Source organism: Miscanthus floridulus, chromosome 8 (assembly GCF_019320115.1).
Source record: "Miscanthus floridulus cultivar M001 chromosome 8, ASM1932011v1, whole genome shotgun sequence".
Lineage (NCBI taxonomy): Eukaryota > Viridiplantae > Streptophyta > Magnoliopsida > Poales > Poaceae > Miscanthus > Miscanthus floridulus.
The window spans coordinates 155025303-155097391 of record NC_089587.1 but is presented as its reverse complement, the minus strand read 5'-3'; the positions used below and the strand labels follow the sequence as shown (position 1 = coordinate 155097391).

At 42.6% G+C, this 72089-nt stretch overlaps 2 protein-coding genes across 2 annotated transcripts; both read left to right on the top strand.

Moving 5' to 3' along the window:
* Window positions 1-43276: 43276 nt before the first annotated feature.
* On the top strand, window positions 43277-54422 carry LOC136477407 (1,4-alpha-glucan-branching enzyme 2, chloroplastic/amyloplastic). The gene is made up of 22 exons (XM_066475559.1): window positions 43277-43754; window positions 43854-44002; window positions 44274-44431; window positions 44948-45046; window positions 45123-45165; window positions 45361-45420; window positions 45990-46070; window positions 46157-46273; window positions 46477-46560; window positions 47318-47439; window positions 48177-48296; window positions 48859-48988; window positions 49078-49188; window positions 49330-49458; window positions 50787-50890; window positions 51471-51615; window positions 52034-52181; window positions 52327-52427; window positions 52665-52742; window positions 53344-53499; window positions 53951-54025; window positions 54131-54422. The coding sequence occupies exons 1-22, from the start codon at window positions 43508-43510 to the stop codon at window positions 54212-54214; spliced, it is 2541 nt and encodes an 846-aa protein (XP_066331656.1). The 5' UTR covers window positions 43277-43507; the 3' UTR covers window positions 54215-54422.
* A 318-nt stretch (window positions 54423-54740) lies between these two features.
* LOC136477408 (uncharacterized) lies at window positions 54741-56591 on the top strand. The gene is made up of 3 exons (XM_066475560.1): window positions 54741-55829; window positions 55948-56028; window positions 56250-56591. Exons 1-3 carry the CDS (start codon window positions 55464-55466, stop codon window positions 56322-56324), a joined length of 522 nt encoding a protein of 173 aa, XP_066331657.1. The 5' UTR covers window positions 54741-55463; the 3' UTR covers window positions 56325-56591.
* Window positions 56592-72089: the final 15498 nt, after the last annotated feature.

Genomic DNA, 72089 nt, shown 5'->3' with positions numbered 1-72089 from the left:
GCAACTAGTGCAAAGGTCTCTCCAAAATCCAAACCTTCAACTTGGGAGAAACCCTTTGCAACTAGTCTTGCCTTGTTCCTCACAACAACACCTTGATCATCTTGCTTGTTGCGGAACACTCACTTTGTTTCAATGACTCTTGCACCTTTTGGTCGCTCTTCAAGAGTCTAAACTTCATTGCGAGTGAAGTTGTTCAACTCTTCATGCATGGCATTTATCTAATCTGGATCTTTAAGAGCTTCTTCTACCTTGATAGGCTCATAGCAAGAGACAAAAGAGTGATGAGTAATAAATGAAGCAAGTTTTTGAGATTGGGTCATTACACCCTTTGATGGACTCCCTATGATGAGATCTTATGGATGATCTTGTAGGAGAGGTGTATTTCTTCTATTGACCACTTGAGGAGGAGGTTGTGGAGCATCAACATCTTGTGCTTGTACCACTGTTTGCTCATGGGAGACATGAGTGTCTTCATTTTCTACTCTCCCATCCTTTTTGCCATCTTGTGGTACATTTGATGAAGAGGGTGGATTTATCACTTGTACATCATCTTCATCATCTTTAGGCTTGATGTCTCCAAATGGAATGTTCTTCATAGCCTCCCTCAATGGTTCATCACCTACATCATCAAGATTCTCATGTGCTCCTTGGGAGCCATTAGATTCATAAAATTCCACATCATATGTTTCTTCAACCAAGTCGATGGCATGATTAAATACTCTATATGCTTTGGACTTTAATGAGTAACCAACAAGAAAACCAATATCACAACGTCTTTGGAACTTCCTTAGGTGTTGCCACTTCTTGTAGATGTAGCATTTGCAACCAAACACCCTAAAGAAGGAGACGTCCATCTTCTTCCCATTAAGCAACTCATAAGGTGTCTTGCCAAGGAACATTTGAAGGAATAGGCGGTTTGATGCATAGCATGCGGTGTTGATTGCTTCCGCCCATAGAGCTTCGGGGGTGTTGTACTCATCTAGCATGGTCCTTGCAAGAGTGATCAAAGTCTGGTTCTTCCTCTCAACTACACCATTTTGTTGAGAAGTATAAGTTACGGAGACTTCATGCTTGATCCCAACTTCATCACAATAAGCTTCAATGTTTGTGTTGTCAAATTCTTTTCCATTGTCACTTCTTATCTTCTTGAGCTTCACTTCAAATTCATTTTGATCTCTCTTAGCAAACTTCTTGAAGCAAGATGCAACTTCGGATTTGTCATGAAGAAAGAATACCCATGTGTACCTTGAATAGTCATCAACAATCACAAGACAATAGAGATTCCCTCCCAAACTCTTGTATGTTGTTGGTCCAAATAAATCCATATGTAGGAGTTCTAGCACTCTTGTGGTTGACATAAAAGCTTTGGTTGGATGAGTATTTATAACTTGCTTGCCGGCTTGACATGCACTACAAAGCTTGTCCATTTCAAACTTCACATCCTTCAACCCTCTCACCAAATCATTCTTCATAAGCTTCTTGAGTGAGCTCATCCCAACATGAGCAAGTCTTCTATGCCATAGCCACCCAAGTATTGTTTTGGTGAATAGGCAAGTCTTCAAATTTGCATCTTTAGAGGTGAAATCCACTAGATACAAGTTGTTGTTTCTAAATCCATTGAATATCACTTGATTATCATCTACCTTGGATACAACAACCTCCTTCTCGGTGAACAAGCATTGGAAGCCAAGATCACACAATTGTCCAATGGATAGCAAGTTGAAGCTCAATGAGGCAACATATGGCACATTGGAGATGGAATGATAATTTGATATTGCCACTTTGCCCAATCCTTTAACCTTGCCCTTTGAATTATCTCCGAATGTTATTTTCTCTTGTCCATCTACCTCTTCATCTAGTGAGGTGAACATACGAGGATCACCGGTCATATGTTGAGTGCAACCACTATCAATAACCTAATGACTTCCACCGGTCTTGTAGTTCACCTACACACAAGAGATTCAAGCTTTAGGAATCCAAACTTGTTGAGGGCCCTTCACCTTCTCAACAAGTGACTTAGCCACCCAAATCTTCTGAGGCCTACTCTTGTTGGGGGGTCCTAAGAACATGACTTTCATCTTTCCACTAGAATCCTTTCTAAGCATGTAGTGAGCATTGAAGGCAAATGGTCTAGCATGCTTGGGCAAGGGTTGTGGTGGTGGAGTTTGGCACTCATGAGCAAAATGGCCTTCTTGTCCACACTCAAAACATCTCTTTAGCTTTGGCTTTGGCTTTGGGTTTGATTATTATTGTTGAACTTGAGCCTTCTTCTTCTCTACACTTGCCACATATCCAATGCCACTTCTATCCATCTTCATGACGGTGTTCATGAGTAGCTCACTTTGGAGGTGCTTGCCTCTAGCAAACTTGCTCAACCCAATCTTGACATGCTCTTTCTCCAACTTGAGCTTCTTATTTTCTTCCTTTAGAGCATCATCTTTCTTCTCTTCCTTGAGCTTCTTGTTTTCTTCTTTGAGGCTTCTCATTCTCAAGGATCAACTCTTTGTCATGATCAAGAGTTTCTAGCACAATGGTGTTGTGGCTTTTCATTTCTTCAAGATCTTTCATGAGCTTTTCATTTGTGTTCTTGACCTTGACATATTTATCATAGTCATTGCACTCAACCACTTGCTTGCCTTTGCCACTAGATCCTTGCTCAATGCTCTCATCAATCAAATCATCACATGATGTAGCTATATCAATCTTAACAACATGGTTAGTAGCATCATGTGGCTCATTTGGTAAAAATTCTTGAGCAATAACAAGGGTATCATGATTGATCTTAAGAGTTGTATACTCATCTTTTAGCTTGTTGTGGCTAGTGATGAGCTCATTGTGCACCCACTCAAGTTTATCATATTTATCTTTAAGCTCTTTCTTCGAAGATTTGAGCTCCTTGAGTTTGGATGATATAGCATCATTAGTTTCTCTAAGCTTATCATTAGCCTTTTCTAATGTATCGCACTTTGCTAAGAGTGAATCATTTTTAGCATCAAGCTTTTCATTTTTAGCTCTACTCTTTCTAATGATCTTAGTGTATTTTCTTAGTATTTTGACAAGATCATCATATGAAGGTGAATCATCATCATCGCTATTGCTATCATCATTACTAGCTTGCTCATCATCACTACTATCATCATTCTTAGTTACCTAGCGTTCACCCTTGGCCATAAGGCATAGGTGTGTAGAGGATGATGGTGATGGTGATGGTGAAGATGGAAGATCAATAGCAATGACGGCCATCTTCTCATTGTCACTATCATCATCAGATGATCCACTAGATGAATCAATGTCCGTGAGCCAATCACTGACGATGTAGGCCTTTCCACTCTTCTTCTTCTTATGGAAGTCCCTCTTTTTGCCATCTCTCTTCTTATATGGCTTGTTCTTCTTCTTCTCATCTTTATCTTCATTACTTGAGTCATCTTTCTTGCCCTTGTTCTTATTCTTGAACTTATCTTTCTTGGGCTTGGGGCATTGATGTGCTAGATGACCAAGTTCACCACAATTGAAGCGATCCATTTTGAAGATTGGCTTTCTTCTAGAGCTTGTGAAGAATTTCTTCTTCTTGCCATCGAACTTGATGCCACTCTTGTTTAGCTTCTTTAGCATCTTGGCGGCTTTCTTCACCATGAGAGCAAAATTTTCATCTTCATCTTCTTCATCACTTGAGCTCTCATACTCAAGTCTTGCTTTGCCCTTGTCTTGGCTAGCTTTGAATGCTAAGTCCTTCTCTTTCTTCTTGGTAGAGGATGAGCCATCTTGTGGCATGATGTGCATGTACATCTCATGAGCATTGATCTTTCCCAAGATTTGTGTTGGTGTAGCGGTGGAAAGATCACCTTGGTGTAACACGGTCATAATATGCCCATATTTGTCAATGGGGAGGACACTCAAGATCTTTCTCACAACGTCGGATGGTGACATTTGAGTAAGTCCAAGCCCATTGACTTCCTCTACAAGAACATTCAAACATGAATACATCTCATTAGCACATTCTTTGGGAAGCGTCTCAAATGAATTTAGCTTTTTAATCACAAGATGATAGCGTTCCTCATGCTCACTCTTGGTTCCCTCATGGAGCACACAAACGTCTGACCATAGTGCATGGGCGTCTTTACATTCCATTTTTCATAATTAACCTCATCGCCTTGTAAGTTAGTAGCATCCCGAGGTTTTGGGAAGCCTTGTGAGGTGGCTCTAAGAATACCAACGTCTAGAGCTTCTAAGTACGCCTCCATGCGGATTTTCCAATATGCTAATTCTAAATTTTCTTGCAATAATTAAATCCTACGATTAGCCCAATTAACCCCTTGTGCCTAGAAAAGTGTTTCTATTAATCTAACGCACAACAAACTTTCAACCTATGTTCCAAACTTACTCTAGCATGGCAATTCTATGAATGTAAAGACAAGTATTGAATTGCTCAAAGTAAATGCTCAAAGTAAATGGAGAGAGAGGAACGCGGCGATGTTTTGCCGAGGTATCAAAGAGTCGCCACTCCCCACTAGTCCTTGTTGGAGCACCCACGCAAGGGTGTAGCTCCCCCTTGATCCGCGCAAGGATCAAGTGCTCTCTACGGGTTGATTCTTCGACACTCCGTCGCGGCGAATCACCCAAAACCGCTCACAACTTGAGTTGGGTCACCCACAAGCTCCGCCAGGTGATCACCAAGCTCCTAATCACCACTAAGCCATCTAGGTGATGGTGATCACCAAGAGTAACAAGCATGAACTCTCACTTGACCACGCGAAGCCTAATGAGAACGGTGGATGCACACTTTGCTACTCTTGATTCACTAATGAGGCTACTCTCTTGGATTCACGAATCTCAATCACCTCACTAGGACCTTGCTCTTCTTGGCGCTCACAAACATGTATCTTAGCTGTTGGAATGAGCAAAAGTGACTCCACACATGAGCAGAGCTTCTATTTATATGGTAGCCTGAAAAATGAACCGTTATGAGCTTCTGTGGGGTGATCGGACGCTCCGGTCATGTTGACTAGACGTTATGGTCAGTTCAACCTGTATTCCAGTGTTTAAGTGTTGACCAGATGCTAGCAGGGTCCGACCACCACTAACCAAACATGTCCGGTCACTTTAAACCCTCACTAGATGCTTACTGTACTCGACCGGACGCTGCATCCTTAGGGTCCAGTCAGTATTGATCGGACACGTCCAGTCACGGATTTCCTTCTCTAGAACCTTACTAGAGTCGACCGGACGCTGCCTCCCAGCGTCCGGTCACTTGACCACTCTAGCGTCCGGTCGCACCGAACACAGTCTCTTGATCAAATGAACTGGCCGGACCCTACGGCCAGCATCTGGTTGCACCGAAGCCAGCTAAGGATGGCAACGGATCGGGTTTGGTGCGGATATCCGTGGGTTTCGGGTTTTACGGGTTCGGGTTTGGGGATGGTTTTTCACCCACGGTTTTCGGGTTCGGGGCCCCGAAACCAATCAGGTTCGGTTTCGGGTTCGGTTTTCCACCCGTGGATATCCAATGGATATCCGAAATAAATCATTTGGAATTAAAACTCATGTTTTATAATATACTAATAATAATTTGTTTACTTAGATTATTAAATTTATTTAAAGTTGACTCATGAAAATATTTATTATTTGTTGCCTCTTGTTTATACATGTGAATATGTGTATATATATCCGCGGGTTTCGGGTATCCATTCGGGTTTCGGGTATCTGTTCGGGTTTCGGGTATCCGCGGGTTTGGTTTTGGTGATGGATTTCCACCCGAATCGGTTTTCGGGGCGGGTTCGGGTTTTGATTTCGGGTTTCGGTTTTGGGTGCACGGAGACTCCACCCGATCCGAACCCGACCCGTTGCCATCCTTAAAGCCAGCGTCCGGTCAGCATTTGACCCTCCATTTACTTTCAACTCTCGAACATATGTGAATGAAGTTTGCTCCATAGGATCATAGGGCTGTTGTGGAGCTACCTAGTGCTAGTTTTAACAAGTGTGCACCACACCTAACTCACTAGACTCATCTAGGTCAAGCTACCCATCCATACCCCCCTTAATAGTATGGCCAAAGGAAAAACAAAGTCCTAAACTACTCTAAGTGTCACTCCAACTCCAATCGACACTTAGAACTAGTCATCCTTAACCTTGTCGTCCATCTTTTGAAAACCAAAACGATTTCTATCATAGGGGCATGACAACCTTGATTGCCCAATTGATCTCCATTACCATGACCTAACTTAATTGCCTCTACAAAACACACGTTAGTCATAGTAATCTTGTATTGTCATTAATCACCAAAACCCAACAAGGGGCCTAGATGCTTTTAGTGTGATAACTGCAGTAGAGTAAAGGATGTTCATTTGAAATCGGTCGGATTACTTTAGCCATTGCCTATTCCAGGGTGGAAATGGGAAGAAATAAGTATGGACTTTATCATAGGCCTTCCGTTGACACAACTATAACAGAACCGATCAAATCATAAGAACGTAAGTACAAAAACAATCACCGAAGTGATCAAATTCCTGTACTTAAGCTCCCATAATCCCGGTAGTCCAGAAATCACAAAGGATTTCAACCAACTCTCGACATACAAACCAAGACCGTAGTGATTCAACACAACATATCATTCGTTACAACATTTCGCAAGTGGCATTCGGATTACATCCATCAGAGTGCAAATAAAATATTACAAACCAAGTTCAAATTTGTGGAAGCAACATAGTTTAGTACATAACTTTATAGTTTCAAATACATTGCCAGGTCTTAGTCATGTCCCACAAAAGCATCTTTAGGTGCGAGAACTAGGAGAGACCGCGCCTAATGGTCTAGTCTTCATCCCTAGCCAGGAGAAGGCAGTATTTGCAGCAACCAAAGTAGAACTAGTCATCTACAATAGGTGGGAGATAAACCCTAAGTACGAGAAGGTACTCAGCTAGACTTACCCATCAAAACCAGAAATAAAAGACACCAAGGGTCATGCAAGGCTTATGAGGTGGGCTAGCTTGACACAGTTGCATAAAAGAGCTTATGATTATAGTAACCAATTTAAACTTAGCATCAAGCTTATCATCATTTACCTGTCCACTAGATTAGCACCTGTACTAGAGCACTCACTTATTAGGAGCAAACAATATTAACCATAGCAGGTATAATAAGGCTGTCATCATCATATCATCATTTCCGAACCATTAGATTATTTAGTGTATCTACTTTGGAGATAAGCCCGTCAAGTTCTCACTAACCGGGAGAGACGGCGACTCAAATTGAATTACAACTCAACTGAGGGGGTATTCCTAACTCTCACCCTGGCATACTTTGCAAGGGTAGCAGTGGGTCACCTTTGGAACATCTCAGGAACCAAATTCGCGGGTTCAATCAGCGCCAGCACTCTTAGGGATTACCCTTCTGCCAGGACGATCAGGACTTTTAAATCACCTGCCCTTGGACTCACGCCTATGGCTCCCTTCCGAGGCGCACTTTATACTTATCGACTCCCAGCCTGAGTTGAGCGACTTGGCTTCACGGTTGGTCTTTGGACACGACCAACTAAGAGAGAGGCATGCGTTCAACATGAATAGGAAAGGCTCCAAGATTCAGTCCTTAAGCGACACAGACGGAGTCACTGCATACCAGCAAGCCTCCATCCAGTCTTCATTTCAAATTAAGATTGGTTCTTTTCCACGACAGCAAATATAGCCAACCGTGCCATATGTATCTTCCTATATCTCGCAGGTGATAGGAAATCACCTGACTTCTATCATGTTTAAGCAGGGCTAAGCACTACACGAGCCTGAGCAACATAGGATTCATGGTATCAATATCTAGGCAATGATTGGATAACCAATGCAGCAAGTGTTTGCATCCAACACCTAAACTTAATGCAACAATATATATATGTAACAATAATACTGTAACTGCATTTCAAAAATTAGGAGGCTTAATATGCTCTGGGGCTTGCCTTTCACAAAGTTGCACGGATGGTGATCCGGGCACTCAACGGTGGCCTCGTCTGGCACTTCTCCTGAAGGCTGCACCTCCTGAACCTCCGGTGTCGGCTGCTGCTGCTCGCTCGGTTCCTTGAATTCCAGTAGGGTCACACCTTCCGGTACACCTATTTGCATGCCGATGCACAAGATAAATATCATGGATGCATAAGGAATGACATGATGCTCATGATGAATGAATCATAGTAAATGTTTAACAAAAACATCACTGGACACTCGTTTACCGATTTAGAATAGCTCTATTCAAATCACTTTAAAACATGTATCTAACTTAATTTGAAGAACGAGATCAACTTACCTAACTCGCATAACCTAAGATAAAGATGCACATCTTCAGTTAAAGGCCTAACACCTAGGAACATTACCACAAACTTAGAAATAGTAAAGGCATACTTAAATTAACATTTAAAGTTTCATATGCACACAAGTAGTCCCTTAATTCAATCACAACAAGAGTTCTACAATTCCAAATGATTTGCATGAGGACATTCTGGAAAGCTTATGAAATTATCTACAATTCATTTGTAAACATCAAAGCATGATTCTTACGTTAACCAAATCGAATTTAAGTAAACCTAGAGTCTGTCCAGAAATAACAGGTCTACTAAATTAATTATTTAGTGATGATGCAAAAGCATAATTGGACAAAACCAAATTTACCAACTTGTTGTGCATACCAGAGGAACATCAGAAAGTATAGTGCCAACTTCTAAATAAATTATTTAATATCCTTTTCTAATTTATTTAGTTAATTAGGTGATTAAAGCAATATATAGTAAAACTATTCAGAAAAATCTACAAAAATTACAGTAGCTATCTCATGCTTCATATAGACTACCATAAAAATTTCAAAGCCATTGGGCAAGCATAACTTGCTGTATCCAAAATAACAGATGGCATGTCTATTTTGAGCATAATTAGGAAACCCTATTGGAAAGTGTCAAGCAATAGATTTCTTATTTTTCCTAGTATCATTCTAGCATAAGAATAGCACTCACCAATTTTTACCCTAACTGGATCTATAGAAAAATTATGAAAATTCACACAAGATCCATCCATGCAAACAAGAGAATTTTCTATCTCCTACATATAGTGTCCAAAATATATGAAAATTTAACTACAAGCTATTCATGATATGAGCAGTACACCATAAAAATTTCATGCCATTTGGAGCTACGTAGAAAAAGATATAATTACCCTTATTTCTTTCATGATTAAAAGAGATAATTAGTAACTCCATTTTTCATAACAGAACATAGCATAAATTATATTTTTAATAAAAACTAGACATTATCATGAACTCAGCAAAATTGGAACCACATCATTTGAATCTACCAACTAGGAGATACATATTTTTGAATATATACACAAATCTGTGAAAAAGAATAAAACAAAAACAATTTGAAACCCTACTCTACTGCTGGGCCGGCTCGGTCAGACTCGGCGGCCCATGAAACATGTGCTGGCGCGGCCCAAACGCGACGTGGCCCACGCTAGCTCCCGCCTGAGAACAACGGCTGACGCGTGGGTCCCACGCGATAGAGAGACAGGCAGGGGAGGAGGAACAGACGGTGGCGTTGCTCGTCGACGGTGGCCTCTCCGGTGAGTCCAGCGGTACTACGATGTTCTCCTCGCCCATGCGCATCTAGCGGTGCCCTCAATTGAAGCTATTGCTATGGCTACTGGCAATGGCGACGGCCATGGCGGCGTACAGCCACGGCTCGGTCGGCTCCGGCGAGACGACGGTGTCGCAGCCCTAATGGGTGACCCTACGAGCATCAGTGGCATTCACAGGACCTAGCGCAAGGGAGAGAAGGGATGGGAAGGTTGCAGTGACCATTGGCCGCACGGAGCGCCAACTCCAGCGAGGTCCCGCCATGGCGGCGGCGGAAGAAATGGCGATTTCGCCCTTACCAAGGCTCAAATGGACCGATTGAAAGGTGGAGGTGGTCAAGGGGATCATGGCAAAGCTATTGACGAACTGGGCAATGCATTTTTGCAGTGGCGAGCATGCAAGGCGACGGCAATGCTCGATCAGAACTAGAGAAGCTGCGGCAGCTTCGGTGCTGCGCGTGGTGGAGGAGAAAGAGAGGCAAATGGAGCAGGCGAGTGCGTCGGGCAGGCGCATGGGGTGCTCAAGTCACGGCCAGCAGCGCCAGGATGCCCGTGGTGCGTGGCAGCATGAGCAGAAGTCTGGCGATGGGTGGCACACACGCGGCATTCGTTGTCTAATGGCTGTCAGTCACTATAGCACTCATTCAGACAACGGAAACCGACTGACAGCGCGACTTCAACGTCTTAATACGGCTAAACCGTTGATCCATTGCAAAAATAGTGTACATGAAAATTGTAGGTCTACCATCCATCTAAAATTTCCTTTCAAGGACCATCATCTAATTCACCATGGATCAGAAGTTACATCAAGCCAAAGGTTGCTCAATCAAACTAAAAATGCAGTTAGGACTTATAATATTTTTCAGTGTTGAATCCACCATCAATAATGACTTGTGGGCCATGTTTGAGGTTGTTCCACACATTTTCATGTGTTGATCATAAAACAACTTTTGTTCCTTGATAAATTAGCTAGAACTTTGGTAAAGAGTGCATAGCCATGCAAAGTTTCTAAGTTGGTCTTTTGACTCAGTTAAACAGTGGCACTCTAAGGGTCAATTCAAGTCAAACCTCTCCTAAAGGGCAATTTGGTCATTTTGGTCCACATGAACAATGTCCCATCAATTACCCTAAGTGTAGTTAAGGTGTATTAGACCAAAATCAACCACTTTACATAAGTGCTATACCAATTTCAAATGATCACATGTGATGAAGCAACAAAACAAGCAATTCACCCAAATGTTGCAATTCCATGTTTCACATGTTTCATTACTTTTGTTGCAATTTTAAATTGCCACATTCCTACCATGTTGCCATGTTTCAAGGTATAAGAAACTCATGTTGCATTCACATGTTGCACTACTACCATTCATAAGCAATCAAGTATGAAACAAACAGAATTTGCGAATGTTGCATATGTATGTTTCAGTGACAATGGCATGATGACATGGATGATGCATATGTTTATGAAATGAAATGCACTTTTGTGGAAGCCAAACACCTAGGGTGTTACAACAACAAGGTCATGATTCCATATGGGTCATTGTAGATCGTCTCTCCAAGTCAGCACATTTTATACCAGTGAACACAAGGTATCACGTGGTGAAGTACGCTGAGCTGTATGTTTCTTAGATTATGAGACTCTATGGAATACCTAGGACTATAATCTCAGATCGAGGAGTGCAGTTTATAGCTCTTTTCTGGGAACACTTGCACCAAGCTTGAGGGACTAAGCTAATCAGAAGTTCATCATACCATCCACAAACTTCTAGACAGACTGAGTGAGTAAACCAAATCTTAGAAGATTTGCTAAGAGCTTGTGTTATATCTTCCAAGGGTTTATGGGAGAAATGGCTACCTTTAGTTGAGTTCTCCTACAACAATAGTTATCAAGCAAGCATCAAGATGGCTCCATTTGAAGCATTGTATGGTAGAAAATGTAGAACTCCATTGAATTGGGTTGAACCCAGTGAGAGAAGATACTTTGGCATTGACTTTGTCACTAAAGCTGAAGAGCAGGTGCACATTATCCAACAACATATGAAAGCAACTCAATCAAGAGAAAAGAGTTATGTTGATAAAAGAAGAAGACCAATGACTTTTGAAGTGGGAGACTATGTATACTTGAAAGTGTCACCCATGAAAGGAGTACAGAGATTTGGAGTGAAAAGAAAGCTTGCACCTAGATATGTAGGGCCATACAAGATTTTTGAATGAAAAGGGAAGGCCGCTTATAAGTTACAACTTCCACCAGAGATGAGTGCAATATTCGATGTCTTCCATGTTTCTCAGTTGAAGAGATGTCTTTGTGTACCTGAGAAAGCCATTGCACCCACCAACATTAAGCTCCAATCGGATTTGACCTACGAAGAGAAACCAATCCTAGTGTTATTAGAGATGGAAAGAGTAACACAGAGTAAGATCATTAAGTTCTATAAGGTGGTGTGGAATAATCATAGTGAACAAGATGTTACGTGGGAACGGAAGGATTATTTACATGAGGTTTATCCCACCTTTTTCCAAGAATGGTAGGTCTTGTAAATCTCGGGACGAGATTTTTATAAGGGGGAGGGGTTGTAACACCCTAGGTGTTAGGCTTGCATAATTTGACTTGCATTGCATGAGCATACTCATCAAGCATTCATAAATAAGCTTTTACATGTGAAACATATGATTGAAACATATGAAACATGCTTGTTCTTTTATGTTTCATTGTATGTATGCTTATGATCAAGAGTGAATCAGTGTAAATAGTTGATGTTGGTCACTAAAGCACCCTAGCTACACTTAGGATGACTAATGGAACATTATTCATATAGACCACTTTGTCAAATTAAGCTCCTAATTGATGATATGCATGCTGACTTGGGGAGTTTTATGTGTAACCAAAGTATGAAATGCTCGTGTCACCTTAGGAATAGCTTAAACATGTTTAGAATGTCATTATGAACAACTTTGGTATTCATGACTAGGGTTAGTTTGGTCACTAGGACATATATATAGTGTAAGTCATCATTTGAAAGTGACATGTTTGACCTAGTTTGAACTATGTCATAGAAACTTTGCATGGATGTATTCACTAAAGCAAAGTGGTAGTGTTTGAGTAGAGCTACAACTTTTATTTTTAGGTCATGAACTAATTCAGTGCATAGCTTAGCCTTTTTGAGCCTCCAACAATCAACATGTCACTATTTTTCAACACTTTGAAATATTTCTAAGTTAGAATTGGTTCATAGTTTCACTGGCTCAACTTTGGGATGATTTTACTCTATATTGGTTGAGAATTAGAACTTGATCCTTTAATAGGAATTATAGGTGGTATATAGGGCTACAACTTTGGTTTAGGAAGTTTTCGCTAATCTGCCTTGGATTAGGAGTTCGGTCAACATAAATTTGCACTGACAGTCGGCCTGTCGAACTCTAATGGCCACATCGGCTTGGCTTCGGTGGCCGATCGGCGCCAGAACCTGAACGCTGCGTGGAGGCCGCTCATCACTGTTGCCCTGACCGGCTAGGCCACATCGAGATGCAGTGCGCCTTCACCCGCCCCATCGCTCGCCTATGATGCCCTCGCTCTTATTTCGCTCCCTGCCTTCTCCTTTGCCTTCACGTAGCAACCGTAGCAGCTCAGATAGCGTTGCCATCGCCATTGCCGGCCACCCCACTCGCTTTGCGCTGCATCACTTCTCCACCACCGCCGTAGTCCTGTTGTACTCCCACTGCACCACCGCACCCACATTTGCTTGCTAGTTGCGCCCGGTAAGCCATCATGCCGCGCATGACCTCGCCGTCGTTTCACCACCATCCTCCGTCACCATGGTCGGGCCATGTCCGACCACCATTAGTCATGCTTGGGTGTGCGTTAGAGTTGCCTTAAGATGTAGAGTCTCAGCGTAACCCTAGATCGAGCCACCTCAGTCGGCTCTGGCGCCTCATCGTCGAACTGCACCGCCGTGCCGCCATGGTCGTTGCCGTCGTCGTTAGCTCCGGCAATAGGTCCAACTAGGTAGCTCAACGTGTGCGCAATGTCGTGGGGATGCTCATAGTGTCGATGCCGTCACCGAAAAAGCTCACCGTCGGCGAACACCGGCCGATCCGCGTCGAGCAGCGCCGCTCCCCTATTTTTGTATCGCTAACATGCGGGCCCAACTGACCTATGAGTTCCGGCTGTTAGTGGCTCATAATAGAAAGCTAGTTCATTTAATTCTAGATTTGCATGCAACTTTGAAAAATCATAAGTGGAGTTCTAGATATCTATTTTTGGTGAACCAAATTTTGTTGTGTTCCTCATGATGTGTAGTATTTTGTAAAAATTTGAAATGTACAGTTTTGATATTTTTCTGGTGATTAAAATATATTTAAATAAGTGTTTTTTGAATGTTAGTAAACTTGTAAATTAGATATCTTGAGCTAGAAAATTATAAAATTGTGATTCCAATTTTGTTAGCCTTGTGTTGACATGCTCTATCTAGGAAAAATATTAAGCTTGCAGTGAACTTGATTTAAATATGGTCTTTCTATTTATCTATTAATAAATAGTATTTTCTGAGAAAATTTATAGGAATAAAAATATGTAACATATTGCTATGCAAATTTTTGTATAGTAGTACGGCACTAATATGAAGTTAGGAAAAATATATAATATGTTGTTTGACACTTTTCTATTGGGTTTACTATTTTCATTAAAATAACCCTAGCTAGCTTATCATTTTTGCATAGGATGTTTTACATGACCAAATATTATGAAATTTTCACAGTAGCCTATTGTAAGCACTAGGAAGCTACTGTAATTTTATGAGAATTTATTGTGCACATTTGGTGTATGTTTGTTATTTCACCTAATTATCTAATTAAATTAGTAAAGGCAATTAAATAAATAGATTGTGATTTACCATGATGTTTTCTATGTTTCTTATGATGCATAGTAACTGTTGATGTTAATAGTAAGGCTTAGAAGAAATTAATTATATGCAACTAACTAATTATCACTTTATATTTCAAATAAAGGGCAGCATGGATAGTTTTGATTGTATGAATGATTTTATGTGGATAATGATCTTTGTTATAAAAATTGTTAATAAAAAAGTTGTAGATAACTTGCTAATCTACCTTGTGTTAAATTTTCATAGTCATAGGCCTCAGGGTTTAAGAGTTTTAACTGTTACAATTTTGCTGTCCGAAATATTTACATTCTGGACAGATTTGATTGACTGATTTGTATGACCTAGATAACTATTGAATCACCTTAAGAGTATTAAAAGGAAGTTGTAGAAAATTTCCTAATCTTTCTAGAATGTCCACAATCATATTATTTTGATTAAAATAACTCCTGTTATGGTTAAAACAAGTAGCTACTGTTTTGTAGTTCGGTAAACAAATTGCAGAAGTACTTGCTTAAGTAATAGAGAAGAGATATGCACCTACTTAATAAAATAGGATGCACTTATTATTACTTTGGCACCATGCTGTTGAAAATACTTACAAGGATGCATTCATCACTTCTTATCATATTATACGTGTTGTCACGCATGCATTCGTAATATCTTATTCCATGATCATGCATCTAGGATCGACCGAGGAGATAACGTTGTCGGAATTCAATGAATTAGAGGAAGGAGACCAGTAGGAGATTCCTCAAGCCATAGCTCTAGAAGAAGAGGTGCAAAATCAAAAAGAGCTCCTAGAGTGCCCTGATCACCGCCCCACCTCTTTTCTGAAAGGCAAGCCCTAGAGCATTCTAAGTCTCCTAGTGTTTTATAAAATATTACTTGAGTCCTTTTATGATTGATGCATTAGGTTATAAGAGTTGACTGGAAACAATTGATGCATGGAACTACCTTGTCAAGATATATACACCTTTAACCCCGTGTAGGTCTAGGATCAAATATATGCTTAGCCATGCTTAGACCGATAGAAGTCGAGTGATTTCCTATCACCTGCGAGATATAGGTGGATACCGAAGTACGGTTGGCTATATTTGCTATCATGGAAAAGAACCATGGGATAATGTAAATGGAGGTCGGGCGAAGTCTATGTGTAGGTTGACTCATATGATTCTGTCTATACTAATTAAGGACCATACTATTGTTGGCACTTTTGACAAGATTGAACGCATGCCTATCACTTAGCTAGTCGGATAACTCGTTCCAACCATGAAGCCAAGTAGCTCAACTAAAGCCAAGCCCCGCTCTATAAGAGTGTGCACTCGGGATGGTTGTCCCTGATTGTGCGACGCTGGGTGAACCCATGAAATGTGGACTTGAGTTGTACCAAAAGTGACCTAAGGTGACCATGATCTGGTCTACCTGGGTTTGTGTTAGGAATAAATTTCTAGCTAGTTGAAATCGATTCGAATCACCATCTCTCCCAGATAGTGAGAAACATGGCTAGCCCCAACATCATAGTAATTATATTATGGAATATGATGGTTTAGATAAAGATGGAATTACTACACCGGCTATGGTTACTATTGTATGCTCTTAAAATGATATACCACATGTTTGGCACATGATAGTTGCTAATCTAGAGATGAATAGCTATAATTAACTTGATGACTGAAGTATAATTGCATAATTGAGTTAATCATTTTTTATGCAAAATGTTATCAGCTACCTCCACTTATAAAGCCCTGCATAATCCTTGGAGTCAATTTATTTTTGGTTTATGATGGGTAAGTCTAGCTGAGTACCTTCTTGTACTCAGGGTTTTATTCCCATTGTTGCAGATGGTACCGTCTATCATGTATATTGTAAGCATTGCTTCTATCCCGCCATGGATGAGGAGTGAGCCTTGGGCGGGCATCTTTATTAATCCTTCTATATGCTTTTATGGACTATGATCATATGATGGCACTGTATTTGAACTATGTGACAAATGCTAGTTTTAAACTTAATTTGCTTCCGTTACTATCTATCAAACTTGGCTTGTAATAACTTTATTTTGTACTCTGATGATGAAACTATATCCATGAACTTTATGTAATATGTGACATCTATGTTGAATCATGTATGATCTTGGTTGTATGTAGATCGTTTATCAAGACCCATTGTGGTACTCAATAAACTACCGGTTTATATAGGCTCAAGTATGATAGTACGACCACTTGCGGGCTGCCATTGTACTTGTGCTCTTATAAATTGGTTGGTTATGCAATATAGATAGGCGCGAGAACCATCACAGGTAAAGAGAGATATGGAGCAAAAAACGCTCCTACGGCCCATTCAGGCCTAGAAGTTCGAAGGCTGGCCCTCTGACTGGTTCACAGCCGCTCCAGGGCGCCCTTAGAGTGAGGGGTGGAGAGAGATGGGTCCACTAGTGGCCAATACCCGGGCACACGAGCACTGTGGGCATCCTGGCCCATGTTCGAGTCTTGGTCGATTTCTAGTCCATGGTTTTCCCATAAAGAAAGGCAATGAGCCTTTGGGACTGGTCGAACGGACCCGAGAACTATATGAATTGGCCATTGAGAATCTAGAGTCGGTCAGCAGCTGACCCATGCCTGACCCCATGAATGGGAAGCCAGGGTCCTACTCGGACTAGCTTGTTAATAGCTCATCGAGCACCATGTTTTATCCATCGAGGAAAAATGTGGCACGGCTCTGCCCCTCTGTTTTATCAAAAAATGCTTGAGGGATGACGATCACAAAGATGAGCTGACCCCTTGACCGGACCCCTGCAACGCATGGGGGCTTGAGGGAAGTTGGACTCACAAGAAGACCAAATGCATGGTTGTAGGATGATGGCTCGGATCCTAGGGAGGGGTACGTACAAAAACTAAGAATAACATTTCCGAAACAAAAAAATGCTTTCTCTTACTAGTTTTGCTATCGTCTCCTCGATCTTTAGTGAAACCTAACCCCAGCAATAGCGAGGGCCTAGGCCTCACTCGGGGCCTAATAAGGGTATATATATCCATTTTGAAATAGTCACCGTGCCTGACCCTTTCTCACATTAAAAACCTAGAGGCAAGGTTTGTGGAAAACGAATGCTGAGTAAAACTGGTCGGACTGCAAGAAACCTATGCCCAGCGGCTATGGCACTCTTGCTTACCAACATGATCAGAGTTTTTTGCCCACACCTCAAGATCTACAATGTTAACAACATGAAGAATCAAAATGCATTAACCCTTTTTACACATAAAAAGGGAGAAAGAACAAATTTGTTAAATCAAAATAAAAGAAAAAGCTTGTTTAAACGAAACAAAAGGGTTGGAACTTGTCCGCTTATTACAAATGCATCGTCTAACCTATCTAACTAAACAAACCCCTTGGGGGTTGATTTCATCTTCTATCTTGGCAGAAAGGTCATGCGCCAGGGGACCACCTCCTTCTCGATGTCGTCTAGCTTGATGTCGGCATAGACGGGCATGAAGCCTTGGCTCATCGTCACCAGATTGATGTTCTCATAATGAGAATGGGTGATCACGAACGATCAGTGAATGGCAAAGCAAAGCACACCCCTTGCCATATCACATGCCTAGTCCATGATCTAGGTGGTTTGAACCATGAGCGAGCTTGTCTCCTGCTCTAGGGCCAGCTCTAGTTCATCGTAGACCAGCTGGACAGTGACACGTAGGTTGTTGTGTTCGTCGCTCTCCTTCTAGAGGGTGTCCTTCACCTCACTGAGCTCCTTCTCCAGGCTGTGTCTCTTCACCACCTCCACCCCAAGCTTGTCATCGAGACCTACCCAAGTCACGTACCGACCATGTCAAAAGGCTTACCATAGATTCCAGAAAGAAAGACAACAAGGGAAACTAGAGACTTACCGTTCACGTTCGCCCGAAGCCTGCACACCTCATTGTGCTACTAGGTCACCTTGGCCTTTAGGCACTGGACCTCTTCTTGGCGTAGACCAACCTCCATGGCGAGCCTGGTGTACACGCTCTCAGCTATAACCTTTAGGTCCCTCTCCCCCTAAAGCTCATCCTTGAGGTGGTTGATCCGCTGCTGAGCATCGACGTGCTCCTGGTGAGCTAGGTCAATCCCCATGTGGAGCTCCTCTATAGCCTAGAGCAAATTGTCCCACTCCTTCCATAGCCGCTTGGCCTCCATTGCGTCCGTGCATACCCTCTCGATCAGGGCCATGAGCTTCTCCTCAGCCTCATGAGCATCCTTCTCCCTGACTCAGAGGTTAGCCACCTCCTAGGCGGCAGGGGCAAGGTCAACCTAATGGAGATGGGGATCCTGATATTCCATCAGGTGATGGTAACTATCGTTGTGGCGGAGAGTGACACACCGATCCGGCTTCAGATCGAAAGATCGAATCCTGCAATCTTAGCACCACAGCTCCTCTGGTTATCAACCAAGTCATGGACTAGGTTGACCTCACTAAGAAGGCTAATCCCTGCCTATGCAATGAAGAACACAAGCAAGAACAAGAAAGAATGCAACCAAATTGCAGATGAATGATTAAACTCACGAAGTTGGGGTCTCACAAACCGATGAACGGCGAAACTATTCTTGACAGAATAATCTAAGAAAAACCCGAACCCTAATGGAGGGCTGGTGGCTGTTTATGAAGACTCTAGGGTCGTGCAAGACCCCTGGACGCGCCCCTAATGGGCCCAAACTCGATACATAGCCCAACGGAGCAAAAGACGGTGTCACAGCACCCTGGTAGATTCTGGACACTAAATTGCTTCGATGATTCCCGTTCATTCCGAACAGCTTTTGATATGAAACCACTTGTATTGGCTTCCTTATTAAATTAGCTTTCCATCCATATGTGGATCATCAAAAACGGAGTCCGGATGCGTCTTGGGCGACCAGTTTAAGGCAGACTGATCCTGAAGGCAGAGACATACTCGAATTCTTGTTGGACTGCGCCTCTGGCTTGTGTTGGACGTCCTTGCTGGTCATCATCACCTCCACCACTTCCTCTAAGTCCTTCAAGACCCTCTCCAATGTTCCTAAGCAACATAACATCATTAGATAGTAGTCTATTCTCAAAAGTATGAAAAGTATCGCTTAAGAACGAGCTCACCTCTAAATTGAGTTGTCGCTTTCGAGCCCGGATCATTGGACCTTGCACGACGGTTGGAGGATTAGCTGGTACATCCGAAGGAGTGATGTCCTCATCATCCTCCCCCTCTTGAATTGGAGTCGTCCTCGACTCAAGCTCATCTTCTTCTCCCAAATAAGGTTTCAAATCTACAATGTTAAATGTGTGACTGACCCCGAACTCGGGTGGCAACTCAAGTTTGTATGCATTATCATTTATTTTCTCAATAATCTTATAAGGACCAGCTGCTCTTGGCATTAATTTATACTTATGTAGCTTAGGAAATCTATCTTTTCTCAAATGTAACCAAACCAAATCACCCGGTTCAAGTTTAATCTCTTTTCTACCTTTACTACCAGTAATTCTATACTTTTCATTCATTCTTTCAATATTTACTTTAGTTATTTCATGCAACTTATGAATAAAATCAGCACGCTCTCTAGCATCACTATGTATTCTCTCAGTGGTAGGTAAAGGCAAAAGATCAATAGGAGCACGGGGGTTAAAACCATACACTACCTGAAAAGGACTTACCTTGGTGGTTGAATGTTCCGCCCTGTTATATGCAAACTCCACATGCGGCAAACACTCTTCCCACATCTTCAAATTGCGCTTCAAAATGGCTCTCAACATGGTGGACAATATTCGATTCACAACCTCAGTTTGCCCATCAGTTTGGGGATGACATGTTGTAGAAAATAGCAGCTTGGTCCCCAATTTATTCCACAACGTGTGCCAAAAATGACTCAAGAATTTTGCATCGCGATCTGAAACAATAGTAGAAGGCATACCATGTAAGCGAATGATTTCTTGAAAGAAAAGGTTAGCAATATGAACAACATCGTCGCTCTTATGACAATGAATAAAATATGCCATCTTAGAAAAACGATCAACCACCACAAAAATACTATCCCTCCCCCTCTTAATCCTTGGCAAACCCAATACAAAGTCCATAGATATATCAGCCCAAGGAGTAGAAGGAATAGGAAGAGGCATATACAAACCATGTGGGTTCAACCGCGACTTAGCTTTTTGACATGTGGTACACCGAGCCACGTACCGCTCCACATCATGCCTCATCCTAGGCCAAAAGAAGTGTGTGGACAACACCTCCTCTGTCTTCTTGGCACCAAAATATCCCATCAATCCACCTCCATGTGCCTCCTGCAACAACAAAAGACGAACGGAACCAACTGGAATGCATAGGCGGTAAGCTCTAAACAAAAACCCATCATTGATCATAAACTTATTCCATACACATCCCTCTCTACAATTAAGCAACACATCCTTAAAATCAGGATCAAGCGCATATTGTTCTTTAATGGATTGAAGACCAAAAATCCGGCAATCAAGTTGGGACAGTAATGTATATCTTCTAGACAAAGCATCAGCAATTACATTATCCTTCCCTTTCTTGTGTTTGATAATATAAGGAAAATATTCAATAAATTCAACCCATTTAGCATGCCTACAATTCAAATTATTTTGAGAGCAAAGATACTTAAGCGATTCATGATCAGAATAAATAACAAATTCTTTAGGCCACAAATAATGATGCCACGTCTCTAAAGAATGAACAAGTGCATACAATTCTTTATCATACGTGGAATAATTAAGAACAGGACCATGCAATTTTTCACTAAAGTAAGCAACTGGTTTACCATCTTGCATCAAAATACCACAATGCCAACTCTACTAGCATCACATTCTAGCTCAAAAGTCTTACCAAAGTTTGGAAGTTGCAGCAATGGTGCGTGTGTAAGCTTGTCCTTCAAACTGTCAAAGGACTCCTCTTGTGCCTCTCCCCAATGAAACACCACTCCTTTCTTCGTCAATTCATGCAATGGGGCAGCAATGGTGCTAAAATCTTTGATGAAACGGTGGTAGAATCCTACAAGACCAAGAAAACTCCTTACCTATGTGATGGTTTGGGGAACTGGCCAACTCTTTATGGCTTCAATTTTCATCTCGTCCACCTCAATTCCCTGTGGAGTTACAACATAACTAAGAAAAGAAACTCGATTCATGCAAAAGATGCACTTCTCAAGGTTACCAAATAGACGTGCATCACGTAAAGCATTAAAAACAGCATGTAAGTGATCCATATGTTCATCAAAAGACTTGCTATAAATCAATATATCATCAAAGTAAACTACCACAAAATGTCCAATAAAAGATCTTAAAATCTCATTCATTAAGCGCATGAAAGTGCTAGGTGCATTTGTCAAACCAAAAGGCATTACTAACCACTCATACAACCCAAATTTAGTTTTAAACGCAGTTTTCCATTTATCTCCAAGTTTCATTCTAATTTGGTGGTAGCCACTTCGCAAATCAATCTTAGTGAAAATTATAGAACCACACAACTCATCTAGCATGTCGTCTAGCCTAGGAATAGGATGACGATACCGAATAGTAATATTATTGATGGCTCTACAATCAACACACATACGCCAAGTTCCATCTTTCTTAGGAACCAAAAGTACAGGAATGGCACAAGGACTAAGGCTTTCATGTACATACCCATGGTCCAAAAGATCTTGGACTTGCCGCTGAATTTCCTTAGTCTGCTCAGGATTGGTTCGATAGGCAGCTCGGTTGGGCAAGGTTGCTCCCGGAATCAAATCGATTTGATGCTCTATCCCTCTCATAGGTGGCAGCCCCGGGGGTATCTCAGCTGGAAAAATGTCCTCATACTCCTGCAAAAGGTTAGTGACAGTAGGAGGTACCGAGCTAACAATATCATCAAGCAAAAACATAGCTCGTTTGCATACCAAAGCATAGCAAACATCATCATCAGAAATTTCAGCAAAGTCACATTTTGTTGCAAGTATAACACCACCCTTTAATTTAATCCCCTCAGCCTTAGAAATAGATGTAGACTTATCCTTTTTAGGTGGAAAAATAGAATTAGCAACTTGCTGATTTTCAGATTGAACATCATTAAAACTAGCAGTGCGTTCTCTATCAGCTTGTATAATTTGAGCAGAGGTCAAAGGTACCAAAGTAATTTTCTTTCCTTTATGCACAAAAGTGTATTTATTACTTCTACCATGGTGAGTAGCATCATTATCATGTTCCCAAGGATGACCCAATAAGAGTGAACAAGCTTATATAGGTACCACATCACAATCAACAGAATCAGTATAAGAACCAATGGAAAATAAAACTCTGCAAGTTTGTGTTACCTTTGCTTTACCAGAATCATTTAGCCACTGAATATGGTATGGACGTGGGTGTGGCTGTGTGGTCAAGCCAAGCTTCTTGACCAAATCAGAACTCACCAAATTGTTGCAGCTACCTCCATCAATAATGACACGTGCTCGACGGTCGCTGATGATGAAGAAAATCTAGAACAAGTTATGGCATTGTAGCTTCTCAGGTTGCTGGACTTGTGAGCTGAGCGCCCGCTGTATAATGATGCTCCTATAGGATGTCATGGCCTTGTCACCAAGGACTTCGCCATCCTCCTCATCTGTATCTTGGTCTTCTTCATCCTCAATGTCAGAGGTGCTGATGTAACAATCTTCTGTAGCAATATATGCCCGCTGACTTGGGCAGTCCTTCTGCACATGGCCAATGCCATGGCAGCGATGGCACTGAATACGCGAAGTGCATCCCGTCGATGCAATAGATGAGGAACTCTTGGTAGGCACCTACAAAGAATTTTTACCTAAATCTAAAGGTCGTGCAGGAGGTGCCTTAGGTGTAGCGGAAACTCTAGAGGCTATTGGTCGCTTGCTCGCTGGTGGAGGTGTTCGAAAAGTGGTTGGCTTGGTCAGCCTCGAATATGGTGCCGAGTGTGGCATGTATGTGTTGGTGCTGACCTTGCTCTTGCCCTGCTGTTCACGCCCCTACAATTCCTTTTCTGCAAGCATAGCAAACTGAAACAACTGGTTGACAGTGTTAAATTCTTTATAATCAACAATGTCCTAAATCTCACGCCTCAAACCCAAATAAAAACGACAAATGGCATCTTCGTTTCCCTCCACAACACTATAGCGCATCAATCCCTGTTGGAGCTCACCATAGTAATCCTGTATAGATTTATCTCCTTGTTCTAAACGCATCAATTTCTTACGCAAGTCTCTATGATAAGAAGGAGGAACAAAGTGATCATGCATAGCTACCATAAGTTCTTCCCACGTACTAGGTAAAGCATAATGTGCAGCTAGCCAATTCCACCAAATAATGGCAAAATCCTTAAACTCACTAGTAGCTTGTCTAACTCTATGTTGCTCAGGTACAAGGTGGGCACTAAACTTTTGTTCTACCGTCATCTCCCAATCAAGATATCCCTCAGCATCATAATGACCCAAAAAAGATGGTATTATGAACTGAATTTTTGCATAAGGATCATTGGGCACATGGTGATTATTACTTTGACGGTGGTGGTGGTGGACACCACCCATACCTGTTGTGTTGCAGCGAAGACGGTGTCATAATCTCTCTTGTCGGAAGGCTGCTCGATCCATGTTTCCAGCAACATCATGCACCATGTCTTCTGGCAAGAGACTATTGGTGTTGCTGTCGGAGACATCATTGTTGTTGACCGCCACTAATGTTTCCAACTCAGTAACCTTATCGGTTAGTGTGGAAATTCGTTTGTCCAACCTCTCCATGCTGTTGCCAATGTTGAGTTCAATGAGTGCGTCAATGACGGCCTTCCTAACGGCCTCATTCATCCTTTTTTGGGCATCCTCTACAACATCTTGTAGTTGCTCTTGACTGACACACTCGTTGAAACCCTTAGGGTTGTTATCTCCAGTCTGTTCACCTCCTGCCATTGTAAACACAAAAACAGGAACAAACGGTGAAAGTTATCCCTACCAAATGACTACGTGATTGCAGTGGTGTCACTTTTCACAGCAAGTGGAAGTGTCTTACCAAGCTCTTACAAAGTTCTTACCAACGCAAATAGTGGGTGGTACAACCGGCGGCTGGTTTGTGATACCTGTGAGGCAATGGTACCGAGATTGCAAAGCCCTTTGTCTATACTTATCTGAAGAATTTGTGGAGCTTGGAAGGCAAATAAAGAGTAATATATATATCTAGCACACAAGTCAGTAACAGAAAGTAATGCTGAATTATAGTCCAAAGTACTTATTCTCGTTGCTGGTCTAAAGTGTTGCAAGTACCAGGTGTGTGATAAAAGTATGGTGGATAGCAAGGTGATAGATGTGAGAAAAACAAGTATGATGGATGGAAACAACAACACAAACAAGGAACCAAATAGCACACACAAACACATCTCACTTTGGTCTTCTCTATGTGCCTCTAGATATTGTTCCTCTTTTGCCCCTCTCTTTTTTCTATTTTTGGGGCTATCGTTGTTTTTTTGAGAAATTTTGACTTTTTATTTTATTTTTTTGATATTTTTCCTTTACTTAGGAGCACAAAAGAAGTAACTACAGAAAATATGAGCTCAAACAAGTGAAAGACGTGGCCTATGGAATTTTCAGAAAACTAGAACAAAATCGACAAAAACCTTATGACCACGAAACGAGGATCTTGTGACCACTTTTTGACCAATCTAAAAATTTCTAGCACGTTGAAAACAGAGTTTGTATATGGAACATCGAAAACAGAGTTCGTATGCGAAAACTAGACCAGTTTTAAGAATTGGCTCCGAATTAGAGGATAAAACAGGAACAATGTGTGCAAAATTGGTCACAGCAGCCAAGATTTGATGGAAACGATAGGGGAAAACACACGAACTAGACTCTAACATGACCTAACTAGCAACAAGACCTCGACCAGGACACAAACTCAATACGACGGACTCTAAAACTGAAATATATAAAGGCTATGGCGCGGAAGGTTCTAGGACAGGAAAACGAGTATGGCACTGGACTATGGGACGAATGTGAAACACTCAAAACTAGGGAATAAAAGTGAACCTAACGGTATACTTTAGCTCTGAATACCACTTAATGGAGACAGGGATCCCGATCTTCCATCAAGTGATGGTAACTATCGTTGTGGCGGAGAGTGACACACCGATCCGGCTTTAGATCGAAAGATCAAACCCTACAATCTTAGCACCATAGCTCCTATGGTTATCAACCGAGTCACAGACTAGGTTGACCTCGCCAAGAAGGCTAATCCCTGCCTGCGCAATGAAGAATACAAGCAAGAACAAGAAAGAATGCAACCAAATTGCAGATGAATGATTAAACTCACGAAGTTGGGGTCTCACAAACCGATAAACGGTGAAATTATTCTTGATAGAATAATCTAAGCAAAACCCGAACCCTAATGGAGGGGTGGCGGCTATTTATGAAGACTCTAGGGTCGTGCAAGACCCCTGGACGTGCCCCTAATGGGCCCAAACTCAATACATAGCCCAACAGACCAAAATACGGTGTCGCAATACCCTGGCAGATTCTGGACGCTGACTTGTTTCGACGATTCCCGTTGATTCCGAACAGCTTTTGATGTGAAACCACTTGGATTGGCTTCCTTATCAAATTAGCTTTCCATCCATATGGATCATAAAAAATGGAGTCCGGATGTGTCCTAGGCGACCAGTTTAAGGCAGACTGGTCCTGGAGGCCGAGACAGACTTGAATTCTTGTTGGACTAGGCCTCTGGATTGTGTTGGACGTCCTTGCTGGTCATCATCACCTCCACCACTTCCTCTAAGTCCTTCATGACCCTCTCCAATGTTCCTAAGCAAGATAACATCATTAGGTAGTAGTCTATTCTCAAAAGTATGAAAAGTATCGCTTAAGAACGAGCTCACCTCTAAATTGAGTTATCGCTTTCGAGCCTGGGTCATTGGACCTTGCATGACGATTGGAGGATCAGCTGGTACATCCAAAGGAGTGATGTCCTCATCACAGCCACCTCTTAATGGGTGGTAGCGAGCGGTGTAGCTAGCACCTCACTCCACCACATCTCCTCAGCAAGGAATAGAGACTTCTTCCGGCTGTGGGTCATAAGGATCTAGGAAGAAGACAAGACTTAGAGGCACAAAAAGAGAACATGAGGGTCGAAAGCACGATCATATCATACCTAGCCAACCAGGGCGACAATGTTGTGCATCGAGCTCACCATGGTGGTTAGGGCATGAACTGCATCCCCAACCTTCGTGTGGACGCTCCTCCATTCCCTCTCCTCTACTGCTTCATTGAGGATAGCCACCCAGACCAGAGACCAGGATGTCCCCGCGCTGACCTCAAGCGGCGCTGACCTCTCTTGCGGCGGCAGCTCCTCTAGAGCAGCTCCTCTAGCGATAGAGGGGGCAAGTGATGTGGAAATGGAGGCCTACATTGTTGCCACATCTACGAAGGATGCCTTGGGTGCGCCCCCTTCCATCCGCCCCGCCGCTGACACAACCACCTACATGAACAATGGCTCTGGCCATGCCGCCTCCACCTGTGACGTCGAGGACATGACTGGCCATGCCGAGCTTGCCACAGGTGCCCCAGACGCGCCCTCCTCCAGCTGCTCTCCAGTGGATGCAGCCATAGGCTACACCTCCCTAGTCAATGCCGAGGCCTCCCCAACGCCACTCACACTCACCACCGGCACAACGCCAGTCGGCTCCTAGCGCATTTGCTTGAGGGGGATCTTTTTTGGAGCGAGCCACAGGAGAGCCCCACATCCTTCGATGCTGAAAGGGACATGATGGTCAGTTCACCGCAAAAATTCGTTAGGACAAAAGGATGAAAAAACTCTTAACTCACCCTGACGCCATCATGCGAGGACGTTTTGAGGCCAGCATGCTTGACCCCCGCTACTCCTCATTGGCATGTTGCTGCTTTGAGCCCTCCCTCGGCTCAAAGGGCTCGGATGAATCTAAATGGCCACCTCCCACAGACTCCAGAGGCACCATCGAGGGCTCGGACAGAGTAAGGCGACCTATTTTGCGCTTGCTCTGGGGCCACCATCAAAGGCCCAGACAAGGTGAGGCGGCCTAATTCTGCCAGTTCCAAGGCTACCAACGAAGGTCCAGACGGGGTGGGGTGGTTTGATTCTGCTGACTCTAGGGGCACATCCTCCCCCTCCTGCCCCGTGTCATGCCACAGGAAGGGCCCCGCCTATGGTGAAGGTGGGTCCTTGTCCCAGATGGCTAGATCATCCCACGGGATGGGTGACATGGAGCCATCATCTTCCTCTTCTTCTTCCTCCTCCTCTTCTTTTGATGAGCCTTGATGCCGCTTCCCTCGCTGTAGCTTCGCTCACTACTTCAACCACCGTTTCTTCTCCTCACCATCCTTCTTCTTCTTCCTTTGTTCATCCGTGGCATGGTTTACCGCCCTCATGGCCACGTGCTCTAGCAACAGCGTGACAGAGTCCCAGAAGACTAACCCCATTGATAGCTTGATGAAGCCCTTATCCAGCCACATCACGGGATGCCCTAGGATTGGGAACACAATGTCGGCCTCCCCCGTGGCCTCCTTGATGTGCTGCGCAACCTCGCTGTCATGGAGCAGCCCTTGGGTGAGCGTCGTCCCAACGAGCTATGCGCCGGGCATCATCCCCTTACAGCGATAGGATGCGCACCATCAACGGCGCCACCCTCCTCCCATGATACCCCCCGATGACGCTAGCCTTGCGAAGGTCATGGGTCTTCAGGAACACGATGGCCTCAAAGAGGTCACGCGTCCTCTCTTCTCCTTGTCAGGCGGCCCCCATAGCCATGATGGTGGTATCTCTTTGACCAAGCGCCCGAAGAAGACCAGCAAGGGAGTGGCAGGGTCATTCATCAGGTAGAACCAATTCGAGTGCCACCCCTTGTTGGATCTAGAGAGCTGGCATAGCATGTACTCGGCTGCCCTGCTACCTCTAGAGGTGGATGCCCGTGCATCCCATCGGCACTGGGGTCTCCTGGCCTCTCTCCTTCTTCTTGATCAAGGAGATGGAGAAGAAAATATCTCCCCAGCTTGAAGTGGGGAACGATCCCTAGGTACCCCTTGCACATCGCGATGAAGGCCATGATGTGCTAGATCCCATTGGGTTTCAAGTGCTACAGCTTGATCCGATAGTGGTGCAGCAGAACCCAAAAGAATGGGTAGGGAGGAACCATGAGTCCACGCTCGTGGAAGGGCGCAAACGAGACAACATAACCATCTGGCGGTGCCAGTGCATGCTCACAGTTGGGCACAAGCCACTCTATCACATCGGTCCTCCTGCGAAGAAGACCATGCTTGATAAGGCCCTCGATGTGTGCATGGGTAACATCGGAGTGGTACCATAAATCCATAGAGGATGGAGGCGGCTGCGGAGAAGCAAAGGTAGTAGCGAAGAAGCGAAAGCTATAGATCTAGGGCTCCGACAGCAGATTAGCAAGCACGATAGATCTAAATAACGGTGGCGGAGAAATAGAGAAGGTAAGGCTTTGGTTTTGGTGTGTAGAAATGTGAAGGGGGAGGCCACTATTTATAGGATGGAGTGGGGCAAGAAGGTGAACCAACCACCTAGGTTGACGTGGTCGCTGCGCCATGTCACATCACCTTCCTCCGAAGATCGTGCGCACTCTATCTATGGCCACGCCCTCAAAGGACATGTTGGATGATGGTTCACTCGGTCGATGGGCCAAGAACCATTGCAGGTAAGAAGGGATATAGAGCTAAAAATGCTCTTACGGCCTAGGAGTCTAAAGGCTGGCCCTCTGATGAGTTCATAGCCGCTCCGGGGTGCCCTTAGAGTGAGGTGTAGAAAGGGATGGGCCCACAAGCGGCCAGTACCCGGGTGCACGAGTGCCGCGGGTATCCTGGCTCATGTTCGAGTCTTGATCGGTTTTTAGTCCATGGTTTTTCCTCAAAGAAAGGCAATAAGCTGTTGGGACCGGTCAAAAAACATGGCACAGGTCAGCCCCTCCATTTTTATCAAAAATGTGGCATGGCTTAGCCTCTCCATTTTATTGAAAAATGCTTGAGGGATGATGATCACAAAGATGAGCTGACCCCTTGACTAGAGCCCTGCAACGCGTAGGGGCTCGAGCAAAGTTGGACTCACAAGGAGACCGAATGCGTGGTCGTAGGATGATGGCTTGGATCCTAGGGGACCGGAATCAAGAAAAAAATTTTCGACCTCCTGAATCCTACGGTTACATGCCCCTAAGAAGACCCATCACGACAAAAGGGAATCACCATCCTACTAGGACACGCCGCTAGCTACAAAAAGAAGGCCAAGGCCCTTAGAGTCCTCCCATCCAAAAGAACCTCCAAAGGAGTATTCTACTCCTCCGCAGGCTCAGGGGCTACTATTAGGTATCAATATTAGGGATACCCAAAGCAAGGAAGTTAGTGCCCACGCTGACTTCCCTGGATGGCTCGAGATGTATTAAAAGGTCTCGCCCGACCCCAAGGCCACAGGCTCCATCTCGCCTAACCTCGAGGCCGCGGGCTCCGTCTCGCCCAACCTAAAGTCATGGGTTTCATCTCACCCAAGGCCATGGGCTCTGTCTTGCCCGACCTCGAGGCCACGGGCTCCGTCTTCCTGACCTTGAGGCCGTGGGCTCTCTCTCACCCGACCCCTTAGATGTAGCCTCCATCTTGTGGCAGAACCTCCTAAGAAATTGGGCCCACGAGCACCTATCATTGTCTTAACAGACCTCTAATAGCGTACACGAGTTCCCAACAACTTAACAGGTCTGTCGGGTGTCCTTGGGAAACCCGAATCATCCACGAATCTATTTTGAACAGGATCCCAGTCATAGACATTGCACATTACAACAGTTTATTCAAATATATACATCAGAGTGAAATATAGTGGAAGTCTTAAGATAACATAGTTTACAAACTAGTTGTTTCAAACTTATAAAACCATAGGTGTCATACAACCATAGTAGCGGGATAATATTACATTAACATTATTTATCATACAAACTAGTGCCTGGTCTAAAGGCCATTCATCATTCCTCATCGTCATTGACTTCAAACATAGACATGCAGCAGGGACCAAAACAAACCTGTGCATGTGACTCACCTGCAACAAGGGTTAACAAACCCTGAGTACAAAAGTACTCAACAAGACTGACCTGACGTAATAGGGGTGAAATACTTTAGAGATGCGGGTGTCCAGGCAAGGTAAGGATGTAGCAAGATTCAAAGGTTCTTTGCCAAAAGCTAACTATTTTTTATCCTATTTTCAAGTTTTACCCCTAAGTCTTCTTAGTTCATTATCTCAAACTAAGTGTTCATATCCCATGTTCCATTCCTTTTCTCAAGTTTTAGTAATTCACTAGTCCTGCATTGCTTCTGTAATGAATCAAGTCTCCATATCCATGGAGCACTGGCAATTCGAATTGATTCAAGTCCCAGCTGGGGATTCCTTATCACACGACATATGTAGAAGTTAATCTTGCATATATCAACCTCGCTACCGGATCCTCCTATACTAAGCCATCTCCATGCCACCCGAGAGCACAGCACACCTCAAATTCAGCCATATTCTAGCCACGAGGGTACATGCTACTCCCATCATCTCTCCACTCCTAGTGTGTGGGCATTCATCTTAGTATTGGATTAGCCGAATTAGGCTTACTGGAGTATGTGACCAGTACTACAAAGTATCTCGTTTAGAAGATCCACAATGAGTGGCCTTTAAGTGACATAGTCGGCAATATTACCCAACATTCAAGATAAGTCACCTGACTAGTCTCTAATTCATTCTATCTTCTTTCTTTCTTTGGCCAGTATGCCATCTTTGATTGTATCGAAACTTTTACTTTGAAAGCCTACCATAAAGCATACTAAGCATTCTATGCCTTTGTAAATGAAAACATCTTCAAGGATGGTAAACAATTAACAAGGTAGGCAATGCATCAAGTAGGTAACATTTGAATAAATCAACTTAATTCAATAGGTAACATAGGTGATAAACTTTTCAAAGTAAACAAGGTAATGGTTTAATGCATAAACTGAGGTTGCCTTCATTGACGATCTCGGGCTCCGGATCAGTACCACAATTATCGAATCCCGAGACAACCAGGGATTCTTCCACAACTTGCTCAACTAGGATCGGTTCACTCTTGGATTCTACACGAAATAATAACATATGCTTCAATATGATGATAATGTAAACATGATGCTTTCTTGGTACATGAAATATCATAACACCTCGAGTACAATTGTCCTTCACGGTACAGTTGCAAGCCAAGAAAACCAACTTGTAATTCTACCATCAAGGACCACACAAGTGACTTAACCCAATTGATCTTGAAACCCTACAGGTCACAAAACATGACCAAAACAAGATCAAACCCTAAACTAACACTTAGGGTTTGCTTTCATCCATTTTTGAATTAATTTGGAAATAAGCCCAAAAATGAACTTGTTCCAAATGATCTCAAAATTTTATTTAAGATTCCTCATGACAAATTATTGTACCAAAACAAATTTCATAATTTTTGAAGTTATACAGTGGATTACAAAAATCATGGAAATCACATTTATCAATTAATTGACTGAATTTTTTAATAGTAAAAAATTATTCAAATTTCAAGTTTCATATTTTTAAACCATAATAGAACATGTACAAAAGCCACACACAAATTTTCAGAATTTTTGGAGCTATAATTATTTTCCTATAAATTTCCAAAGTTTTAGCACTATTCAAAATTTAGAAAATATCAAAACTCATTGCTCTCTCCCTCTTCTCTCACTGACAGCTTGGGCCCGTCCGTCAGCGACACAAACAGAGGAATGGCGGCACTGCCATCACCGGTCGGCCAAAACACGCGCGGCGGTGATGCTTCGGCGAGGCAGAGTGCGCCAGCACGATCTACACCACCCCGCGAACTTATCCCAACCCTCAGAACAGCAGCAGGCACACCAGATGGAGCTCTATGCCGGCCATGGCGGTGTGGGCATGATGGCACACGATGTAACTATGGCTACGATGCAGTAGAGGCTAAAGCAGAGCGAGCATCATGCTTAGGATCTCACCACAAACATGACAGTGTGCTTGGTGAAGACGAAGACGGGCTAGAACAGCGTGGCCACGGTGAGTTCGGTGGTGGCGGCGCTACGGCCGGCTCTGAAGAAGAAGACACCGTGGGTTGGCGTTGGACTGCTAGAGGTGAGGCGAGTAGGCCAGGAAGGAGTGGCAGGGTGAGGCGAAGTTGCTGGCAAACGCAATTGGCATGAGATGATTTGGCGAGGATGAATTTTGTGAGCGCGGCAAGGTCACCGGCGACGAGCGGACGAGAGGAAAGAAAAACGACGATGGCGGTGCTCCTATTTATAGAGGAGAAGGACGCGTCTGGCTTCGATAGCTCCTGGACGAGGTCACCACGGAGACGGCAACGTGTCACCGTGCGAGAAAGCAGTGAAAAACGATCGGCGGCGGCAGCTGCGTGGCGCCAACGGCAAGCAGGGAAGTGGCGCTCGGCTTTGTTTTGATTTTTGAATTATTTACAGAATTGCCACTACGTTTGAGCATTTGAATCATTTCAAAATTACCCCAAATTTTATAAGTAAACTTTAAAAACTTTGAATACCAAAGTTGATCCTTATAAAATAAGCTTCAACTTTGCTTTTTGTCACAACCCCAAATTCCAAATGGATTTTGAAATAGACCAAAGGGGCAAAAAGGACTTTTATATTTTGAATTTGAATTCACATTTAATTTGTTTCCCTTTTTACTTAATTATGGTTTTTGACCAATTACATGGCCCATTAGGATTATTTGAGTCAAATGACACATGGTCTCACATGATCACAAGAAATTTGACACTTGTGGTTATGATCTTTATTTAGAGTTTTGGATCACATACATCACATAAAATAACAACTTATGAAATAAAGCTTATTTAGTGAATGCATTCAAATTTTTCAACTTTATGAATGCTTTGCAATGCATATAATGACATGTCAAGTTTTAATGCTAGGTCACAACACCAGAGGTGTTACAACCCTTCCCCATTAAAGAAATCTCATCCCGAGATTTAAAACTTAGGATTAAGTAATGGAAAAGGAAATGTGTCAAGCTAACACATCACAACTTTATTCAAAAGGCCAGTGAGGGGGTTTTCCATTCTGTTGACAAACAAGATAAGTTACAATATAGACAAGGTATTGCAACTAGATAGAAGCAAAGAAGTCAGGAAAGTTTTCTTCTAAGTAATCCTCAGACTCCCAAGTAGCTTCCTCTTCAGTGTGTTGATTCCATTGTACTTTGTAGAACTTGATTGCACGTCTTCGAGTGACTCGATCTTTCTTATCTAAGACTCTAATGGGGTACTCAGCATAAGTCAAATAAGGTTCTAGTTCTACATCACCAAAGTCGATTACTTGGTCAGGTACTTGAAGACACTTCTTCAACTAGGATACATGGAAGATATCATGCACAGCTGACAAGTGATCTGGTAGCTTAATGCGATAGGCGACTGGTCCACATCGTTGTTGGACTTGAAAAGGGCTGACATAACAGGGTGCCAACTTTCCCCGAATCCCAAATTGATGAACTCCTTTCATCAGCGATACCTTGAGTTAGACATGATCTCCCACTTTGAATTCTAGCGGTCGTCTCCTCTTATCAGCATAGCTTTTCTATCGGGAGTGAGCTACCTTCATATTAGCTTGTATGAGTTTAACTTTCTCTTCGGCTTCCTTGACCACATCTGGCCCAAAGAACCAATGTTCTCCAACTTTTGACCAATTTAAAGGTGTCTGGCATCTATGGCCATACAATGCTTCAAATGGTGCCATTTTAATGCTCTCTTGATAGCTATTGTTATATGAGAATTCAGCTAAGGGAAGGCATTCATCCCATTTAGCACCATAGGAAAAGACACATGCTCTTAACATATCTTCAAGAATTTGATTTACCCTTTCAGTCTATCCATCTATTTGCGGATGATAAGCACAACTGCGGATAAGTTTAGTTCCCAAAGACTCATGTAGATTTTTCCAAAACTTGGATACGAACAATGACCCTCTGTTAGAGACAATGGTCTTGGGTGCCCCATGCAGACTAAAAATTCTATCAAGATAAAGCTTTGCATACTATTCCGCTCGATATTTATCTCTGACTGGTAAGAAATGAGCTATCTTGGTTAGACGGTCAACAATAACCCATATTGAATTATAGCCTGCAAATGTCCTAGGCAATCCCATGATGAAATCCATATAGATATCTTCCCACTTCTAAGATGGAACTGGTAATGAATGTAATGGACCTGCAGTCTTCATGTGAACTGCTTTGACTCTCTTTTTCTTCGCCTCCTTGTGTCGGCGGCAATTCTTCTCTAAAGTGATAGCAATGTTGACTATCTCATGATAAGTTGTGTTGCCACAAGTTGCCATCATGGTCTGAAGTTTGGTGTTTAGGCCTCTAAGGAAATGATTCTTCTTCTTCCTATTAGTATTCACATAATCTATAGCATATTGTGACAGGTGATTGAAGCGCCCAACATAGTGCATCACTGGGTGCTCCCCTTGCTTAAGAGCCAAAAACTCTTCTAACTTCATGGTCATCACACCATCTGGAATATAGTGTGCCCTGAAGGCATCCTTAAATTCCATCCAGGTGATTTGGTGACCAGCGGGCTGTACTGCTACCAAATTTGCCCACCAGGCACCAGTAGCTCCTCGGAGTTGCTGTGCCGCAAACCTTGGTTTTTGAATTTCGGTACAGTGAATCAGCTCAAACTTTTGTTCTATTGTCCTAAGCCAATTGTAAGCTTCTAAAGGCTCTTCTACCTTAGAGAACACAGGTGGACATGTGTCAGTAAAATCAATATAGGTTGACTCATCATTTCCATTAATACGGTGGCCACGATTAGGGTATGGTGGTTGTTGGTTCTGAGCCAATTCCCTTAACAACCTAGCAACCTCTGCTGTTGCATTGACGAGTGCGGCTATGGCATCTGCCATAGTCGGAGGCATTGGTGGAGGATTTGGGATATCATCCTAGTCATGCAAAGTACTTGCACCAGCTCAGGTGATAGGACGAGGCATCTGTTAGAGAGACACGTTGATTTACATTATTATTTATTGAAAGCAGTTAAAAGGTTTCATGCTACAAAAGGTTACTTATTTAAATTACATGTCTTGTATCCCACAAGACAACCCTAGTTTACTAGGAAAGCAGTAAAGGAACTATTACTACTCCAAGCTCTCAGTCATCAATGTCCGTGCCCATACCAGACGAAACCTCATCTTCATCTGAGAAGTACACTAACTCCTCTGGATCCTCCTCCTCTTTTTCATTCTCAACTTCTCCTGGATCTACAATCATTTCTTCATCCGTAACTTCACCATCCCCATGAGGAGGATGAAGTTGAGCATACAGCATGTGGACATTCTCATGAAGAATGACATTGTCCATCTCTAGGTCTTCTACGTAGAACTCCAACTCATGGACGCATTCGTTGGCCGCATCCTCTCGTGTCCAGGCTTCATTCCGCAGCTCGGTGTTCTTGGTGATGTCTCTTCGCATTTCCGCCAGCTTCTCTTGATCTTTGGCATGAGCTCGATGAAGAGTGTTGAGCTCCATGGTAAGGTTCTCGATGTTGGTGGGATTGCTTGAAGATCCTTCATCTCCTAAGGTCCTAGAACTTCCTTCACCAAGCTCATGGTTACATGGTGCCAACTGGTGACGAGGGACTCCGTGAGGTCCGGTGGACTTGCGCGGTTATCTTTGCCATAGCCTATAGATGTTAGGGTAGGACTATAAGAATAGCAAGAGGATAATGGAGGTTAGCAAGAATGAGATTGACATTACTTACCCAACCACTTTTAAGGGGAATTATTATGCAAGGTGTTCAAGCATGATGCATGAATCAATCTTACGAATCTAAGTTCAAAAGATTTATATAATCAAAAGTACTAGATTTTTAATACATAGGACAAACCTAATCATATTATCCGCCACCAACTTTGAAATAAGATAGGATTGAGGCTAGATCAAAGGTAAGAAGAAAGAAGTTTGAACTTTAAAATATCAAGTTTACTTTCTTTGATCCAAATCAATTTGAAGGTTTTCCAAAGTAACCTACAATGATCTTAGATAGGAACTGCTCTGATACTAGCTGTTGCAGAACTTACTAAGAAATTGGGCCCACGAGCACCTATCATTGTCTTAACAGACCTCTGATAGCGTACATGAGTTCTCAACAACTTAACAGGTCTGTCGGGTGTCCTCGGGAAACCCGAATCATCTACGAATCTATTTCAAATAGGATCCCAGTCATAGACATTGCATATTATAATAGTTTATTCAAATATATACATTAGAGTGAAACATAGCGGAAGTCTTAAGATAACATAGTTTACAAACTAGTTGTTTCAAACTTTCAAAACCATAGGTGTCATACAACCATAGTAGCGGGATAATATTACATTAACATTATTTATCATACAAACTAGTGCCTTGTCCAAAGGCCATTCATCATTCCTCATCGTCATTGACTTCAAACACAGACATGCAGCAGGGACCAAAACAAGCCTACGCATGCGACTCACCTGCAACAAGGGTTAACAAACCCTGAGTACAAAAGTACTCAACAAGACTGACCCGACATAACAGGGGTGAAATACTTTAGAGATGCGGGTGTTGGGGCAAGGTAAGGATGTAGCAAGATTCAAATGTTCTTTGCCAAAAGCTTACTATTTTTTATCCTATTTTCAAGTTTTACCCCTAAGTCTTCTTAGTTCATTATCTCAAACTAAGTGTTCATATCCCATGTTCCATTCCTTCTCATTCCATTCCTTTTCTCAAGTTTTAGTAATTCACTAGTCCTGCATTGCTTCTGTAATGAATCGAGTCTCCATATCCGTGGAGCACTAGCAATTTGAATTGATTCAAGTCCCAGCTGGGGATTCCTTATCACACAACATATGTAGAACTTAATCTTGCATATATCAACCTCACTACCGGATCCTCCTATACTAAGCCGCCTCCACGTCACCCGAGAGCAAAGCACACCTCAAATCCGGCCACATTCTAGCCATGAGGGTACACGCTACTCCCGCCATCTCTCCACTCCTAGTGCGTGGGCATTCATCTTAGTATCGGATTAGCCGAAGTAGGCTTACCGGAGTATGTGACCAGTACTACAAAGTGTCTCATTCAGAAGATCAACAATGAGTGGCCTTTAAGTGACATAGTCGGCAACATTACCCAACATTCAAGATAAGTCACCCGACTAGTCTCTAATTCATTCTATCTTCTTTCTTTCTTTGGCCAGTATGCCATCTTTGATTGTATTGAAACTTTTACTTTAAAAGCCTACCATAAAGCATACTAAGCATTCTACGCCTTTGTAAATGAAAACATCTTCAAGGATGGTAAACAATTAACAAGGTAGGCAATGCATCAAGTAGGTAACATTTGAATAAATCAACTTAATGCAATAGGTAACATAGGTGATAAACTTTTCAAAGTAAACAAGGTAATGGTTTAATGCATAAACCGGGGCTTGCCTTCGTTGACGATCTCGGGCTCCGGATCAGTACCACAATTATCGAATCCCGAGACAACTGGGGATTCTTCCACAACTTGCTCAACTAGGATCGGTTCACTCTCGGATTCTAAACAAAATAATAACATATGCTTCAACATGATGATAATGTAAACATGATGCTTTCTTGGTACATGAAATATCATAACACCTCGAGTACAATTGTCCTTCATGGTACAGTTGCAAGCCAACAAAATCAACTTGCAATTCTACCATCAAGGACCACACAAGTGACTTGACCAAATTGATCTTGAAACCCTACTGGTCACAAAACATGACCAAAACAAGATCAAACCCTAAACTAACACTTAGGGTTTGCTTTCATCTATTTTTGAATTAATTTGGAAATAAGCCCAAAAATGAACTTGTTCCAAATGATCTCAAAATTTTATGTAAGCTTCCTCATGACAAATTAGTGTACCAAAACAAATTTCATAATTTTTGAAGTTATACAGTGGCCTACAAAAATCATGGAAATCACATTTATCAATTAATTGACTGAATTTTTGAACAGTAAACATTTATTCAAATTTCAAGTTTCATATTTTTAAACCATAATAGAACATGTAAAAAAGCCACACACAAATTTTCAGAATTTTTGGAGCTATAATTATTTTCCTATAAATTTCCAAAGTTTCAGCAATATTCAAAATTTAGAAAATATCAAAACTCACTGTTCTCTCCCTCTTCTCTCAGTGACAGCTTGGGCCCGTCCATCAGCGACACAAACAGAGGAACAGTGGCACTGCCATCACCGGTCGGCCAAAATGCGTCAGCGGTGATGCTTCGGCGAGGCAGAGTGCACCAGCATGATCTACACCACCCCGCGAACTTATCCCAGCCCTCAGAACAGCAGCAGGCGCACCGGATGGAGCTCTATGCCGGCCATGGCGGTGCGGGCACGACGGTGCATGATGTAACTACGGCTATGATGCAGTAGAGGCTAAAGCGGAGCGAGCATCATGCTTAGGAGCTCACCACGAACACGACGGTGTGCTTGGTGAAGGCGGAGATGGGCTGGAATGGCGTGGCCACGGTGAGGTCGGTGGCGGCGGCGCTTCGGCCGACTTCGAAGAAGAAGACACCGTGGGTTGGTGCTAGACTGCTAGAGGCGAGGCGAGCAGGCCTGGAAGGAGCGGCAGGGCGAGGCGGAGCTGCTGGCAAACGCAATTGGCACGAGATGATTCGGCGATTATGAATTTTGTGAGCGCGGCAAGGTCACTGGCGACGAGCAGACGGGAGGAAAGAAAAACGACGGCGGCGGTGCTCCTATTTATAGAGGAGAAGGACGCGTCTGGCTTCGATAGCTCCCGAACGAGGTCGCCATGGAGACGCCAGCGTGTCACCGCGCGAGAAAGCGGTGAAAAACGATCGGCGGCGGCAGCGGCAAGCAGGGAGGTGGCGCTCGGCTTTGTTTTGATTTTTGAATTATTTACAGAATTGCCACTGCGTTTATTTTGCAAATTACTCACAATTTTTCTAAAGAAGTTGCAATCTCCAAAAATAAAAGTTGCTCAACTTTTCAAACTCTACAACTTTGCTTTAATGAACATTTTCAAATTCTGCCTCCATTTTAAAATTTGAATTTGGGGTGCATTTGAGCATTTGAATCATTTCAAAATTACCCCAAATTTTATATGTAAACTTTAAAAACTTTGAAAAACAAAGTTGATCCTTATAAAATAAGCTTCAACTTTGCTTTTTGTCACAACCGCAAATTCCAAATGGATTTTGAAATAGACCAAAGGGGTAAAAAGGACTTTTATATTTTGAATTTGAATTCACATTTAATTTGTTTCCCTTTTTACTTAATTATGGTTTTTGACCAATTACATGGCCTATTAGGGTTATTTGAGTCAAATGACACATGGTCTCACATGGTCACATGAAATTTGACACTTGTGGTTATGATCTTTATTTAGAGTTTTGGATCACATACATCACATAAAATAACAACTTATGAAATAAAGCTTATTTAGTGAATGCATTCAAATTTTTCTACTTTATGAATGCTTTGCAATGCATATGATGACATGTCAAGTTTTAATGCTAGGTCACAACACCAGAGGTGTTACTCATCTCGCCCGACCCCAAGGACACGGTTTCTGTCTCGTCCAAGATCGCGGGCTCTGTCTCGCCCGACCTCGAGGATGCGGGTTCCGTCTCGTCTGATGGGGACCCATACCGCCGCCAATCACTCCAGATCCAAGCGTATGGGCCTAGGTCAAAACTCTGACGTCAGGGAAGCAGCTGGCATGCCTTAATATAACCCGTGGCCATGATAGGCCATACCTAGGGATTCACATAAAGAACAGTGTTGGGGCATGTCGGTGCTGTTCTGCCTAATACTCGTACGGACGCTGATAGGCGCGTCAGTTCACCACGACGTCTGCCGAAACGGAGTGGACCTGACAATTTTGTGTGTTGATTGATTCCATTCCAGGCGTGAAGGATGTGGCGTTCAACACCGCAAAGGACCTAGTGAAGGTGACCGACACCATGGACGCCACCGCTCTGCCGGCTTACCTCAGGGAGAAGCTCAGCCGAGACGTCGAGGTCGTCGCGTCGAGCAAGATGGACGGCGGCGGCGACAAGAAGGACAAGGGCACAGGAGACGGGGGAGCGAAGAAGAAGGATGGCGGGGGCAAGGAGAAGAAGGACAAGGCCGCGGCCGCCTCTGTGTCGATGGCGCCGATGCCCCTGCCCGACGCCGGCATGTACCAGATGCCCCCGCACTACGGGTATGGCGCGTACTCGCCGGCTCCCGGCAGCTACTATGGCGCCGCCCCACCGCCCAACCACGCCGGCTTCTACCCCAACGCCGGTGTCCATTACCCCCCCCCCCCCCCCCCCCCCCCCCCCGCAAGCCAACGGGTACGGCCCCTCCCACCTCCACGCACCCCAGATGTTCAGCAACGAGAACCCCAACACCTGCTCCGTCATGTGAGCTCGCTTCGCTCCATCCGCCGGTTTGCCGTCGGCGCCCCTTCCCCCATCCGTCTCCGTATCAGACCAAGAACCTTGGCTTGGGTTTTAGCAGTCGGTTTAGTTAAATTATCAGTTAGTAGTAGCTAGTTTAATCAGTGCTCCGAGATCAGTACCAGCAGACCTGTGTAAATGAGATCAGTACCCTGCCCCGCCCCGCCCCGGTGTAATGCAGAGTCATGTGTAATCTACCCGGACCCGATAAAGTTTTGCTCTTTTGTCATGGCTAATCGCCATTTGCGACGTCGCTGATGGTGCTCAGTTTAACGGTTGAATTGAATGTGGTGTCGGGTCGCCATCGCCGGTGAGGTCAGCGACGTCGACGAGGCCCCGTCTTTTTGCCCTCAGGAGGGTTCGAGAAGCTTGCCAGCTTTGGCTGTTCCTGCCGGCGGCCAGACGGTGATTAACGCGTAGGCGCTCTTAGCGTCTGATTACGTTTGTCGGTTTGTGTACTGCAGACAGTTAACAGCACGTTCGTTTCGATTTATACGATCGTGGATTATAAGCTGCGATAGTATTTTTCTCTCACAACAAACCAGCCAGCAATACTTCTAGCTTATAATCTACGATTGTTTCAGCCGAAACGAACATGCTAATTAATCTTAGAAAAAAAAGAGTTGGGTCACTACTCACTAGCCCTAATGCGGTTCTTGCTTGTGAACGGTATTGTGTTGTCTTGTGGTTTTGGAATAGCTATGCATATCGCCAACAATACTTTAATGCTAATCGTCTTAGTCTTTTTCTTTACGGGAAAAGTAAAATCCGACGGCAACGCAACGTCGTTATCTTTTCTATCTGCTGGAGTTTTCTGGTGAGGCGGTGACTGCGCGACAGGGATGGCGGCCGTGGTTTTCTTCGATCCGACGTGGGTTACAAGAGGCTGGCGGGAGCATTGCCGTGCCAGATCCGCGGCGCGGTAGTCCGGTCACGTCAACGTTGAGCGGTCCTAATCGTTGTCATGTCATCCCATGTATAGTGCGGCAACATGATTTTGCCGCGCCATACGAATAGGCGCGGCCAAAAATATTAATTTTGAAACAAATAAATAATGTCATATTTAAAAATAGTTTCAAAAAAAATGTTAAAAATAAAAAAATTCTCTGCTGACATGGTCCAGGCCGCATCTCCCGTTCCCGTGTGCCCGAGTGGAGTGAGGCCCTGTTTAGTTTTCAATTTTTTTTTCTTCTACGGTAAAAGAATATGTTTGGACACATACATGAAGTATTAAATGTAGATGAAAAAAACTAATTGCACAGTTCTCGGCGAAATCGCGAGACGAATTTTTTAAGCCTAATTAGTCCATGAAAAGCCTTAAGTGCCACAGTAACCCACATGTACTAATGACCGATTAATTAGTATCATTAGATTCGTCTCGCAATTTTATGATAAGTTCTGTAATTTATTTTTTTATTAGTATCCAAAAACTACTCTCGATATTTTTCCGACACAGGACACCCAGAAAATTTTCACGAGCAAGTAAACACACCCTGAGCACAAAAAGACACGGCGCCCCCGCACGCTTGAGGCAGAGCCGCAAGCCCGCAACGGCGCGGCGCGCGCCGGGAAAGAGCCTCCCCGCGACGCCAACTCCTTGTCCTTCGTCCTTTCCTTCCCATGCGGCCTGCGTAAGGCTGGATAACGAGCCAGCTCGACTCGTTTGGGCTCGGCTCGTTCTGGCTCGTTAAGATAATGAGCTAGCTCAGCTCGGCTCGTTATCCTAACGAGCCAGAAAGCCAGCTCGGCTCGGCTCGTTAAAAGCTCGAGCTGGCTCGTTAAGCTCGCGAGCCAGGTATAAAAAATACACAAAATATAATATTTGCATTTATTTAAAGTTTGAGAATAATAATAATACAAAAGAAATGAATCTAACAACCTTAAATCAAATAAAAAATTAATATGCGCTAATATAAAGTATAATAAAATACTATAGTATTCATGCATCTAACTACCTTAAATGATACTTTTTTTCCTGGAAGCTTGGCTCGTTTAGCTCGCGAGCGGCTCGCGAGCTGGCTCGAGTTGGCTCGTTATAGCTAACGAGCTAAAATCTTGGCTCGGCTCGGCTCGTTATCTTAACGAGCCGAGCCGAGCCGAGTCGAGCCAGCCACGAGCCGAGCGAGCTAACGAGCTTCGAGTTTTTCGTCCAGCCTTAGGCCTGCGCGACCCATGCGCGGCTAGCTCCAACAGGCCGCGCTGGGCCCCACCTCGCTTGGCACCTGGCGCAATGCCCCCCGGACTCCGCGCGGCCGCCCGCCCGCAGCCCGCTCCCCACCGAAAACCGAAGCGCGGTTGCCATCCCCACGCTACCGCCAAGCACCAAAGCACGATCAGCAGGACCGCGCCACGCCGCCGCTGGCGCTGCGCGTGCGCGTGCGCGCTTGGACCGACGCGCAACGGCCTGCCTCGACCGCCCGTGCACGCCACCGCTCATGCAGCCGTCCGCTCCGCCTCGGCCCCCCGCACTGCCGCGCTCGCGTGAACGCTCACTCCCCTCACCGCTCTCCTCGCCATGCTATATAGGCAGCAGCCCCGCCTCCTAATTGTAGCCCTGCAGTCACCCAGAGCAGACCCGGATTTCGCTCTCGCGGTCGCTGGGTTTAAGCACTCGCTGGTCAGTTCGATCCGATCCGGCTGCGGAGGCGAGATGGCGTTCGCGGTCTCTGGGGCGGCGCTCGGTGGGGCCGTAAGGGCTCCCCGACTCACCGGCGGCGAGGAGGGAAGTCTGGTCTTCCGGCGCACCGGCCCCTTCTTAACTCGTAACGATCCCGCAACTCCCTCCTCCCTCTCCGATCAATCGTGGGCCTGCCTCGGGTCTGTATGTGAGTGATGTGGTGGTGAACTGGTGACGCATGCAGGGGGTGCTCGAGTTGGAGGTTCGGGGACGCACGGGGCCATGCGCGCGGCGGCCGCGTCGTCCGGGAAGGCGGTCGTGGTTCCCGAGGGCGAGGACGACGGCCTCACATCAAAGGCTGATTCGGCTCAGTTCCAGTCGGATGAACTGGAGGTTCGTCATCCACTCTTCGCTTCCCTGCATTTTTTATTACATAATTCACCTGAAAAATCTGTGCTGCACTGCTAAGACTGCATCTTCATGCTAGTATTGAGAACAAGGAGACACACGATTAGTGAGATGCCCTGTTCACACACAAAAAAAGATTAGTGAGATGCCCAAACGGTTAAACGTTCCGTGGAGTCACAGTCTTGTACTGTACCACCATTTTGAGTTGTCCATACAATCGTCTTCTGAACATTTCGTCTCTTCGGCACGGTTCCAGGTACCAGACATTACTGAAGAGACAATGTGCGGTGCCGGCGTCGCTGATGATGCTCAAGCCTTGAACAGAGTTCGAGTGGTCCCACCACCAAGCGATGGACAAAAAATATTCCAGATTGACCCCATGCTGCAAGGCTATAAGTACCATCTTGAGTATCGGTATGTATTTACTTGCTTCTACTGCACATTTCAAGATGTTCCCGTCTTTCATGTTGTTATATATAAATGGCTGCCTCAAGTGTCAAGATCCTCGATCGTGAAGTTTATATTAATTCTTGCATGCGTAGTACCAGTAATTCTTCATGGTTTTGCTGGAAGGTCATATGAATAATAACTAGCCAGGTTCGTTTGCACCTGCAATCTTTCATACTGTTTTGATGCCTAAAGTGTTCCATATGGTTTCACCAAACGGACTAGATCTGTTCCCTTTCAGGGGGATTTTTACATAAATGTTAGCCAGACAATATAGAGGCAACAGTGGGTTCTAATCCTTTGGCAACCTTCATTTCCATCCCTTCTGCATTCTTATATAACCCATGCGAACACCACTAGCAATCTCACTATGCTTTCATGAATAAAATTCTTCTTATAAGATTGAGTCATATATAAATATAACCCATGCGAACACCACTAGCAATCTCAGTATGCTTTCAACTTTCATGAATAAATAAACAGGTACAGCCTCTATAGGAGAATCCGTTCAGACATTGATGAGCATGAAGGAGGCTTGGAAGCCTTCTCCCGTAGCTATGAGAAGTTTGGATTTAATCGCAGGTATTCTTTACCATGAAGTGTTTATCTTTTATCCTATATGCTAGCAAATAACGTTGTATCTTATCTTCCAATGTAGCCCGGAAGGTATCACCTATCGAGAATGGGCTCCTGGAGCACTTGTATGCTCTTTCTTCAGTTCTTCTAATCTTATTGCTTATCATAATACAATACAAGTTCCATGTTTCATTACAAGAACGATCACTCTCCCAGCTACAAAGCTACTTATATTTAATATTTTTTGACCTTCCAAATGTATATATTGTTAGACTTAGCTGCTAGTATTATTCAGAATTGACTCCTGCTTTCAATTTCAGTCTGCAGCATTGGTGGGTGACTTCAACAACTGGGATCCCAATGCAGACCGTATGAGCAAAGTATGCTTATGGCTTCAGAAAACGTTTTATATTTTACTTATTAGATTGGTTTGTTTATCTTTTTTCATAAACTCCATATATATGCACTCTATTTAATCAACTTTCCAAAGGAAAGTGTATATATTGAATTCACTAAACTCAGTTCCTACAATTGACTTTAATCAACTTTCCAAAGGAAAGTGTATATATTGAATTCACTAGACTCAGTTCCTACAGTTGACTCTTGCCATAAGTGTGCTACTAGATAAATGTGTTGCTGCTGCTATACTCTTAGAGTCAATGTTCCCAAATTGCACATGTTATACATATATTCTAACTGTCTAGATATCTTTACAAATTGCATGTTCCTATAATAGGATGAATTGAGTACTCATACTTAGTGGTGCATGGACTTAGAGTAGGTGTAATTCTTAATGATTCATGAAGAGTTACTGATGTGGGCGTGTTTGTTTGTATGGGTTCTTACCCCCTTTCTTTCTTCTTCTTAATATAATGACATGCCATGTTCGAGAAAAAAAAAGACTTACTGATGCTTGTATAGTCTAATCCGAGGTTCTTTGTTCTTGCAGAATGAGTTTGGTGTTTGGGAGATTTTTCTGCCTAACAATGCAGATGGTACATCACCTATTCCTCATGGATCTCGTGTAAAGGTAGCTTTTCTTTTCCTCCTTGGTTATTGTTTTTGTCTCGTGAGCATCTCTCCAAAATTAACTGGTGAATTTTTGACCATATATAGGTGAGGATGGATACTCCATCAGGGATAAAGGATTCAATTCCTGCCTGGATCAAGTACTCAGTGCAGGCCCCAGGAGAAATACCATACGATGGGATTTATTACGATCCTCCTGCAGAGGTCTTCCTTTCTCATATTCTGTACTTACAAATTTTAAATAACCCTTTGTTCCTACTTTGGGCTAGAATTTTGTTTCTTGGAAAATACCATTTATTGCTTTGTGGAACCTCTTTAGTGTATTTCAGTCAGTCCTATTTGCTGTGGGATCTGAATTTTACTTTTCTCACTTGCTACTAATTAAAATATATCACATGCATATGCAGGTAAAGTATGTGTTCAAGCATCCTCAACCTAAACGACCAAAATCATTGCGGATATATGAAACACATGTTGGAATGAGTAGCCCGGTATGACACCTTTTCCTTTTGATTCCTTAGACAATGCTAGCCATATGCAACACCCTGGAGACGTTTTCCCCCCAGGGTGAGTTTTTTTAGACTATGCTAGCCATATGCAGTTTTAGTTAATTACAGGCTTCAATGATATTTAGATACTATTACCTTCTTACATTTGACTTCCTTATTTAAGTTGTGTAGTCTAAGTGTATATATTTTTTTTCCATAAAATTTCACTTTGCTATTTTTTAGTGAAGCCAGCAACATGTAATTCCAAGTTATTCCGGAATTCGTTAATTAATGATGTTGTCTTGGTTCAAATAGGATGTTTGAACCTCTCAAAAATGGATGTTCCAATAGTAAGAGAGAATTTTTACATTTTCTTGCAAATTGCCAACAACTTAGAACTGATCAATGTAACTTTGAATGTCATTTCTGCTCTGATATGTTTGTATAGTTCATAGCATTATATAACATTTCAAAACAATATGCACATGTTTCTCATGAACGGTCATCAATATGTTGTTATATGTCTTATACTTTAGTTGATACATTTTGCTTAATATTAAAAATTAAATCCATATTTCCCACAATTACTTTGAGTTCATAAATATAAACATAGCCATAGCACAGGCACTCTATATTTTTTTCCTAATTACCATGTGATTTCTATATACATATTCCTTCACTATTCATTATCCTTTTTCCTGGCTATAATTTTGTTTTCTTGTTTGCACTTATATAATTTCGTGCATCCTTTTGTGATTAGGAACCGAAGATAAACACATATGCAAACTTTAGGGATGAGGTCCTCCCAAGAATAAAAAAACTTGGATACAATGCAGTGCAAATAATGGCAATCCAAGAGCACTCATATTATGGAAGCTTTGGGTAATTTCAGGATCTAGTTTTGTTTGTCTTCTCTTCTTCTATATCCACTTTACACTTTACCTTTTAACTTTGGTACTTGTTAAGTGCTTGGGAACTTCATCTTTCATCGGCCTCTTTTTTACTGTCATTTCATGCCCCTTTCCACTTTGCTTCTATTTTGATAGCATTAAATGTAATAGTTTGTTTTGGTCTTCAATAATCTATTGTATTTGGATGCATTCCTAGTAACAAGATTACACAGATATATACGGAACCCCAACTGTGTGAACATGCTCTGATTGCTCTGATTGGATGGATGGTTGCATGATACTGTCAATATGGCATTATGGCAACTCACAAGTATCAGTATCAATGCTTACTGCCTCCTGTCATAAAAACAAGTTGTTTAGGACAAGATTTAGTCAAACCATAAAAACTACAGACACCAATAGCTTTTAACTTTTAGTTTGAAAGCATGTAAGTTATATTGTGGAATTGTATTGAAAAATACTTACAAATCTCATAAACTTGAAGAATTCAAATCAAAGTATATATTCTAGAAGAAATCAGTGGTCAAAGATATGCATCAAAGACCATGCAATGTTGAATCAAGTATTTTGATAGTAAGGAGTACATGTTTCCAACAGGATGAATTTGAGAGGGTATCCATCTCAAATTTTAGTTCCGAATGATGCTTTTTCATTTTTGGCAAACAATATTACAGCATTGATTTTTATATTTTGTTACTTCTATTGCAGATACCATGTAACTAATTTTTTTGCACCAAGTAGTCGTTTTGGTACTCCAGAAGATTTGAAGTCTTTGATTGATAGAGCACATGAGCTTGGTTTGCTAGTTCTCATGGATGTGGTCCATAGGTAATTGATAAATTTCTTTGTTATTAACTTATCTTCCTTTTATACAATTGCCTTATTGCATGGCTCAAGCTAAATTTGATGATGTGTAATTCATAGCTCCATGAAAAAGGAAATACAACAGAACTTCATGCAAGATGGAAAATTTAGCTGTAATTCGCAGTGTTCTAAGCTAGATACATAAATTTTGCCATGTACTTAGATATATACTATGTCTATATAATAGTAAAAGCAATGTATCTAGAAAAGCCAAAATGTCTTGTAATTTGGAATGGAGTAGTATTGTGTGTGGCCAAACAATCTTGTTATGTCAATTACTGTTCATTTCTGACCTTCAGGTCAATTCAAGGATTGTGATGCAATAACTGATCTTTTCTAGTAGTGGATGTCTAATATTTGACCATCTTGGATCATTATTCGTTTAGGTTCTTTGTCTCCATAAGGTCCAAGATCGTAGAATTACAGCGCTGTTGAAACCCTTTCTTTGAGAAGCATCAACCCTTTCTTTGATTTATTAAAGCTCTTTGGTTTCATACCTTTATCTTTGCTTTTGTGTTACCTGCAGTCATGCGTCAAGTAATACTCTGGATGGGTTGAATGGTTTTGATGGTACGGATACACATTATTTTCATAGTGGTCCACGAGGCCATCACTGGATGTGGGATTCTCGCCTATTCAACTATGGGAACTGGGAAGTATGGAACAAAAATGCTCTATCTCCAATTTATTTCATTCTCTCCTATTTTTCTGCCTGTATTCTTCAAATAATTTTATCCTTATGCAGGTTTTAAGATTTCTTCTCTCCAATGCTAGATGGTGGCTTGAGGAATATAAGTTTGATGGTTTCCGTTTTGATGGTGTGACCTCCATGATGTACACTCACCATGGATTACAAGTAATTTAAGCTTTATGCCTATTAGTTTATCTTCACTTGCTAAGTCTGACTGGAATAGTGGATTATGCCTGGGAACTAGCTTTGTTCAGTATCATATTTGTTATATCATTCCTTCTTCTAAAGTCATGCAATTTACTTTAGGTAACATTTACGGGGAACTTCAATGAGTATTTTGGCTTTGCCACCGATGTAGATGCAGTGGTTTACTTGATGCTGGTAAATGATCTAATTCATGGACTTTATCCTGAGGCTGTAACCATTGGTGAAGATGTAAGTGCCGAGTTTGTCATATTAGTCTAAGATGCTTTTTGTTTATCTTGATAAGATACTCCTATTTGGGCCCTGTTTGGATCCCATGGTCTAAAGTTTCGCCACTAAACTTGAGATCACTTTAGCTCTTGAGGCTCCAAACAAGAGGTCTAAAGTGCTGTATAAAGTTTAGTCAACCTCACAAAAACTTTAGACCACACAAGTGAGCTAAAGTGATCTAAAGTTTTAGTCCTTAACTTTAGCCAACTAAACTTTAGACCATAGGATCCAAACAGGACCCTTTGGTTATAGAAAAGTTACTTTGGATTTTAATACGAAGTGCACACTAAGTTACTGATTAATATTATTCTTCATTTATTCGAAGTTTCAGTCTATTTCAACTCCATTTATAATAATGTGCTTAGCAAGTTACTGTTTTAATTTTACATTAATTAATATATAATACAACAAGATCATGCTTTACAACATGTGTGTATATTAGATAAGTAGTTCATACATATAGAATGACTACTTTGTGAAGAAACATATAGAATTACTATTAAAAAAACTATTTGAAATACATGAAGAAAGTTAATGGCTGAACCTAAATTATAATGGAGAGAATACTAGAACTTTTGGGTTTATACTGAGCCTCGACTATAAAGAATATTTCTCTTGAAGTTCAGAGAGGTTTACATTCTCGACTCAGATATTCTTTCCAAACTACTGGATGGATACCAGAGGATACAAAAAAAGAAAAGAAAAGAAAGAAATTGTAAGCCACTCTGTTGCCCTTGTTTTGGCTCCCAGATTTAATTTTTTTTTTAAACTCAACGGGGAGAAGACATCCCCTTGGATTGGCTTTAATGAGAGCAGAGTACTGAATCCTTTAGGGAAGTAATCACCTGAGCCTGACCTGCGAGCACCTGAGTTCAAGCAGGTGGATAGGATCTCAGCTAGAGGCTCTACCAACCAAGTTATTGCCCGGTTCTCACCTAACTTTAATACAGAGATGAGCATTGCCTGATGAGGAATTAGCAGGTTGCTAGGTGAATATTAGCTTCTTCATGCTAACCATCTGCAAAGTTCCGAAAAAATATCTTGAGATTTTAATCCCTTTTGAAGTAGAAGCATGTTCCATATTGATTTTCTTTCCCTGGAAGGTCCTGATTTACTGAATGTCCGATTAAGTATACACATATACAAAATATTTTTGGGGCTATAATTTGACAAAAATAGGGCAAGCCCTCCACATCATTGGCTTACATAAACCAATAGGCATTTGAACGTATCTAAAATAATCTGTGACTTTTCTATTGGTTATTCAAAAAATTATATAACCTGTTCAGGTTAGTGGAATGCCTACATTTGCCCTTCCTGTTCACGATGGTGGGGTAGGTTTTGACTATCGTATGCATATGGCTGTGGCTGACAAATGGATTGAACTTCTCAAGTAAGTATTTCATGTCTGTGGATGATCATTATTTTCTTGTATTGGCCTGCATTTCGAAATAATTCTCTTTTTTTGGCATAAAACATTCAAGTACATACACTAATGTTTAATTGCATGGGCCATGTGCATATGCATTTTTTGTTGTATTTGTCATCACTTTTGTGGTTTAATCTACATAATCATAAAAATAATAGGTTTTCACATGAGATATTTTTTATGCACATTTGCATGTGGCTGCATACATGAGTAACACCACCAAATATACCTTGAGATTGATGTATATTTTCAAATTTGAAACCAATGAACCCATCTGATACTTATTATAATATTGCTGCACAAATCTTGAAGTTTTTTATGCATAGGATATTGCACATACCAACATATATCGGCGGTGCATATATATTTTGTATAACTAACATTACACTATGTTCATATGTTTTGTGTTTAATTTTCTATACAAAAAAGTCTCCCCTTGAATCTGAAGCTTTTGTTTCGAAACGGGGAAGCTCTATCTGTAATATACCTTGTGTGTTCACTTTGAGTTATGTGGTGAGTTTCAACTTTCTCTTTAACCGCACAGGCAAAGTGATGAAGCTTGGAAGATGGGTGATATTGTGCACACACTAACAAATAGAAGGTGGTTGGAGAAGTGTGTAACTTATGCTGAAAGCCATGATCAAGCATTAGTCGGCGACAAGACTATTGCATTTTGGTTGATGGACAAGGTTACCACTCATTAATTTTCTTGGTGTACTTTACATATTTTTTCTACAATAATTAATTATATTTATTTTCTTCAAGTTCATGATGTATTCATGGTTCCCATAAAACAAATGATATTTAAAAGCAAAGAGTTAGAACTTTTGTTAGTTTTCTTTAATTTGGACTTGTGTGCCCTGTTTTTCTGTCATGACTCATGAGCATTATAGTTGCAATTTCATTTCTTTGACAATTCTGAGTGAACTATGATTTATTGTTTTAATACTTCATTGAGTTTGTAGAACATATCGGCTCTTCCTCATCCTATACTTTCAGAAAATTATATTTGGTCTTTTCCTTCCACTATTCTCTGAAAAATACATGTAGAAACACAGAACAATACTAGAGGGTGACATGAGAACCTCACTGGTTCTATTTATGCAGGATATGTATGATTTCATGGCCCTTGATAGACCTGCAACTCCTACCATTGATCGTGGGATAGCATTACATAAGATGATTAGACTTATCACAATGGGTTTAGGAGGAGAGGGCTATCTTAATTTCATGGGAAACGAGTTTGGACATCCTGGTGAGATTTAACTATTTTGTTTCATTTAACATTCTTTGAGTCTTGTAGAACAGTACCTCACCTAATAATTATCTTGCAATTTATCTTTTGTTAGTTATATTGGTGTTGAGGACTTGAGGTCATTGTTCTACTTTCTATTTTGCAGAATGGATAGATTTTCCAAGAGGTCCGCAAAGACTTCCAAGTGGTAAGTTCATTCCAGGGAATAATAACAGTTATGACAAATGCCGTCGAAGATTTGACCTGGTAAACTTTCTTTGAGCTATTGTGCTTGTGCATCAGTAAAGTCCAGTTGTATTTACTTTTACCACTTATCGAGTGCTTTAATTAGCAAGGTGCCATTATAATAGTTCCTTTATTCATATTAGTGTGTTTTCAAAAGTAAAAATATTACTGCCTTTGCAAAATTTTGCTTTAATTTCTGTTGTTATGTTTGGTCAATAATTGATCATTATCGGAATTGTGTTATTTTTACATTGTCAGGGTGATGCAAACTATCTTAGGTATCGTGGTATGCAAGAATTTGATCAGGCAATGCAACATCTTGAGCAAAAATATGGAGTATGTTCTGTAATTATTTTTTGATTTGGTTCTGCAAGTTTGAGTTATTGTTTCTACTAACATCATACTTGGTGGGCATTCTACTTGTAATGTCATTTCTAAAAACCATTTCTCTATTTTACTGAGCTTTAAGCTAGGAAAATTTTATTATGAATTCTTTGATGTTGCATCAGCAATTCTATTTCATGGTGCTTGATTTTAGCTGTCCTTTTGTCGCAATAATCTATGCTCTAGCTGAGTTGGTTAGGTGGCTTAAGTTCGACCCCTGTGGGAGCAAATTTTAGGCTGGGGTTAAAAAAATCCCCTCGTGTGTCCCACGCCAATGCGCAGGTCTAAGGACCGACCTAGGTTCTCACATGGGTAACGGTGCCGCTGTGTATGGCTGTGGCAGGGGGTTTAGGGATTTCTTGACCTATGTGAGATGGTTGCCTTCTATCTTAAACAGAATGCCTGGGGGTTGTCTTACACCTCATAGGTCAAGTTTTTAAACTTGGCAAATCTTAGGTATTTCCATGATCATTAGTAGTACTCTGGACTCTTGATACAACACGGCATAACAGTAGCGAAAAATTTTCTGATGAAACTTGCTGTATGATTGCAGTTCATGACGTCCGATCACCAGTATATTTCTCGGAAACATGAGGAGGATAAGGTGATAGTGTTCGAAAAGGGAGATTTGGTATTTGTGTTCAACTTCCACTGCAACAACAGCTATTTTGACTACCGTATTGGTTGTCGAAAACCTGGGATGTATAAGGTATGCATCTGTCGTGCATTCCCTATGCTCAAAGTGCATATCTTTTCTTGCTAAATGAGTTTGCTATATGTAGTATCATGCTGCAATTTATCAAGTCTCATTATTGATCTCTTTCTATGATAAAGCTAGGAGCAACTAAGCTGTTGGTGTCACTGTCAGCAATTCATGTTGTAGTTAATTTAATTTGCTTGAAAAAGTAGGACACTAGATTTGTATTTTTCCATTTTGTTATGCCATACAAGCAGGTAAAAGGTAGCAAAATACTAGTGTCATACTTATATATATAAAAAAACAAAAATATGAACTAGGCAGTACTGTTATGGATGGGGATGGCCGCATGCTCGTTCTCTTGGTGCCTCTGATCCAGCACATCCGTTGTTCCAAAACTAGCTGGAGAAGTTTCTCAAAATCCATTTACTGAGGTGCTGACAGCATCTGCTATTTGTACCAGGTGGTCTTGGACTCGGACGCTGGACTATTTGGTGGGTTTGGCAGGATCCATCACGAGGCAGAGCACTTCACCACCGTAAGTTTTGTGGCGCATGATATTGCTTTCGGTACGCAGATGTCAACTTGTTCCTGACAGAAGATGTGAGCTAACTTCTGTTACAATATTGGCCATTACCTGCAGGACTGTTCACATGATAACAGGCCCCATTCCTTCTTGGTTTATACACCAAGCAGAACCTGCGTCGTCTATGCTCCAGCGGAATGATAGCAAGGTACTGGTTGCTGGGCGGCATGTGTGGGGCTGTTGATGTGAGGAAAAAAACATTCTGCCAACACCGGCAGATGCATGCAGGGCGCAATAAGGTTCTGAAACTTCAATCGATGCTGGAACGCCCTAGACATCCTGCTGCGTTGTCATCTCTAAATATTTAAGACCTTCAGGATGTCAATTAAGCATAGCCTTTTCTTTCTTTTTCGTTTTCCTAATAATGCTTGATGACTGATTGTTTGCGCTTGTTTCATTCCGTTGAGCACTGATGATCTTAGAGTTAAACAATCGACTGGAGCGCCTAGGTCTTAGTGTAGGGCTCCAGAGTCCAGACTGTGTTGCATGTCTGTCCGACTACAGAACAGTCAGCAGTGTGGCCTTGCTCTGCTTATTCTTGACTGCTGCTACTCCCAATTACCGAGTCACTCAGATTCAGACACGCTCGATCAGCACTACCACTCCAATGTCCCTGATGACACTGCACATTCCCAGCTTGCCGTTGCAGGTATACCTCGCCTGCCCCCCTGCCGTAGATGTTAACCCTACAACGATAGACAGATACGGAATTGTGAAACGAAATGGCTGCAAAGCTAAGTGACTGTTTTCCCTAACACTTGGACGCATGCCGTGTCGTATCCTCAGAGGAAAGCAGAAGGAGACGATCACGCGTGCATTTTGGTCACACCAACTGGTGACAGGGAATGTACACTAGATTGCTCAAGAGTTACTCCTACTCGACTTCTTGGATCGCCACAGGCTCTCACCTAACGCTTTTCATGACACTTTCGCTGTTGTTCCTGGGCCAATCCGGAGCCGCTCTCCAGCTCACATCACATGTACGTGGAATGATGCTGTCTCAGGTCATGGCATACAGATGCTATCATTACCATAAGCAGCTAGTAGTATGAGTTATGAGTGACAGGTGACACACCTGCATGAAGATAAATATTAAATCAAACAATATAACAATTCATACAAATCACCGGTGCTTGCTTAAAGGTTCAGACTTGGAGTAGCTAGTATAGGACACTAGCTAGTACTCAGCTCTCGATCGGTTGCAAAATAATAAAAAGGAGAGAGAGAAGACGCCCGGGGAGCACTGGGGGAAGCTGGAGGAATAAATAGACGAACGGTTGTTAGATGCAGGCTACTCCTACTACCAATTTCTTACACGAGGCGTCTGCTGCTCTGCACCCTGTGCTTAGCCGTTTGGAGAGGGCAGTGTTGGCAGCTAGCAGCGACGACGATGCAGCAGGGGGATCAGACGATGGAGTGCAGCGGCAAGGAGCAGCAGATGCAGATCGTGTGCGTGCGGGGCGCGTCGACGGGCGGCGAGGAGGTGGGGGAGTGGGCGGAGGAGCAGTCGTCGCGGTCGGCGCTGTCGCTGTTCAAGGAGAAGGAGGAGGAGATCGAGCGCAAGAAGGTGGAGGTGCGGGACAAGGTGTTCTCCATGCTGGGGCGGGTGGAGGAGGAGACCAAGCGCCTGGCGTTCATCCGCCAGGAGCTGGAGCTCATGGCCGACCCCACGCGCCGGGAGGTCGACGCCATCCGCAAGCGGATCGACAAGGTCAACAAGCAGCTCAAACCGCTCGCCAAGACATGCCTCAAAAAGGTACGTTAAAGACACTGGAATACAAGTATTTTTTTTTCATTCGATTTCACTTTGATCAAATGGCTACTGGTCAAAGCAGATAGTAACACCGATCGTATATTTGTTCCCGAACATGCAGGAGAAGGAATACAAGATGTGCCTCGAGGCGTACAACGAGAAGAGCAACGAGAAAGCCACGCTGGTCAACAGGCTAATGGAGGTTGACTCAACTGCACGATTCAATTCCTTTGCAATCCGCGCGCTATAGCTTTTGTTTGTTTTGAGAACCGTTTCAGTAGGCATATTTTTGTTTTGCGGAAAAGAAAAAGATAGCTGTTTCCAGCCAGCCCAATCCGAAGGATAGAATTGGTTGGGGGCCATTTCCATATTATTACTTTGGTCCTCTAAAACAACAACAACAACAATTTGTTTTTTTGGCAGCTCGTAAGCGAGAGCGAGAGGCTGCGGATGAAGAAGCTCGAAGAGCTCAACAAGACGATAGAGTCCCTCTATTAGATCCGCTCAGAAGAAGAAGATGATGGTAAGGTAGTCGTGGTATTCTGCCCCACAGGAGGGAACATGCAATTTTTTTTGCGACGTGCTTGATAATTGGATTTGTGTATTTTTACACGTGATTTGTAACCGATGGTTCACTACCCTTGGCTTGTAATTGCTCTGTGGCGCTAGCCTCACAGCGCAAACGGACGTTCCTATAACAAAAGGTATTCTGTGAGCGGACACGATGTTTACCTATCATGATAGAGGAGGTGAAACTTAAAAGAACTGCTCCGGTATTAGGAATCTCGTTGCTATCGACATTTTTGGTCTTGCAGTTTTATATGTGACCACTACTTTTCATTTGTAGGGAAGAACAAATTGTATGGTTTCAGCTATGTTAGCTTATCGCGAATGGCAACATAGGAAAACACGTATTTTCCAATTGGAGCAAAATAATAAGATCATAAAAGACAAGGTAGAACTAAAAGAGCACATAACCTCGTGCTACCAAATTTTCTTGGGCACACATGAGGAAAATAAATATTCTATAATAGAGAGTAGAGTTGATGACATTACTCAAAGTTTATGTGGCGGAGAATGATATCCTCACGGCAACATTCAGAGGCTATCTTTAAAATGGAACACAAGGGCACATTAAGAACTACCATTTTTTCTCCAAACTTTGGTATTTTAGCATTACTACCAATGTGTCAAGAGGCTATAAGAATCTAACACTACAGACCCATTTATCTTTTAATTGTGAGATAAAGATATTTACAAAGGTCATAATAAGTGCTGAGTGGGAGTGAGATTAGTACCACATGGTACACTCATTCGGAAGGTGCTCAACTTAAATAGAAAGCTAGTTAGTGCTCCTATAGACAAGTTGGGAAGGAGAGTTGGGGGACCACATGCGTGCAACGTTGTGCTATGGCCGTGCCTTGCTCTTGGCCAGACATGATGTGTTTGGGCCAGGCAACGGTCAGCAAGAGGGCACAACGGTTAAATGGGTGGACGTAGAAAGGCAGATGTGTAAAACTGCATGAGCCTATCACTGTAGCAGATCAAGTGTGAGGTTACCGTAGCGAAGATGACAGCTTCTCCGTCCATGTCCACATTGAATCTATAAAGCATGTCTCCTTCCTGTGCAGTTCTACAAAGCACAAAAAACTCTCCACAAACAGGATCTTCAACGATTCTTGTCAAATTTTGTGGTTCGAGAAGGTGACGAACAATGGCTTCAACAATCAACCATCGGTCTTGGTGAATGCTCCGTTCCCAAGTAGCAAAAAAATCATCTGGGGTCCTGGTGCCACCCCTAGCCGTCAAAAGATAGGGTTGCTCACATTGAAATGGCTGCTTCTTACAAAGTAAGATATCTGTTGCAATGAAAAAATTCCTAAAATGAACAAAATTGATACCAAACCCAAAACCAATTGCAATCAAATGCAAGCAGGGGGCATGATTGAATCCATCTAACCTTCACAGGGCATTGTCCACGATGACAATGCAAGGTGCACGAGGCAGGGCAAGTACGCAAACATCATCTGGGGTCTTGGTGCCACCCCTAGCCGTCAAAAGACAAGGTTGCTCGCATTGAAATGGCTTCTTCTTCCGAAGTAATACATCTGTTGAAATGAAGAAATTCCTAATATGAACAAAACTGATACCGAACCTAATACCAATTGCAACCAAATGCAAACAGGGTGGGTGACCGAATCCATCTAACCTTCATGGGGTGTTGTCCACAACAATAATGCAAGGTGCATGAGGCAGGGCAAGTACAAGCGGGTGGGGAGAATGAAGATGAAGCAACAGGTGGGGAGAACTAATCGCTTCGTATTGGTTTTTTTAGTTGATCAAGCCATCGCTAAGGCGTCGACAGGGGTTGAGGGGAGCGGTTCTAGGTTTGTTGCCAAACGGAGGGGTCTAGATTGATTAGCAACGAGAACGGATGGTACGTGATAAGTTAAACAGTATCCATATTAAGTCGGCCATTGCCACGCTAATCCAACACTATAATACAACGATTATCAGCGGTTGGACTGCTATTAGATTCTCCTAGAAACAACCGCAACCGTACATGATAGTGTTGACGGTAGTTAACAACCATTATAAACCATCAATTAAACATGGATAAGGGCATAAATATAATCACCAATGAAGGTTTAGGGGTTTAAACTAATAAATTCCACGAGTTTTGGTGAATCTGTGTTTTCAGCAGGGTTTATCTAGAAAATCGCCAAGGAGGACCTAATCGTCGAAGGAAATTACGAAATTCCGCCATGGTACCTACGTGGGAAGACTCTAGAATGGCCCAGAAGGCAAATCACCAAAGCAGGGCTCGACCCACTTCCATGTGGGGTTGGTCGGCCTATAGGTGAGGCCACCCGGCCCTTGTGGGCTCCACCTGTCAGCCTGCTTTATATGCCGGTTCCCCACCGCCTTTGAGGATGCATCTAAGCCATTGCTTAATTCGGTTTGATCCAGGCGCTCATGTTGGACCCTTAGGGCTATATATATATCAGCCCCTGCCCTCTCTCTTAGGGAGATCCTGAAACCCTAATTCATATTCTCCTCATGAGGATCAGAGCCAGCTATCATGAGAAGATTAGACCTCTATAGGATCTAGTCTTTAGAAATAGAGAGATGGAGAGTGAGGGAAGAGTTTGGAGGAGATGCTGGCTTGTTGGTGCTCTCTCTACGGCTTGTACCTTGGCGGAAGTCAACCTTGCGTCTGAGATTTCTCTGGTAATCAACTTCTGATTTAAGTAACGTTTTTATATTGTTCTTCTGGTTTGCGAGTCTCTTTTGAGTGCTTTAATCTATTGGCCTTAGATTAAAGTATTATTCATAGTGTAAGCGTGATGCTTAGACTCGGGTAACTCATGGATGTACCGTACATTCCAGATCGGTGGTAGCTCACGAGGGTGAATCTTATAGCCTCGTTGAATCCTCTACAGTTCACCTCCTATTTATAGGACTAGCAGGATTTAGTTATTATAGGAACATACTCTATGTTTCCCTTAGTAATATCCCCAGTCGAACAATAGAAGACATAGCTTATTGAGATTAGAACTAGAAGACCTTAGCGATCTCCTCTACACTCCCGACTTTCTTAAGTCTTGTTGCTACTCTGGGTTAAGTTGGACCATAGTTAACCTCACACGTTTCCCTATGGATACGATACTTGAATACCTCTGGGTGAAAGCTATAGCGGTATCTGTGCGCTTGTGGATTTATCTATGTGCGATAAAATATACCAACAAGCTTTCTGGCACTATTGCCAGAGAAACGGTTGCCAAATTAACTACGAACCTAGGTGAAACGACCTGATTTCCGCGAAGGGAAATCCACAGAGTCAAAGTGTATTATGACCGTTGTAGATCATATTACCCAATTTCCAGTCGAATACCACATCCATACAACGATAATATCAGAGTACATAAAGTGCGAAATTACATAAATTATTACATCGCCACATTGGTGGAATCAAAAGTAGCATTCATTTAGAACAGCTTGAAGATAAGATCACCAAACTCGAGCGTAGGAACGAACCCCTCAACCGTCAAACTCCTTAGAGCTATATTCCTCAGCAGAACCTATGTGCCAAAATTTATCAGTACGATTTGTACTGGCCACTCCCACCCTATGAGCATTGCTTTATAGAAATTGGATGCAAGTTGGATATAATCAAAAGGAACATATAAGGCTGGGGTTTCCTATGTATTAGCATATCAAGAGTTTGATAATAGTGGGTCAAGTTTTAACACCATTCCCACACACATTCCACCCCATTCCCGTCCAAAGCCAGGTTTCGATCCTGGGATCGATATACCACTATCTCTATACCATCACCATACCATCGCTCAGTCGACAGGCCAACTCCCTCTCGGCACTGTCTCAAGGCCCGTAGCCCCTAGCTATGACCGACACTCTCTCACAGGGGAAGAAGAGAATGACTCATCTCTCTATCTAGTTTAAGCAAAACCCAGAAAAGGTCCATAGCCAATAAGTCGGCATATGTATCGATCGATCAACCATACACTCCATAGAGGTTTTACATAACCACAAGATCTGCCTTCTTCGCTGATCGTCGTCAACTGGGCTGATTCCGGCCGCTTGCTAGCCTAGGATAATGCCACTCTACCATTCAGCCCTGGTACACCCCAAGTCTAGTCTGGTGTGGCTGAAACTGTGAGTCATGAGTCGGGTCCATAAGGTCTCCATAAAGTCTCAGAAGGGTGTGGGGGAAATCCTCCGCGCCTCATACCTCCTTACACTGTTCGCTATCAACCTAGCAGTAGTTGCAATATCCTACCAAGTAATCCGGTCGTCCCGCACCATATAGGGCGAGTGGTACGTAAGGCTTCCCGGTGAATCTGAGTACTAGTAAGTCCTTAGGGATGACCAAGCCGGAATGTATCCATCAGGGTTTCCATTTACCGTGCCACCACAACACCTCCATCCTGGGTTCCTCCCATCACAGGTTCACACCCAGGACCACCTTGTATACCATTTACCCACCACAGGTATCCATTTCCAGGGGTGCCCAGGTAGCACCCCATGGCAAGACTTGCCCCCAGGCTCGTCGTATACTCTAACTTGGTTGACACAACCCTCACCCTCCACACACCCAAGTCACACACGCAACACTCTCCCCATAGTCCAGATAACACCAGTTTCCACCATGCTTTAATGTAGTATAAGCGTAGTAGAAGTATAAGCAATGAAATATAGCAGTAAGCGTGTGTCTAGCCTAATAGCAGGGTATGTAGGGGTAAGGTTGTGTCAAGGTAAAAGCCATCAAGTAAGCATACTACCATGCAAGTCCTATCATAGTATGATTATAACAGTAAAGTAAAGCAATAACAGTTCTATATTAGCCATGCGTAATAGGTGCTACGAGATTAGGTGGGATGTGGCACCTTCAGTGTAGTCGTCTCTATACTCCTCACGGTACTCATGATCCTCGTCCATCTAGTTCTCCTCTGAGTCTACATATGATCGAATTATAGTCGCGTTAGCGACGTCTATAGAATAGCACAAAGAAGCAATGAAATTTCAAAAGAGCCAAATGCACTCAAACATGGGTTCATTGCGTAAAGCTCGATTTTAGATGAATTTTGGTCCTAGTTTCGTATTTTTCTGAGGTCGTATGAATTAGTTATGAATTTCTGAAGTTTAAATCATCTCTGAAAATGGAAAAGGCTAAATTAATCCTAGGCTGACATGTGGCACATTATGACTGGTCCACGTGGCATGCTGATGCCAGCATGACGTCAGCATGACATCATCATCTCGGCTCCGAGCTGACAAGTGGGGTCCTATTGACGTCATCTTGACATCAGCATGACGTCATCAACGTCATCAGTTCCGACAGGTGGGGCCAGGGCTCTTGGGTCGCTAACATGTGGGTCCAGTCAAAGTCAATGTCAAGTCAACGGGCGAGTCAACGATCAACAGATCATAGTCACTGACATGTGGGGCCAGAGCTGCTGACATCAGCAGCTGACGTCACTATGACATCATCATGACGTCACCTCGTCTGTGTTGTTACTGACAGGTGGGACCCACGTGTCATCATCATGACATCACCTACTGACAAGTGGGTCCAAAGTCTCTATGTCGCTAACATGTGGATTCGGTCAATCGGTCAATGTTGTCCGGTCAACAGTGAACATAGATCAGGTCCAAACTGGGCCGGTTGGGCCTAGATACGGGCTAGGCTTTGGCCCACCATGTGGCATGCTATGGCGTTGCCACGTCGTAGCCAAGGGCCTCCACTAGGCTTCGGTCCACAGATCAGCCCACACCGTGTGGCTCACAGTGGACTGGTGTTCACGGTCCATGGACCGTAGGCTAGGTCTTTGGTGGACCGAGTCTATCCTTCTTCCCTTTGGCCTGGTCCACGTGCACCGGGTGCATGTGTGTGAGGCCAGCGAGGGAATTCCTCTACTTCCTTCCCCGGCGTGCTCCCGCCGGTGGTGAGCTCACTGGCGAGCTCCCACAGCGGCGCTGGCGTTCAATTGAGGTGGGGAAAAGCATCGCCAGGCCTCGGCGAGTACGGTGGTGGGGTCAAGGTGGCGACCAGGGGCTTCCTAGGGCTTTGGCCATGATGGTCAGCTGCTCAGCGTGGCGGTGCTCGCCGACGGGGCATCTAGGAGCAGTTCCAGGGGTCCTGGTGCCCTGTTTTCTTTCAGACAAATAGCGGGAAACAGGATGTAGCATCGACGACGACCATAGGGCATGGTGGAGTCCGCACGCGGTGGTGGTGCACAGCGGAGCTCCGGCCGAGGTTCGGTGCTCGTGGCCAAGGCGCTGTGGCCGGCTAACGGTGACTTGGTCTATGCGGCTATCCTCCAGGCATCACGGCGGTGCTCCATGGCTGCGTCCTAGTCCAGCGAGGTGACCGGGTGCGCATGCGGTGGCTATGTCATGACGGCGGCGTCGTGAGCGCGTGCACTGCTATGGCATCCATGGGCTAGGAGAAGGTCTCAGCAAAGGAACTCACCAAGTGGTGCTGGCGGCGTTCGGTGGTGGTGCGGTGGTGAGGCGCTGCCTAGTGGTGGAAGCCACGTCATTGGGGTAGGCGCTTAGGGCGGCGCTCAGGGCTACGGTGATCGACGTCTCTGAGCTCCCTGCTCGCCTCCCTCTTCCGAACTTCCTTCTCAGCCCTCTTCTCTTGGAGTGGTGCGGGCAGTTGGGCCACCGAACGGTGACGGTGGGCTAAGGAATCCCTAGGGCACCCTGGCGTCACTTTATAGCTCCGAGGTCTGAGCTTCACCCATGGCGGACAGGGCGGACGGCAGGCGATGCGCCGATTTCATCGGACGGTATCACGGGTGTGGGTAGTTGACGTAGGGGTTGCATGGGCACGGCGCCAAGGGAACAGGGCTAGGTGATTCACGTGACCTCGGGCCCGCGCCTGTCGCTTTGGTCGGAACTCGGTCGGGAGGAGATGCCGGCGTGGGGAGGAAGAAGGCACTGTGCCGGGAGTAGCTGACGCGTGGGGTCCGGGTGGCAGCGACAGCAGGTGGGGCAGACGGGCGCGCGGGCATGAGCGGCGTGCTGGGCCGGCTTGCTGGGCTGGTCATTCGGTCGCGCGAGTTGGGCCGGCCTATGTGCGATGCAGGGCTGGTTTGTGGGCCGAGCAGGCCGAGTCGGCTGCGAGGCCTTCTTCTTTTCTTCTTTTTTGTTTGAATTCAAATTTGATTTGGAGTTTGAATTCAAATCTGGTGTACCTTATTCATTGGATTTTTAGATATGAGGCCCACAACACTCTTTTATATATATTAGGAACTTTATTTAGCTATTTTGTCTAACAAAAATAGTGGTAGTTTTATTATACAACAATAGAAATGGTTTTCGTTTTAAGCATTTATTCTTTGGTTTGATTAATAATTACTTTGTGGTTTATTACTTTAAAGAAGTTGTAAAGCAATTGGAAATCCAAATCACTATTTGAGTTGACAATGTATGCATTACTTTATTTGTTAGAATTTAAATAAACATGATTAATAAATGACATGCTATGCTCATGAAATTGTCTAGTTGGGTTACAACTAATGAAAAACCTAGGGTTGGCTCCTTCTGTTGTCACTCAACATTGCATAGGGAAGAAACAAAAATTTTGTAGTTGTGATTTTTGGTGTGTGGATTTTTGGGTTGTTACACTAGGTTAACCTTATATCATACTCTTTTATCTTTTTATTCCTTCATTCTTTTCTTTTCTTTTCTATTATGAATTCCACTCCTATCTATCAATACACTAAACCCACGAGCGCGAGCTTTGGGCCACCTAAGTCTATAGAGCCTATCCTAACACCTGGCTATGAGCTATGCCCGTGTTTAATAAAACTAATTCAGGATCAATCCTTCTCAGGAGAAGGCGATGAAAACCCATACTCACACCTACGAGAGTTTGAGCAGACATGTGCATGCTTGCATATCGCTGGCATGTCTGACAAGGCCTTAAGATAGAAGTTGTTTTTGTTATCTTTGACAGGAAGAGCTAAACATTAGTATAGTCAAACCGTAGGAAGTATGTGAGGAGATTGGGAAACGTTATGCTCTAAATTTTGTTTATGTTTCTTTCCCATCTCTAAAGTGATTAGCCTTCAGAAAGAGGTTCTAAATTTTATACAACTAGAACAAGAATCTCTTAGTACATCATGGGATCATTTTAATGAACTCATCTTCACTGGCCCAGACCCTGCCATTCAAGACCCTATACTTCTTCAATATTTTTACATGGATCTTAGCAAAGATTCTAGGGAATCCCTTGATGCAGCCTCTAGAGGAGCTTTTCTTCATTTGTCTGCTACTAAAGCAAGGTCTATGCTTTATAGAATTAGTGGAATCACTCCCTGCACTAGCATTCATAATGAACTCCTCAAGAAAGAGAATGAATCACCTCCCGAACAAGAAGAGGAAGTTTTGATAGACAAACCATTCCAATCCCAGGATTTAGCTGTCAATCCCGAACTATCAATACCCCAAAATCCCCCGAGAGAAGAAAGAATTCCACCTTTAGAAATCCCTATTAAAATTAAGGATGACCTTCTTAGTGCTGATTTTTGGGAGAACATTAAATTCTCATCTTCATAAGAGACCTTCGAGCGAATATAATTCAAATCCTCTCAAGAAGGGATCTCTTAAGAAGCGTCCTTATTCCCATATGGGACACTAGGAAGAATTCAAGGATGGCATGTCTAGTGATGCCATAGAAGGAGAGCCAAGCTATTTAGAAGCCAATCCTGTCTTCTTCCCTTCTATGCCCGCATTAGATGTCTCATATGAACCCATCTTTTAACCCATCCTTGACCCTAATGATCCCTCTTATGCTCTTTCTCCTTAGTCTCATGATGACCCTAGAGATCCACTAAGATAACCAAAGCATAGGAATCATGAAGGCCATAAGGAAGACAATTGGTCTTTCCAACATTGCCGCACACGAGATCCTCAACCCCTTATACTTTTTGCTCATAAAGACTTTGAAGGGGTGGTTGTAGATGCATATGTTTATCATAAATATTGCAAGTCTTGTAGGCATGAATCTTGAGATAGGTACCCAAAGGTTGTGTTGGAGGGGAAACCACTTTACTAATTAGAAACACAATTCGAAGGTATCCCAAGGACAAGCTTCTGTCCTAAAACAAGCACTTTTGGGAGATAACATGAGCTTTTACCCTTTTTGCTGTGATGCCCGTGTGAAACAAGCATAGAAACATAATTGTGAAAATATTCCTTCGGGTATTATTGTCACTAACCAATCTAGGTCTAAAGCAAAAAGGATGAACGATGATGGCTCAAGTTATGTCCAACCAAACACCATGCAATATTTAATCACATCCATCCAAACTTGATTTTTGCCTTGAAAAATTCAAGTGTGGGGGATGAACTTCTCTAAAAAAATCTTATGCCATGTTGCTAATCCACCTTGGTTGTTTCTACCTTTAAGCATGCTCAAATTGCTAGATAATAATCATGCTCTTTCATCTTTATTTGAGTAAATCTCTATAGTGCTTTCATGTTATCTTTGTCTGCCATAGTAAGTTTTGGTTTGGAAGTACTCGACATACTTCCAAAGTTTTTTTTAAATTAAGCGAGGTGCTTAGGTTAAAATGCCTTCCTTAATCAAATTAGACATGGAGTCCAGTTTGGTTATTGAACTAAAAATTGCTTTAGTAGATACTGGATATTTTGTTGGACTAACCCCTATAGGAAACTCTCAATTCAATTAGGGTAAGTACGAGATGAATTCAAATTGAAGATGAGCAAGGGACATGATGAACTCCAATAACATTGCGCAAAGATGACACAACTCATTCATCATGGATGAAAGAACTGCATAAAACAATGAGTGAGGCAGAAGGTCTAACAAGGTGATAAAAGATCGAAGAGCAGAAAGATGGCATGACAAAAGGATGAGAAAGGAAGGGTGCAATCTAGGAGACAAGAAGCTCATGAACAGCTCAAGCTGCGAGACTAGCCGAATAAGGAAAACTTCAAAGGGAAGGACCATCATGAGTCATCTACCCTTCGTCATATGGTGACATCACACTCTAATAACAAAGGTAACATCCTAAGGTAAATGATCATTATTTAAAAGAGTTTCTCCTTGATTCTGGTAGGCACATAAATAAGAAACAAAATATGTTTGAGTTACAATTTACCTGATCCAACCTGATTAGCGAAACATGTCTTGTTCTTTAAGATTGATCCCATAGTCTTAACCAAATGAGCTAAAACATTGCACATCTTATCTCTGGAAGATGATAGTCATAATAATGTAAAGATTGATACATTATGTAGAGATAGACAATCCTTCCATGGGTTAAGCAATTCAACCCTTTCAGTCAAATGAACTTAAATGCTACATTCATGCTTAATCTTCTGATCTTATCACCTATGATATAATTAAACACAACATATAACATCAACTTCATCTTGTTCAATGTGCCTAAGGGTTAGGGAAGAATAAATAAAATTTTGGTTCTATTGGTGTTTTCCCACCAACAGAGGCCATGCACTTGATCTCTATCTTGTCTATATGAGAAGGACACACTTCAAGCAGAGTGTGGGAGAGTTATTGATTCCCCAATTTCTACAAGTGAAGGTTCTGAACCTGCTAAGCCAAAAATCAAAACTCAAAACCAAGATAGATTTGACGGAAGAAGGTAACATCATCATTAGAGACACCATCATAAGATATGCAACCATCTGGGTCTCCATCGCTGAGACCAGATGATGCACCCAAAAGATAAAGGATTCTTCTCCAGCCGAGTCCTGTCCGGAGGACTTAAAAATTGGAACCCTAGCCATGAGGTAACATCGGTCGTTATCCATATTTACTTTTTAGCATTGCATGAATTATTTTCACTTTTAGCATATTTATTTTTCTGCATTAGCATTGCATTTAGAAAAGAAAAATAATAAAAAGTTTTTCATTACCGCATTACATCATTGCATCATTAAAGCTTAAAGCCCCATGTGAATAAATCTATGGTGTGTAAAAGCCCGTAGGAATATTTACTGTGGTGGCATAAAAATATAAAAATACCATACATATATATTTCTTTCTACCTTATACAAATAAGAAAACCAAAAATATTAAATAGACATCCGGCTAGGACTTTGTCAATTAAAAAATCTGTCTAAACCTCCAAGGACAACAAATCTCTAAATGGCTGACCGCTAACCCCTTATCTTAATCTGTGCCATGAGTTTTGGTGTTCTTGTTGGAGTATTTTGCAGGATGATCAAGAGTAATGCCATCCATTCTAAGTACATTCTTCCAAACCGCTGCTACACTCGCTACGTGAGGAACACAACTTCTAGACAGATAAGAAAGACCATGACAACATCTAGGTTGGGGGAGGAGCATCCTCCATGTATCTATCTAAGTATTTCTTTTTCTTTTTGGTTCTACTATTTTAAGTTTGCTTCATATTTGCTAAAGTCATAAAAAGATGCATAACAAACTAAAACAAAATAAAAATTTATCTTAATATATATAATAATAAGGTGTGATTTTAAATTATGAAAACAAAATAAAAAATATGTGTCTAGTTTTCTATTTTTAAGAGTTGAACAAAATAAAGAGGACTCAGAATAATCTCTTGAATGAAAATGATGAATAGTTGCTCTATTGTAATTCCTTTCAAGTGCCTAGTTTTTAGCCTTGAATTCTCCTGAGTTTTGGATACGCCTGATTTGATATAAAGATTTACTCTAAACTTGAAATTCGTGGGTAGCGAATGCTTGATCTAAGTCTAGGTAATTGACGGATATGATATGAGAAGGACTGAGCTGCTATTTATCTTTTCCTAGTGACACTAAAGTTTTGAAGATTTACTTTTTGAAAAACACAAAAATGTTACATGATAAGTTCCTGTATGACAAAGCTTGAATTCCCACCAGAGCCATACATGTTATTTAGGCTAGGAAAACTTCCATGTATATGCTGCTTGCTTTTGCATTGAGTTTTTTCAAGCTTTGTTGACCCTTATGAGAGATTTGTCATGCTCTTAAAATCAAGATCATGTACACACCACCCAAATATGCACTACTCCAACATTGGGGGTAGGCGCAAGAACATGCCTTCCATCTAGATACACCCAAAAATGTTTCACTCCTACACTAGGAGAAGACACCAAAAATATTCTTGATAGGTTTATCCACCAAATAAGTGCTCCGAAGTTCTTGTTGCTATCTCTCAAAGTTTTATTGTAGAAAGGAGACATGGGGCTTTGGAAAAGTTATTCATAAAAAAATAGAGAATAGAAAAAAATGGTGATGAGAAAAAATGGATACAAAAGTATCTGAGATATTTAAATCAATGGGTACTCAGATGCCCGCCTGAAAAAAGAGATGAATAAGATAGCCCTTGTTCTCTTGCAAATGTTTCTAAGTTTCAAAAAGAGAAATATGTTTTCCAGAAGCATAGAAGAATTAGGTTAGCCACCATATATTTGCACCATATATCCACACACATGCATATCTTGATTTGATTGTGTGACTCAACTCTCTTTGGATCCGTTGTTTGACTTTACAATATATGCATTTGCAAGTATGCTCTAGCTTTCTCCCTACCTATGAACTCCACATAAAGCCTTAGTGGTAGGAAGAGAAAAAGGCATAACATCTTTAGGCCCCGTTCGGCTTACCTTATAATCCGCACTATTCAGCTGGAACGGTATTTTTCTCTCACAACAATTCAACTAGAATAGTATTTTTTAGCCAAGTTTCAGCAAGCCAAATGGGGCCTTATTGTCTTGGTGAGGATCCATAAATACTACATATATTGAGAGACTTGAGAGTGTCATACAATGGAATCTCTGAGTTTTATTTTGGAAACCTATAAAAACTCTAGAATAATGGTTGAACAAAGAACTTGAGATATAATGCTTGACTTGATTGTTCTATCTTTCAACCCAAGTAAAGGCTAAGAAGCCCCATGATTGAAGGTAATATGGGTAAGTTTGAAAGTCAGATCAGTTTATTCCACTCTGGAGGAGAATTTTTGATTGAACACCCATGTACTTTTGAGGCGTGAAAGCATAGTAGCAACTTCTGATCTATTGCTAAGTTTAGTTTTGCTAAGGGACTAGCAAAGGTTAAGCTTGCGGGAATTCTTGATGGTAGTTAACAACCATTATAAACCATCAATTAAACATGGATAAGGGCATAAATGTAATTACCAATGAAGGTTTAGGGATTTAAACTAATAAATTCCACGAGTTTTGGTGAATCTGTATTTTCAGCAGGGTTTATCTAGAAAACTACCAAGGAGGACCTAATCGTCGAAAGAAATTACTGAATTTTGCCGCGGTACCTATGTGGGAAGACTCCAGAAGGGTCTAGAAGGCAAATCACCAAAGCAAGGCTAGACCTAGTTCCATGTGGGGCCGATCGCCCTGTAGGTGGGGTCACTCAGCCCTAGTGGGCCCCACCTATCAGGCTGCTTCGTATGTTGGTTCTCCACTGCCTTTAAGGATGCATCTAAGCCATTGCTTAATTTGGTTTGATCCAAGGGCTCACATTGGACCCTTAGGGCTATATATACCAGCCCCTGCCCCCTCCCTTAGGGAGATCCTAAAACCCTAATTCATATTCTCCTCATGAGGATGAGAGCTAGCTATCATGAGAAGATTAGACCTCCATAGGATCTAGTCTTTAGAAATAGAGAGAGGGAGAGTGAGGGAAGAGTTTGAAGGAGATGCCGGCCTATTGGTGCTCTCTCTATGGCTTGTACCTTGGCGGAAGTCAACCTTGCATCTAAGATTTCTCTAGTAAGCAACTTCTGATTTAAGTAAGTAATGTTTTTATATTGTTCTTCTAGTTTGCGAGTCTCTTTTGAGTGCTTTAATCTATTGGCCTTAGGTTAAAGTTTTATTCATAGTGTAAGCGTGGTGCTTAGACTTGGGTAACTCGTGGATGTACCATACATTCCGAATCGATGGTAGCTCACTAGGGTGACTCTTATAGCCTCGTTGAGTCCTCTGTAGTCCACCTCCTGTTTGTAGGACTAGCAGGATTTTGTTATTATAGAAAACATACTATGTCTGTGTTTCCCTTAGTAATATCCCTAGTCGAACAATAGAAGACATAGCTTATCGAGATTAGAATTAGAAGACCTTAGCGATCTCCTCTACACTCATGACTTTCTTAAGTCTTGTTGCTACTCTAGGTTAAGTTGGACCGTAGTTAACCTCACATGTTTCCCTATGGATACAATACTTGGAATACCTCCGGGTGAAAGCTACAGCGGTATTCATGCGCTTGTGGATTTATCTGTGTGCGTTAAATATGCCAACAAATAGTTTTTTCTTTTCATTCATATATAGACATAAAAAGAAAAAAATATTCATCGCATAACATTATCTATATCAGGACCTAATAAAAGTCAATAGATCAGATCTGTGCATTGGCATTTTGGAAGTAGTATTGGCAAGAACTTGCTTTGCATTTCATAAGAAAAAGGTGGCATTCAAAGACAAGGCTTGGGTAGCTTTAATTTGATCGAATAGAATTTTTTTCATTGATTCATTGTACTATTTACACTAGATTTTGGAAGAAGAGTTGTAGGGATTTGGAAGCTCCCAAAAATCATGTCATCAAGGAATCAGCTGCGTGGAGATCGAAGCTAGTTGATTTGGATGCACCAGAATCAGCTTTCTTCAGATAGCACCAGCAGATGACAACAGAGGCTATGATCGGTGTTGGGACGAGACATGCTGGACTCTACAAAAAGGAAAAGATTAGAGTCCAAGTTATCTTATATTAGGAATGCTTCCATTATGCCAAAGATTGTATTGAGTCGTACTCGAGTAAGGTTCATGTTTAGACTCCAGGTATAAATATCAAATCCCGGCTATTGTAAAGGCATCATCCAATCAAATACAAAGTCAATTACTTTTTTTGGCTCCAGCCACCCCTTAGGAGTAGGAGTAGAGTAGATCTCGCTGAGTTCTTCAGCAAGTACGGCTGCATCAATCCGGTCGACCTCCACTGCTTGTCTATAAGTACCGTCATGGTTTATACCTCTGTTCGTACGGCTGCATCGATCCGGTCAACCCCCACTGCGACTCTGGTATAGGCTAGTTATCGACTCTTGTCTAATTCAAGTATGGCCAGTGTGATTCTGACTCACACCCCACTGCTTGAATTAGATCAAGGTCAAGTTATCGGCTCTACCTTAGCATGGTAGTCTTTGGTAGATTTATTAAGTTACCGATATTGCTTATTGCTTTCATTGTTTATCTAATTACAACAATATCATTATGCCCGATTGATATTGATCTAGATCGGCCTTATATCTTGTTTAACTCATCATTTGCTAATTTAAAACTGATCTAATCTACATCTTAAGCGATGAGTTATGTTTTTATTGACTATTTTGTGTCAATCTTAATCGTGCATAGCGTGCGGTTAAGGCATGTCCGATCTTGAGTAGATCTATTAGCTAATGAAAACTGTTCCTTATCCCGTCATCATGGCCTGTGGGATTCTACCTGATGAGTACAGGCCCGATCTTCCGAGAGGTAGCCGGTAAGTTCGATTTGTGGAGATCTCGACGTTGGCGATCCGGCTTCAAATCAGACATGATTCGAACCCTGCAACCGTTACACCACTGCTCCGTTGGTTATCAACCAAGCACAACTTGATTGACCTCGCCAAGAAGGCTTTTCCTGCAAGCGAATCGAAGAGCATAAGCAAGAAGGTAAAACACGCAATCTAAAATTGCAAATATGAATGACGCGGATATCAATAGAGGAT

Coding starts and splice junctions, on each gene's coding strand:
- LOC136477407 (XM_066475559.1), top strand. CDS start 43,508: ATGCTATATAGGCAGCAGCCCCGCCTCCTAATTGTAGCCCTGCAGTCA. Junction 45,421..45,989: donor ATGCAGACCGTATGAGCAAA/GTATGCTTATGG, acceptor TTGTTCTTGCAG/AATGAGTTTGGTGTTTGGGA. Junction 48,297..48,858: donor CTCATGGATGTGGTCCATAG/GTAATTGATAAA, acceptor TGTTACCTGCAG/TCATGCGTCAAGTAATACTC.
- LOC136477408 (XM_066475560.1), top strand. CDS start 55,464: ATGCAGCAGGGGGATCAGACGATGGAGTGCAGCGGCAAGGAGCAGCAG. Junction 55,830..55,947: donor CCAAGACATGCCTCAAAAAG/GTACGTTAAAGA, acceptor CCGAACATGCAG/GAGAAGGAATACAAGATGTG. Junction 56,029..56,249: donor TGGTCAACAGGCTAATGGAG/GTTGACTCAACT, acceptor TTTTTTTGGCAG/CTCGTAAGCGAGAGCGAGAG.